The sequence below is a fragment of the Macaca nemestrina genome, chromosome 10 (assembly GCF_043159975.1).
Source record: "Macaca nemestrina isolate mMacNem1 chromosome 10, mMacNem.hap1, whole genome shotgun sequence".
In the NCBI taxonomy this organism is placed as follows: Eukaryota; Metazoa; Chordata; class Mammalia; order Primates; family Cercopithecidae; genus Macaca; species Macaca nemestrina.
This window is the reverse complement of record NC_092134.1, coordinates 114,044,702-114,109,999: the sequence shown is the minus strand read 5'-3', so window position 1 is coordinate 114,109,999 and position 65,298 is coordinate 114,044,702. Positions and strand designations below refer to the sequence as shown.

Genomic DNA, 65,298 nt, shown 5'->3' with positions numbered 1-65,298 from the left:
ATATACCTAGAGTGGAATTCCTGGACAAGACTATTTTATTTTTATTTCTTTGAGGAACTATCACGCTGTTTTCCATAGCAGCTGTACCATTTTGTATATGTACCAGCAGTGCACAGGAATTCTAATTTCTCTATATTCTTTTTAACACTTGTTATTTTCTCTCTCTCTTTGTGTGTGTGTGTTTGTGTTGTAATAGCCATCCAAATGGATGTGAAGTGGTATCTCATAGTGGTTTTGATTTGCATTTTCCTGATGATTCATCATTTTGAGTATCTTTTCATGTAATTACTGATAATTTGTATGTCTTCCTTGGAGAAATAGCTGTTCACATCCTTTGCTCATTTTTAAATTGTCTCCTTTTATCATTGAGTTGTGGGAGTTCTTTATATATTCTGAATATAAACCCTTTATCAAATATATGATTTGCAAATATTTTCTCCCATTCCATGGGTTGCCTTTTTGCTCTGATGATTGTGTCTTTTGATGCACAGAAATTTTAAATTCTGAAGTATCCAATTTATTTTTCTTTTGTTGTCTGTGCTTTTGGTGTCATACATGAGAAATCACTGTGAAATTCAATGTCATGAAGGTTTCCCCCTATGTTTTCTTCTAAGAGTCTGGTAGTTTCATGTTTTGCACCTAAGTCTGATTCGTTTTGACTTAATTTTTATATATGGTATAAGGTAAGGGTTCAATATTATTCTTCTGAATGGGGATACCTAGTTTTCCAAGTACCATTTATTGGAAAGACTAAATTGAATGATCTTGGCACCTCTGTCAAAAATCATTTGATCATGTCATGTGGGTTTATTTCTGGGTCTCATTTCTGTTCCATTGGTCTATATGTCTGTCTTTATGTCAGTACCATGTTGTTTGGTAACTTTGTAGTAAGTTTTGAAAAGCTTTGTAGTAAGTGAGTTTGGAAGTGTGAGACCTCTAACTTCATTCCTTTTCAGGATTGTTTTGGTTATTTGGGGTCCCTTTGAGATTCTATATGAATTATAGGATGAATTTTTCTATTTCTTTAGGAAAATTTGGGGTTTTGATAGGTCATCAGTGTTTTTGAATGCATAAATGAATAAACAAAAGAATAAAATTTAAAAGCTAACTTATGTTTAAGTTATGGAAAGCATGTTAACTACAAAAATCCTTAATGATGTCCTAGGGATGGGAAATTTCTCCAATAAAGAGATACCTTTTTCTTTACTATATGTATAATTTTGTTTGCTTTTACTTATTTTCCTATTTATATTCTTCAAAAGAATTTGATGCAAGTTACAATTAAACGAGAAGAGAATAAAATTAAAGCAATTAAAAAGGTGGTAGGGGAAGGAGTATGAAGTTAGATAAGAGAAAGGAACAGCCTCTGTCTTTTGCGCATCAGCTTGGTTTTAAGTTTCCTGGAAACTGAGCAAAAAGAGAAACATGTTTTTTTTTAGTGCTTACTATGGCCCAGGCACTGAAACTTGACTCCTAACAACATCCCTATCCAATAAGTATAGAATCAGGCTCTTTGTGTTTTCCAATCACGGATGCAGTGCCCCAGTGTGCATGGGGCTTGTGTCCCAGCTTCCACTTGCTTTGTGGTGCCCTTGCTTGGTACCTGTGTTGATATATCTGAGTCCTGTCTCAGTAGTATAATTGGCCTTCTCCATTTTCCAGTCTTTCTGAGTTCCTACATTGGCACCCTGGTTATTCTTCCAAATCTAAATCTATCCTAAGTCCAGGCCTTGTCTTACTTTTGCTTTTCCCCACTCTAGGCCTACAGCCCAGTTCCAGAATTCTAGCTCTTCATGGACGCTATTACCTTTGGGTTGACATCCTCATGGATTTCTGCCCCATAGTTGTCATCCCTGGGGAATATAGCTTATTAGATATGTTTCTATTCTTGGCTCCTTATGGTGACTGTTTATTTGCCTGAACTATGAGGGGTTCTAGGTCTCTTTACAGAAACCCTCCTGCCAGAGTTTATCCTCTTAGATACTAGTCTTGCCCCTGTCTATCTTGCCTTGAGAAAACTGCTGTGGTTAATCAATGAGTTAAAAAAACGACAGAAGCATTTTTGACCCTTTTTTGTACTGGGTATCAATTAAAAGCCCAAGGGATAATGCCTAATTGATTCCCTATGACACAATTTGGGTTCTCCAGGAAGCAGAACCTGAGACAGTGTAGTGCTGAGAGTAGTGCTGAGACTGTTTATTGGGTGTGTCCTTGAGATCAGCATCTGTGGACAGGAGGGGATGAAAGTGGGATTGAGCTGAGGGAGAAGTCAAACTGAGTGCAGGGCCAGTGACAACAGCAACCACCTTAAGTTCTAGAGTTAAAATGGTTTATGGAGAATGGCCAGGACTTTATCCCACTCCTCAATTGGTCATTGTTGTGGACTGCTCTTGAAAGGCGGTGACATTGGACCAGACTCTGGTCTGGTGCTGTGACAATCCCTGAAAAGTTAACAGCAGGAGGCTGTCTGCTGATAGTTCTCCCAGCAGCTGGGCAACAAGGCCTTCCTTGAAGGAGGATCTGGGCAGTGTGTCTCTTGTCTACCATGCTCTGGAACAACTGGGCCCATATTACAGGTAAAACCATGATTGAACTTTGCATAGAGAGGGAGTGCAGTGGCTCACGCCTGTAATCCCAGCACTTTGGGAGGCCGAGGCGGGTGGATCATGAGGTCAGGAGATCCAGACCATCCTGGCTAAGACGGTGATACTGACTCTACTAAAATTACCAAAAAAAAAAAAAGAAAAAAAAAAAAATTAGCCAGGCGTGGTGGCGGGTACCTGTAGTCCCAGCTACTCAGGAGGCTGAGGCAGGAGAATGGTGTGAACCCGGGAGGCGGAGCTTGCAGTGAGCCAAGATCGCGCCATTGCACTCCAGCCTGGGCGACAGAGGGAGACTCCGTCTTGAATAAAACAAAACAAAAAGATGGAATTTAGATAAAATGACCAGAGAAATATTCTTCTGTCAGTCCTCTATGAATTATCTCAGAGAAGCTCTTGACTGGGGCTGGACAACAGAAAAATAATTAGAGATTGAACTTGCTGTAGAGTGTGAAATTCTTCATAAAGAATACAAAGGAGTTTCATAAGCTTAGATATCAGATATACAGTTAGAGGAGTTACAGTTAGCTATGAAAATTAGGGTTTTTGGGTATAAAAATTACGTTTATTTTTGATAAGTAAAAGTAAATATTTATGGGATACAATGTGGTGTTTTGATATATGTATACTTTGTGGAATGTCTAAAGCTATTGAGCATATCATTTTTTGTGTGTGGTGAGAACACAACAATCTACTCTTTTAGCAATTTTCAAGTATACAGTATATTTTTATTAACTGTAGTTACCATATAATAAGTCTTGAACTTATTTCTCCTGCCTAACTGAAATTTCGTGTCCATTAACCAACATCTCCTGAATTTCCCTACCTGCTAGCCTCCGGTAACCACCATTTTACTCTCTGTTTCTGAGTTCAACTTTTTTATATTCCACATATAAACGAGATCGTGTGGTGTTTGTCTTTCTGTGTCTGGCTTATTTCACTGTCCTCCAGGTTCATTCACGTGGTCATGAATGAGAGGATTTCCTTCTTTTTAAAAGCCTAATAGTTTTTCATTGTGTTTATATACCACATCTTCTATATATCCATTTATTCATTGGTGGAAACTTAGATTAATATCATATCTTGGCTATTGTGAATAATGCTACAATGAATATAGGAGTGCAGATACCTCTTTAATACACTGCTTATATATTTTTTGGATATATACTCCGTAGTGGGATTGCTGGATTGTATGGTAGTTCTATTTCTAATTTTTTGAGGAGCTTCCATATTGTTTTCCATATTGGCCATACTAATATACATTCCTACCAATAGTGTACAAGGGTTCTTATTATATTTCTCCAGATCTTTACCAATGTTTGTTATCTTTTGTCTTTGCCATCATGGCCAATCTAACATGTGTGAGAGGATATCTTATTGTGGTTTTAATTTGTATTTCCCTGATGATTATTGATATTGAGAATTTTCCCATATACCTCTTGGCCGTTTCTATGTCTTTTTATTTTGAGAAGTATCTATTCAGGTTGTTGCCCATTTTTCATTGGGTAGTTTTCTAACTATTGAGTTGTGTGAGTTCCTTACATGTTTTGGCTATTAATCCCTTGGCAGATGTACAATTTGCCAATGTATTTTCCCATTTTGTACATTGTCTCTTCACTCTGTTGACTGTTTCCTTTGCTGTGCAAGAGATTTAGTGTGATGCAATCCTATTTTTGCTTTTGTTGCCTGTGCTTTTGGGGTCATATTCAAAAAATCTTTGCCCACACCAATGGTATGGAACTTTTCCCCTATGTTTTCTTCTAGTAGTTTTACATTTTCAGGTCATATATTTAAGTCTTTAATCCATTTTGAATTGATTTTTTTTGTATACTGTGTGAGATGAGTATCTAATTTTGTTCTTTTGCATGTGGATATCCAGTTTTCCCAGCACCATTTATTCAAGAGACTGTCCTTTCCTCATTGTGTATTTTTAGCATTTTTGTTGTATCAACTCACCATATATTTGTGGATTTATTTCTGGGCTGCCTATTCTGTTCTATTATGTGTTTGTTTTAATGGTAGTACTATGCTGTTTTGATTACTGTAGTTTTTAGATTTTCAAATCACATAGTGTGATGCCTCCAGCTTTGTTCTTTCTGCTTGCTTTGGCCAGCTTTTTTTTTTATGGTTTCATATGAATATTAGGGTTTTTTTCTATTTCTGTGAAAAATTTCATGAAATTTTGATAGATACTGCATTGAATCTGTAACTCACTTTGGGTAGTATGGATATTCTAACAATATTATTTTAATTCATGAACACAGAATATCTTTCTGTTTACTTGTATCTTCTTTAATTTCCTTCATCAATATTTTATAGTTTTCACTGTATACGTCTTTCATCTCCTTAGTAAAAATTTGTCCCTAAATATTTAATTTTTTATAGCTATTGTGAACAAAATTGTTTTGATTTCTTTTTTGGGTAGTTTATGTATAGAAATGCTACTAATTTTTGTATGTCAATTTTGTATCCTGCAACTTTAATTAATTTGTTTATTATTTCTAACAGTTTTTATTTTTTGTAGTCTTTAGGGTTTATATATATATATATATATATATATATCATGTAATTTGCAAGTGAGACATATGTATATATAAAATGTCATCTGCAAAGACAGACTATATATATATATTTATATAATGTCATCTGCAAAGAGAGACAATTCGACTTCTTCGTTCCTGCTTCAAATACTTTTTGTTGCTTTCTTTTTTTTTTTTATTATTATACTTTAAGTTCTAGGGTACATGTGCATAATGTGCAGGTTTGTTACATATGTATACTTGTGCCATGTTGCTGTGCTGCACCCATCAACTCGTCAGCACCCATTAACTCATCATTTACATCAGGTATAACTCCCAATGCAATCCCTTCCCCCATCCCCGCCCCCCTCCCCATGATAGGCCCCGGTGTGTGATGTTCCCCTTCCCGAGTCCAAGTGATCTCATTGTTCAGTTCCCACCTATGAGTGAGAACATGCGGTGTTTGGTTTTCTGTTCTTGTGATAGTTTGCTAAGAATGATGGTTTCCAGCTGCATCCATGTCCCTACAAAGGACACAAACTCATCCTTTTTTATGGCTGCATAGTATTCCATGGTGTATATGTGCCACATTTTCTTAATCCTTTTTGTTGCTTTCTCTTGACTAATTGTTCTGGTTAGAACTTCCAGTACTATGCTGAAGACAGGTGATGAGAATGAGCATTCCTGTCTTGGATTCCTGATATTAGAGAAAAAAGCTTTCAACTTTTCACCATTGAGTATAATGTTAACTATGGGCTTGTCATTTATGGCCTTTATTATGTTGAGGTATATTTCTTCTATACCTAATTTATTTGGAGTATTTACATGAAAAGGTGCTGAATTTTTTTGAATACCTTTCTGCATCTGTTAAGATGATTATGTGGCTTTTGTCCTTCGTTCATATAATGTTAATGAGGTGTGTCGCCTTTACGGATTTGCTTATGTTGAACTGTCTTTGCATCCTAGTGATGAATTCCACTTGATCATGGTATACGAATTTTTTTAACATGCTATTTCATTCAGGTTGTTAATCTTTTGTTGAAAATTTTTGTGTCTCTGTTCATCAGAGATATTAGCCTGTAATTTTCTTTTACTGTAGTGTCCTCTCTGGCTTTGATATCAGGGTAATGCTGACCTCATAAAATGAGTTTGGAAGTTTTCCCTCTTCAAATTTTGGAAGAGTTTGAGAAGGATTGACTTTAGTTCTTCAAATGTTTGATAGAGGCTGGGCATGGTGGCTCATGCCTGAAATCCTAGCACTTTGGGAGGCCGAGACTGGTGGATCGCCTGAGGTCAGGAGTTTGAGACCAGCCTGGCCAAACTTGTGAAACCCTGTCTCTACTAAAAATACAAAAATTAGCTTGGCATGGTGGCAGACGTCTGTAATCCCAACTACTTGGGAGGCTGAGGCAGGAGAGTCACTTGAACCTGGGAGGCGGAGGTTGCAGTAAGCCCAGATGGGGCAATTGCATTCCAGCCTGAACAACAGAGCGAGACTCCATCTCAAAAAAATAAATAAATAAAAAATGCAGCAATGATGGCATCAGGTCCTGGACTTTTCTTTGATAGGAAACTTTTTATTTACTGATTCAATCTATTTACTCATTATTTTTCTGTTCAAATTTTCTATTCACGATTCTGTCTTGGCAGGTTCTATGTGTCTAGGAATGTATCTATTTCTTCTAGGTTTTCCAATTTGTTGGCATGTAATTGTTCATAACAGTTTCTTATGATCCTTTGTAATTCTGTGGTATCAGTTGTAATGTCTCCTCGTTTGTTTTTAATTTTATTCATTTGAGTCTTCTCTTTTTTTTCAGTCTGGCTAAAGGTTTGTTGATTTTATCTTTTCGAAAAACCACTCATTTCATTTACTGTTTTTCTAGTCTCTTTTTAATTTATTTTTGCCCTTTTTATTACTTCCTTCTGTCAACTTTAGGCTTAGTTTGTTCTTCCTTTTCTAGTTCTTTGAGGTGTAATATTAGATTGTTTATTTGGGATCTTTCTTCTTTTTTTTTTGATGTAAGCATTTATTGCTATAAACTTCCCTCTTAGAACTACTTTTGCTGCATCCCATAGTTTTGTTGTGTTTCCATTTTTGTCTCAAGATATTTTAAAAGTTTTCTTGTCAATTTCTTCTTTGACCCCTTCGTAGTTTAGGAGTATGTTGTTTAATTTTCACATATTGGTGAATTTTCTAAAATTCCATTTATTATTAACTCCTAGTTTTATACCACTGTGGTCAGAAAAAATACTTAATATAATTTTAATCTTCTTAGATTTTTAAAGCATTGTTTTGTGGCCTAACGTATGACCTATCCTGGAGAATATTCTGTGTGAACTTGCGAAGAATGTGTATTCTGCTCATAGTGCATGAAATGTTCTCTGTCTGAATGTTAGGTCCATGTGATCTAATGTGTAGTTGAAGTCCAATGTTTTCTTACTGGTTTTCTATCTAATGTCCATTGTTAAAAGTGGAGTATTAAAGACCCCTACTATTATTGTATTGCAGTCTATCTCTCTCCTCAGATCTATTAACTTTTGCTTTATATATTTAGGTGATCTGATGTTGAGTGCATATATATTTATAATTGTTATATCTTCTTGATGAATTAATCCTTTTGTCATTATATAATATCCATCTTTGTCTATTTTTATACTTTTGACTTAAAGTCTATTTTACCTGATGTAAGCATTTGTATCTGTGCTTTCTTTTGGTTTCTACTTGCATGAAAAATTTTCTACACATTTATGTTCAATCTAGGAGTGTCCTTTTTAAAAAAACAAAAAGCAAAAAACAACAACAAAAAACAAGGTCTTGCTCTGTCACCCAGGTTGGAATGCAGTGGTGTGGTCATAGCTCCCTACCCCTACAGCTTGAAACTCCTGGGCTCAAGTGATCCTCCCATACCTTAGTCTCTTGTGTAGCTGGGACTATAGTTGCATGGCACCATGCCTGGTTGTTTTTTATTTTTTTGAAAGATGGGGTCTTGCTATTTTGTCCAGGTTGGTCTCAAACTTGTGGCCTCAAGAGATCCTCCTATCTGGGCCTCCCAAAATTCTGGGATTACAGGTGTGAGTCACCACATCTAGTCTATTTGTGTCATTAAATGTGAAGTGAAGTGAGTCTCTTATAAGCAGCATATAGTTGAGTCTTTTTAAAAAAATTAATCCAGTCTTTTGATTCAATAATTTAATCCATTTATATTTAAGATAATAATTGATAGGTAAGGACTTACTGCTGCCATTTTGTTAATTGTTTTCTGGTTGTTTTGCATATACTTTGTTTCTTTTTTCCTCTTTTGCTGCCCTCCTTCATGATTAAATAATTTTCTCTAGTGGTATGCTTTGATTCCTTTCTTTTTACCTTTTGTGTATCTTTTATTGGTTTTTGCTTTGTGGTTACCATGAAGCTTACATAAAATGTCTTATAGTTATAAAAGACTATTTTAAGCTGATAGCAACTTGCCTTTGATCATACAAAAAACCTTATACTTGTACCCCTCCTCCCCATGCTAAATGATTTTAACATTTAGAATCTGATGTCACAATTTACCTTTTTATTTATTTATTTTAAAATAGGGTCTCACTCTGTTGCCTAGCCTGGAGCCCAGTGGTACAATTATAGCTCACTACAGCCTAAGATTCCTGGGCTCAAGCAATTCTTCCACATCAGCTTTCTGAGTAGCTGGGTCTACAGGCCTACACCACCATACCCAGCTATTTACATTTTTTTTTTTTTTTTTTTTTTTGGAGGCACAGCATTGCACCATGTTATCCAGGCTGATCTTGAACTCCTGGCCTCAAGCAGTCTTCCCACTTCAGCCTCCCAAAGTGGTGGAATTATAGACATGAGCCACTGAGCTCGGCCTTTTAAAAATAGAAATTCTGAAGCTAAATTTCATTGCATTAATTGTACTAATTTTCATTAATTACTGCTTTTCTGATTTTGTTAAATTGTTTCTTTGCATTTTCTTAAAGCTTGCTGAGCTTCTTTAAAAATAATTATTTTGGCCAGGTGCAGTGGCTCATGCCTGTAATCCCAGCACTTTGGAAGGCCAAGACAAGTGGATCACTTGAGGTCAGGAGTTTGAGACCAGCCTGGCTAACATGGTGAAACCCCGTCTCTACTAAAAATACAAAAAATAGCTGGGTATGGTGGTAGGCACCTGTAATCCCAGAAACTCAGGAGGCTGAGGCAGGAGAATTGCTTGAAACCAGGAGGCAGAGGTTGCAGTGAGCCAAGATGGTGCCACTGTACTCCAGCCTGGGTGACAGAGCAAGACTCCATCTCAAAAAAAGAAAATTATTTTGAATTCGTCAGGCACTTTATATATCTTCATTTCTTTGGGGTTAACTGTTGGGAAATCATTGTGTTCTTTTGGTAGTGTTATACCTCATCAATTTTTCATGTTTCTTGTTGGATCACATTGATGTCTGTATATTTAGTGAAGCAGTCAGTTACCTCTTGCAGACTTTATGGGTTAGTTTCACTGTGGGACCATCTTCTGTGGGGATGGAGGTGCAAGGGCACTTGCCTGGTAGAGAGTGCAGCAGTTCTGGCACCAGTGAGGGTATAGCCATATGGTTTCTGTGCAGTTCTGTCAGCAGAGGTTGACATTGACAAAGATTGGAGGGATCCATACTGGCCAACACTGTGGATGTCTGCAGTGGCAGTGAGAGTCATTGGGTTTTTTGGTGGTGATGGCTGCTGTGGTTCTCTTGATCTCTTTTTCTCACACTGGGGAAGTTGTGCCTGAGGGAATCAGTTTTGGCATTGGCCTTATGTGCTCATTTGAAATGAAGGTGGCTCTAGTTTCTGATAGGTAGCGCTCATGTCTGATGAGCTGAGGCCTGAAGCATGATCATGTGTGGAGGGCCTGTGGCTCTGTTATCTAGGGCAGCAATGGCACTGTTGCTCAGGGGGCAGACATTCCCACTGCCATATTACTAACCATAAGGAGGCTTGTGTAGCAACCAGGTAGCTGAGAATGGGAGCACAGGTGTGTGTAGAGTTATAGTAGCTCTGGGGTTAAGGTGGGGTCTGGGTCTCTATAGTCGTTAAGCTTGTACCTGGAGCATGGACATGCTCAGAGGGACCTTGGCTTCAGGGCCCAAAGTGTGAACAAATTTTCCATGGTAATGGCTCTGGGTTCTGAGATGTGGGCAGGCACAGTGAAACCGTAAAGCCCAGGTCTGGAATGTGGGCACTCATGGGGATGTCAAGGCTTGGGGGTCAGGGCACACACAAGTTCAGGAGAGGTGGCAGCTCTTTTCCTGGTTCAACAGCACTGCTTCTTGAGGCAGGTAGGGATGTGCAGCCAAGTCTCACTCTCTGGGGTTACCCAACAGGAATGGCTGTTGATTACCTCAGTAGCAAAAGATACCAATGCTCTCTACAGCAGGCTGCTGGGGACCATGATGGTTCCATCCACATGGGTGATATTGATAGCTTCCACCCTTCTTCTTTGTTCTCAGCTGTTTCCTGGCATCTCAGCTATGCCAGTCTCACTAGCAATCCTTCCTATGTGGATATTCTCCATTTTTTTTTTCCTCCACTATGTTGCTGTAGGTTGTTTAATGGGCCCTTGAGCCCTTTCAGGGCTAGTTTGATCTGTGGATAGCCATCTATATTTGGTTGGTTGTGGAGAGTGGAAGGATGGTATCTCTTACCCCACCATCTTAGTGACAATCATTCCTCCAAATCAGAAGTTTGATTTTATACAGACTTGTATTTTTTTGCCCATGTTTGGGAATATTCAACCTTTGCAAGGAGTACTTGAGGCCAGGAAGGTTTTTGTTGTTTTTTAAATCAAGAAGTATCTATATACTTACATTTAGACAAGTACTTCATGAAGTCCCAGAGTGCCAGACTATTAAATAATGAAAATTGAATATTGGTCAGAAAAATTGTGAGTACAGAAATGATTTACTATCTACCTCTCTCTGAAATTAGCCCAAACTGGCTCATGTAATTTGTTTTTGCATCTTAATGGATGGTTTAGTGGCAAATGTAATCTTAGATAAGTTACCTGCGGGTGGGATTTCTAGTATTATTTATTTCAAAGCTGAAGCATGTCTGGCAATAGTGATGATCTGGAGTACAAAGGTACATACAATTGCTCTTCTGTTGCAAAACTGTATCCTGCAAAACATTCAAACTCTCTCCTTTCTTCCTTTCTCCATAGATTTAAGATTTTATGCACAAAGATAGGAGGTAGCAAAATCAAGCAGCACAGAGGGGCACAAAATAAATAGTAAAAATAGTAAATCTCTTGCCTTAACCTCTTGATTTCCAATTCCACATTTAGAAGTATTCTTCACATTTTTTGTGTATCTTTCCTGGATTTTTTGTGCATATATAAGTGTGTGTGCATGCATGTGTGTGTATACATATATATATATATTCACTCTCTTGAGACAATACATGTATTATTTTATGACTTACTTTATTCAGTTAATCTGTAACTTAGACATCTTTGCATAGTTCTATATACACATATACTTAAAATTTTAAAGGGTACAAAATATTTCATTGTATGGATATAGCATACTGTACTTAATCACTTTGGTGCTGAGAACATTAAGGTTGTTTGGAGTTTTTGTTCAATTTTTCTATGAACATCCTTGCAGATATATTTTTATGCCTTTGTGTGATAGCTGCCTTAGGGAAAATTCCTAGAAGTAGTATAGATGAGTCATAGAGTAGATGCATATACAATTTTTGTCTTGTATTGCCAAACCACCCTTCAAAATGTTGTGTCAGTTATATTCAACTAGTAGTATGTGGGAATATCAGTTTCTCCAAACTTTTGCCAACATTAGCTTTCATCAAATGCTTAATCTTTGCCAATCTGTTGGATAAAAAAAAAATTTCATTCATCTGATTTGTATCCTGTAATTATGATTCTGACTGGGCATTGTGTGTATGTATGTGTGTTGTTTTGGTCTTTTTATTTCTGCTTCAGGTTTCATCATTTCTTTGCTCATTTTTCTATTGGGTTATTTGCCTTTTGTGTGTTTTGTAAGCATTCTCTGTATATAAAGGACATTATTCTTTTGTCATTAATGTTACAAATACTTTTCTCGGTTTATAATTTGTATTTTGGATTTTTTTATAGCATGTTTATACAGAAAATTTTAATTTCTGGTAGTAAAATTTACCACTCTTTCTTATGGCTTCTAAAATTTGTGACATGCTTAGAAAGGCTTTTACTTTACTCATGTGTTAAAGACAGATTCAGCTATATTTTTATCTAATACTTCCACAATTTTGTTATTTATACTTAGGTCTTCATCTATAAAATGGGGATTATAATAGAATCTAGGGTGTGAGACTGTGATGAGGACTGGGGGAGTAGAAAAAAATCAACTTTTTTATCAGGTATATTCTTATTTAATACTTTTAAAGGAGAATATATAAGTTGCTTCTGTAAAATAAGATATGATAAAATATACTTGTTAATAAAGCTATGGATTATTGCATATTAATTTTATAATCAGCCACCTTACTCTTACTAAATTTTCTCATGGTTTCCAATAGCTTTTGGTTTCTTTTGGTTTTCTAAATTTAGAATCATTTTTTTCTGCAAATAATGATACTTATTTCTCTTGTTTTTTAATGCCTTGGTTAATACATAGTAAAAATGCTACATAATAAATTTGAAAGTAGGAATTTTAATCTTTTTTTTACTTGGCAAATACTGATGTAAGCATGGTTCTGCCTCTTGTTTTGAAGTATACAAACACAAAATACTTTGTTGTAACATTTTTTAAAATGTTAATAGATGTTCATGGTACAAAATTTAGGAAAATAAAAGAGTAAATGTGAAAAGTAGGCTAGGGCTGGTGGCTCATGCCTGTAATTCCAGCACTATGGGAGGCCAAGCAGGGGCAGATTGCTTGAGCCCAGGAGTTCGAGACCAGCCTGGGCAACGTGGCGAGACCCCAACTCTACAAAAAAATACAAAAATTAGCCAGATGTGGTGGCATGCACCTGTAGTCCTGGCTACTTGGGAGGCTGAGGTGGGAGGATTGCTTGAGCCTGGTGGGAGGTTGAGGCTGCAGTGAGCCAAGATCGTGCCACTGCACTCTAGCCTGGGTGACAGAGCCAGATCCTGTCTCAAAAAGAAAAAAAAAAAGAAAAAAAAAAGAAAAAGAAAAAAGTGAAAAGTAATTATTTGTCATACCTCTTTGCCTTATTGACCCAGATCTCCGCTTAGAACAAACATTGTTAAAGACAACTTATTTAATATTGACCCAGAGAGAAACTCAGCATTTATAAATATGTGTATAAATGTAGTAGAATTCTTATTTAAACAGACCTATCTTCTCTTCTGTGTTGATATATGGCGATCATAAGGCATTTACAAAGATGTCAGTTTAGAGAGGTAGGAGGTTTCTGTGTAATCATTTTTAAGGACATACTTTATTGTTTTACCAATCAGTCTCAGTCATGTAGTTATCACTGAATTCCATTTATAGTCACCATACTTTTTGGGTGTTTCTTGGTCTGGCAGAAACAGTAGCTACACAGGTGTGCTCTCTTTATGGCCACAAAATTTCCATCCTGCTCTAATGTGTGCCTGATAGACAACACTCATTCTGGGATCCACTTCAACCATGATCACCATTCTAGAAATTCCCCTTGCCTTTCCAGTACTGAATCCTGAGAAAAATGATAGGAAAATAACATTTTTGAATTATTACATCTGAAAGTATTCTCTTTTCTACATTTCTAGTTGATTGGCAATTTGGCTGGATGTAGAACTATGGGCTGAAATTACTTTCCTTCAGACTTTTGGAGGTATTACTCCAATGTCTGATAGTATCAGCGTTGCTATTAAAAATTCAAAGTTTTTTTCTGCTTCCTGGTTCTTTGTAGGTGTTCCTTTTTAAAAATCGCCAGAATATTTTAAAAACTTATCTTTGTTCTTGGTGTTCTAAAATCTTACCATGATGTACATTGGTATGGATTATTTTACCTACTCTGCAGGGCGTTTGATAAATCTGTTTAATCTTCAAGTTGATGTCTGTCTGTCCTGGGAGATTTTCTGCAATTATTTTATTGCTAGTCTCTTCCTCTCTGATGTCTCTATTTCTTTCTCTTCTCAAAATATTTTGTTAAAAAGATGATCTTGTTCTTTCATCATGGATGTAAAATCTTTTGTCTCTCTGAGGATAATAATGATAGATATTTTTTAAGATGTAAAAAATTCAGTATTTTTTTCAAGTTTCTATTTTCATCTTAGTTTTTATTTTTAGTGCTAAAAATGAGATATCTTATAATAGTTAATTGTCAACTTATTAAGAGTAAGAAATTAAAAGCTATTTGGGACCTCTGAGCATTTTAGAAATATGCAAGAAATGGAGGCTGAATGTGGTGGCTCACACCGGTAATCCCAGCACTCTGGGAGGCTGAAGCAAGAGGATCAGAGGCCAGGAGTTTGCAACCAATCTGGGCAACATAGCAAGAGCCCATTTTGTTAAAAAAAAATGAGCAAGTTAAACCTTTTGTATTGCTCTATGAAACCTTATTACTCCATCGTTCATCCTACAAATCCAACACTCTAATGCACTTTAAAAAACTCCCAAAACTCTTGTATGTGGCTGTTGATTGAATCCTTCTCCAATACTTAAGAGTAAATTGATGTGATTTTATAACATGTCTTTTTGGAAATATGTACCAAAGTGTTAAATGTGTATAACATTTAACATAATAATTGCAGTATTATTTTAATAGCAAAAATGGGGGAAGCTAAAAAGTTTCCAACAAAAATGACTTAGTTATATAAATTACATTAAATAAGCTACAGTGAAATACTATGAGGTGTTAAACTATTGTTAAAGATCTGCATTTAGTGACTTTGAAAAATGTCTCAAACATGGTAAGTGGAAATGGCAAGTGACAGTATAAATAGTGTGATCTCACTGATGATAATATTTTAAAAACTTCTTATGTATAAGAAGTTAAATATATCTTCTAAATATATAGAGATTTATCTATGAAGATGTTCACCAAAATGTTAACAATGGTTAGATCTGGGTGTTGATATTTTAGATTTGTTTCTATTTCTTTTTGTTTTCCTGTATGGTTTAATTTTTACTTACTTTTTTTTTTTTAACAATAACAATGTCTTTAAAGTTTTATTTTCATTGACATAGTAATTGTACATATTTATAGAATATAATGTGATGTTTTGATACATATATGTGTGTATATATTGCGTAATGATCAAATTAGGATAATTAGCAAATCCATTGACTCAAGCATTTATTATTTCTTTGCAATGAGAACATTCAAAATCCTCTCTTCTAGCTATTTTTAAATACAAAATATATTCTGTTAACTGTTGTCACTCCACTATAGTCACCCTATTGTGCAATAGAACACCAGAATTATTCTTTCCATCTAAGTATAACTTTGTATCTGTTGACCAACCTATCCCCATCTCCTACTTTCTTACCCAGCCTATGGTGACTACCATTCTACTCTCTACTCCTGTGAGATAAACTTTTTTAGATTCCACATATGAGTGAGATCATACAGTATTTGTCTTTCTGTGTCAAGCTTGTTTCGTTTAACATAATGTCCTACAGGTTGATGGATGTTTTTGCAAATGACAGAATTCCACTTTTTTTTAATGACTGAATATACTCTATTGTTTATATGTACCACGTTTTCTTTGCCTATTCCTCCCTTGATGGACACTTAGGTTGCTTCCTTGTCTTGGATATCATGAATAATGCTACAAGGAACATGTGGGTACAAATTTCTTAATGAGGTGATGTTTCATTTCCTTTAAATGTACATCAAGTAGTGGGATTGATAGATTATGTGACAGTTCTATTTTTAATTTTTTAAGGAAACTTCCTACTGTTTTCCATAATGGCTGTACTAATTTACATCTCCACAAAGTGTGTGTAAGGGTTCCCTTTTCTCCACATCCTCAGCAACACTTGGTATCTTTTGTCTTTTTGAGAAGGGTCATTCTAACTGGAGTGAGGTGATATTTCATTGTGGTTTGAATTTGCATTTCCGTGATGATTACTGATTGCTATGGTTTGGATGTGGTCTGTCTCCATCAAATCTCATATTGAAATTTGATTCCCAGTGTGGTGCTTTTGGGAGGTGGTAGAGCCCAGTGGGAGGTGTTTGATCATGGGGGTGGATTCCTCCTGAGTGCCTTGGTGCTGTTCTTATAGTACTGAGTTCTCACTTTCAGGAGACTAGATTGGTTCATCAAGGAATAAATCAGTTCAAGCTTGTCCAACACACAGCCCATGTGCCGCATGTGGCCCAGATGGCTTGGAATGTGGGCCAACACAAATTTGTAAACTTTCTTAAAATATTATTTTTTTTTGTTTTGTTTTTTTCTGACCAGCTATTGTTGGTGTAGCTCATCAGCTATTGTTGGTGTTAGGGTATTTTATGTGTGGCCCAAGACAATTCTTCTTCTTCCAGTGTGGCGTAGGAAAGCCAAAAGATTGGACATCCTGGATTAGTTCTTGTGGCAGTGAGTTGTTATACAGCTAGGACTCCCTGGTGTGTAGTTGTTTGTAATATTTTCTTATAATCCTTTGTATTTCTGTGGCATCAGTTGTAATGTCTCCGTGTTCATCTCTGATTTTATTTGAGTTTTCTTTCTTTCTGGCTAAAGAGTGTTGATTTTGTTTATATTTTTAAAAACCCAATCCTTCATTTGGTTGATTTTTGTATTTTTTGTCTATTTTTGTTGATTTATGCTATGATCTTTACTATTTCATTTCTTTTAATTTTGAGTTTAGTTTGTTTTTGTTTTTTTAGTTCCTTGGGGTGCAACATTGGGTTACTTGAGCTCTTTCTTCTGTATTGAAATAGGTGTTTATGGCTATTAACTTTCTTCTGAGTACTGCCTTTGTCATATTCCACAGGCTTTGGTATGTTATATTTCCATTTTCAGTTGTCTCTAGAAATTTTTAAATTTCTCTTTTAATTTCTCTCCTTTAGTTAACCCATGGTTGTTCAAAAATATATTGTTTAATTTCCATGTATTTCTATAGTTTCTAAAGTTCCCTCTTTTATTAATTTCCAGTTATATACCATTGTGATCAGAAGCAAGATTTGATATGATTTTGATTTTTCTAAATTTGTTAAGACTTGTTTTGTGGCCTACCATATGGTCTATCCTGGAAAATGTTCCCTGTGTACCTGTGTGCTGGAAAAGAGTGTGAATTCTGCTGCTGTTGGATGGAAAGTTCTGTGTATATCTGTTAGGTCCATTTTATCTAATGTGCAGTTCAATTTCAGCATTTCTTCATTAATTTTCTGTCTAGTTGATCTGTCCATTGTTGAAAGTGGTGTGGTGAAGTCCCCTGCTATTATCGTAATGCAATCTATTTCTCCCTTCATGCCCATTATTATTTGCTTTATATAGTTAGGTATTCTGATGTTGGGTGCGTATATGTTCACAATAGTTATGTATTCTTGATAAATTATACCTTTTATTATTAAGTAATGACATTTTTCTGTCTCTTGTGACAGTTTTTGACTCTCTATTTCATCTGATATAGTTATAGCTACCCCTGCTCTCTTTTGGTGACCACTTGAGTGGAATAGCTCCTTCCATCCCTTTACTTTCAGTATACCTGTGTCTCGTGTAGGCAGGATATAGTTGGATCTTGTTTTTTAAATTTATCCACTTTATGTTTTTTATTGGAGAATTTAATTAATTTACTTTCAAATTAATTGTTGATGGGTAAGGACTTACTACTATCATTTTGTTGATTGTCTTCTGGTTATTATTTTTATTTATTTATTTATTTTGAGACAGAGTCTCACTCTGTCACCCAGGCTGGAGTGCAGAGGCTCAATCTTGGCTCACTGCAACCTCCGCCTCCCAGGTTCAAGTGATTTGCCTGTCTCAGCCTCTGGGTAGCTGAGACTACAGGCATGTGCCAGCACGCCTGGCTAATTTTTTGTATTTTTAGTAGAGACGGGGCTTCACCATGTTAGCCAGGATGGTTTCTATCTCCTGACCTCATGACTCACCTGCCTTGGTCCTCCAAAGTGCTGGGATTACAGGCGTGAGCCACCGCACCCCACCTGCTTTCTGGTTATTTTAGAATCCTTTGTTTCTTTCTTCCTCTCTTGTTTATCTTTGTGAGTTGGTGATTTTCTTTAACAGTTAGTTTTGATTAATTTCTCTTTATCATTTGTGTATTTACTATCTTTTTGTGCTTTGTGGTTTTCATGAGGCTTATAAAATATGTTATAGTTATAATGGACCATTTTATACTGATAACAGCTTAACTTTAGTCACGCACAAAAACTCAAAACATTTACCCTCTTTTTCCACAAATTGTATTTTGATGTTGCAATTTACATTTTTTATATTGTGGATTTCTTAACAATTTATTGTAGCTAATTTTTTTTACTGTTTTGACTTTTAACCTTTGTACTAGATAGATATATGATTTACAGAGCACCATAACAGTGTAGGGATATTCTGAGTTTGCTTATATTTACCTTTACCAGTGAATTTTATACTTTCATGTATTTTCACATTAGTAATTACTATCTTTTCATTTCTACCTGAAAAACTTCCGTGAGCATCTCTCGTAGGGCAGGACTACTGGTGATGACTTTCTTCCACTTTTGCTTGTTTGGGAAAGACTCTCCATCTCTGAAGAACAGCTTTGTTGGGTATAGTATTTTTGCGGACAGTTTGGCTTACACACTTTCAACATGTCATCCCATTCTTTTCTGGCCTACAAGGTTTCTGCTGACGTATCTGCTGATAATCTATGGTCATTCTTTTATATGTCACTTGGTGCTTTTGCTGCTTTTAAAATTCTCTGTTTTTGACTTTTGACTGTTTAATTATAATGTGCCTCAGTGGGAATGTCTTTGGGCCGAACCTATTTGGGGATCTTTGAGCTTCATGTGTCTGGATGTCCATATGTCTTCCGAGAGTTGGGAAGTTTTCAGCAATTATTTTATTAAATAAGCTTTCTCTCGCTATTTTTGTATCTTCTAGATGTCTCATAATGCAAATGTTTGTTCATTAATGGTGTCCCAAAATTCCTATAGGCTGTCTTCATTCTTTTTCATTCTTATGCTTTTCTTTCCCACTGATTGGGTAATTTCAAAAGAGCTATCTTCAAGGTCAGATCTAGTCTGTTATTGAAGCTCTCAATAACAATAAGACATTTTTAAAACGTTTTTCTTATTTATTGCTTAGTTTACTTTTGTCTCGTTTTCTTTTGGCCATTTTGAAACTAATTGCTTAAAATAAAAAAGGTCTTCTGATCAGTTATTTTTGGTACTTTATTTAAAAGTTTATTTGGAGAAATTTCATAAAATAAAAAGCTTTGGAATGTCTGTGGATACCAGCTTTTCATGCTATTTCACTGACCTTTATTATGAAAAGTCATTTATAAGTTAAATTCTTATTTTTCTTGAATTTATTTTTAAAATCTCTGGACCTCAGGTGTTATGTTTCAAAGTTGTGACTTTGCTACTTAAACAAATGTAATTCAACATATAACTTATTACATTGCCATTGCTTATCTGCAGCTTTTCTTACACAAGACAAATAGTAATCAATGATTATAACAAAGTAAAATAACATTTAGTATTTGTTTAAAACTTATGCCTTGTCTCCAGAGGAAACACTTCTTTAAAAGGAAGTCTTGGTGCTATATTGAGATATAGTTGTGAATTCTTTGTTTTTTCTCTGTTTTGTGTGGAGCATTTGTAGACTAACACAAAGATAAATAGTAGTGAAGAGGGATAAGTAAGAATACTGTGAGATACTCTGCCAATCCCCGGTAGTGTTTGCATCACTAATTAAATGACAAATACAAAAAGTGAGAAACAGTAATGAAAACACAGGTCTCCATTCTTGCACTGGACGCTCAGGCATTTGACGTGATCATATTTAGCCTTTTCAGCAACCCGGGAAAGGATTTATTGTCCTCATGTTTTAGGTAAAATTCCATATCCAATGTCATACAACTAGTAAATAATAGAACCTAGATCTGTTTCCAAAATATACAAATTTTTCTTTTTTCATTCAGTGGTCCTCCCAGATGGTCAGGCTATAAAACTGGAAAACATTTTGAAAAATAAATAGAACAAATAAGACTATGCATTATGGTTATTACTGGGCTTTCAAAAAATGTTCTTTGTGTATTGTTTACTGGATTTGCTTGCATGGGCTGGGTGAAATTAAGTAGTACATCCTGATATGGCTGTGCTGTGGAGTTAGGAATACATTTGAGTTTGTTCGTGAGAAAAAGTTACACATATATGTGTATATATACAAATGTACATCTTATGTGTGAATATATTATATATTGTGTATATTATACATAATATATATTATACACATATAACATAATGTGAATAGTATATTTTATACATATTTTGCACATGTGCACACACACACAAATATTTAAAATTTTTTTGAGGAAGGAGATGTCATCAAAGAGTTCACTCAGAGAAAAAATGTTTTCATTTCCATAGTCAGTGAATACCACTTAAAAATTTTCAAATGCGGCCAGGTGTGGTGGCTCACACCTGTAATCCCAACACTTTGGGAGGCCAAGGTGGGCGGATCACGTTAGGTCAGGAGTTTGAGACCAGCCTGGCCAACATGGTGACACCCGGTCTCTACTAAAAATACAAAAATTAGCTGGGTGTGGTGGTGGGAGCCTATAATCCCAGCTACCCAAGAGGCTGAGGCACGAGAATTGCTGGAACCTGGGAGGCAGAGGCTACAGTGAGCCAAGATTGCGCCACTGCACTCCAGCCTGGGCGACAAAGCAAGACTCTGTCTCAAAAAAAAAAAAAAAAAAAAAAAAATTCAAATGCATAATTCCCCTTAAGAACATAGAAGAGGCCTTGAAAGAACTGGGGATTTTCCCTTTCAACTGTCACAAGCTCCTTTTTCTGGACAGTGACATGATGTTCTTCCTATATGACCTCTACTTTCATAAACATGCTCATTAAATTTTTTATGAAAACGGAATATAGCATTTTCTTTAAGTTAATGAAAATGTTGTTTCTTCTGTTTTGCCCTTAAGTTTCCTAGTTTTGTAATGATGTCATCTGCTGGGTGTTAAGACATTTTGTATGTGCCGAATATGCCTTAAACCTTTATAAAAGTTCTTCACTCTTGAATCAATAAGATGTTGGTACTTTGTCTGTAGTCAGGCATAAAAACTTGACTTTTATATTCTAAGTAAAATTCTGGTGTGATGCTTTAGTGCTTTTTTATTGATGCTGAATAATTTACACTAACTTGTTTACTAGAATTTGTAGTCTATTTTTCTTCTTTAAAGAAAAGGATACAAAATATCAACATTAGATTTTATTCTGGGTTACTTATGAGAAGAAATGAAATAGCATAAGAAGTCTTTAGAAGACCATAAGAGAGTGGGACAATGTTAAAGTCAATATTGAATGACTGTCCCTGTAAATTTTGTAAATTTTAGCCACATTCTTTTTTTTTCTTTTTTTTTGAGACAAGGTCTCACTCTGTCACCCAGGCTGGAGTGCAGCGGTGCTATCTCAGCTCACAGTAGCCTCCACCTCCCGTATTCAAGCAATTCTTGTGCCTCAGCCTCCTGAGTAGCTGGGACTACAGACATGCACCACCATGCCCAGCTAAGTTTTGTATTTTAGTAGAGATGGAGTTTCACCATGTTGTCCAGGCTGGTCTCGAACTCCTGACCTCAAGTGATGCACGCACCTCAGCCTCCCAAAGTGCTGGGTTATAGATGTGAACCACTGCACCTGGCCCACATTCTTTAAGTGAAAATATTTGTGTATATGATGCTTATTAACAGACATTTTGGCATTATTAACTTCTTCTAGGCAAGTTTTAATATTGAGAACCCCCCGGCTGTAATCTCAGCTCTTTGGGAGGCCGAGGTAGGCGGAGCAAGAGGTGAGGTGATTGAGACCATCTTGGCCAACATGGTGAAACCTTGTCTTTACTAAAAACACAAAATAATTAGCCGGGCGTGGTGGTGCATGCCTGTCATCCCAGCTACCAGGGAGGCTGAGGCAGGAGAATTGCTTGAACCCAGGAGGCAGAGACGGCAGTGAGTTGAGATTGCGCCACTGCACTCCAGTCTGGAGGCAGAGTGAGGCTCAAAAAAAAGAAACCCCAAATCTGGTTTAAAAGTCTGTGACAAAGCCAGAATTACAATCTTCTAACCCTATATTTAAACCTTTGCCACATAAACATTAAGATGTTTTCAGATATTCTGGAATCATAGAATTTCAGGCTGTAAGGAGTTTCAGAAATCACCTATTAATAATTTGATTTCTTCATTTTGTAGGAAATAGAACTTAGGCTCAAAGAAAAGTTGAGTGGTTTTTCTAAGGCAGAACAGAATTAAGGCTGAGACATGTTTCTCCATGAACACGTTTCTCCAGACTGGGGCTCTGTCCTTTGGTCTACTGTCCCTGAGATGTTTTGAATTGGTAGAAAAATGCTATGGTGAAGGGGTCAGATAAAATGAGCAGTTGAGGTCAAAATCCATACCCGTTAAGGTAAATATTGATTCCCCCACCTTCCCAGAGTTATAGTACTCTGTTTCCAATGGGAAAAGTTCTTTAAATAGAGTAAGCCTTGAAATCCAAATAAGGTTTGGACTTCAGTTAATAATAAGGCATCAAAATTGGTTCATCAGTTGTGACGAATGTGTCACCCATATGAGCTTAACACAAGGAAACTGGCTCCAGGGCAGAAGGGAACCCACTGTATTCTCTGAGCAACTTTTCTGTACACCTAAAACTCTTCTGAAATTGAAAATTTACTAACAAAAAGTAAATCTTGCGTTTTTAAAATAATATTAGTGTGAAATTGTTATTTTTCTTTTAGAAGTTTTCTGAGGAAGCACTTTAGATGAGTGCAAAGGTGACCAGTAAAGGGAGACTATGAAGGCAAATATTGAAAGTATTCATTTCCTCCTCCTCCTTTCAAAGACTATGCAGTCACAAGAGGTCCAGGTGATAGATTAAAAAATATCAGAGCAAGAGAGCCTTAACAGTCCAAATCCAATAGTCATTATGCTGTTAAATAGCACAGTGTTGATAATTTTTTGGTTATCATTAAAGTATAGAGGCTGAGGACATTCAAAAATATGATTCCTTCCATAGTAGTCATTTGCTTGCAGAGATTATATTGATTGATTATGGTACTTGATTCATAGATGATAACATCTAAATTTTTCTTTTCCATTTCAATTTTTCTCCTTCTAAAATTTAAGAAGAGTTCTTCCCATGGAGATTTTTGGATAGCTCTGGTGATATTAGAAGGTGGTTAAAGTGACAGGGACAATTCCTCACCCCGGACTTCCAGCGGTTTGTGCTATACATTACCAGGATGGTCTATTTGTGAAATCATTTGTAGCATCTTCATATTCATCTCCACTCTCTCCCCCTTCCCAAAGTTGCATTCTATGACACGACTTTACAAAACGATTTAAATCACGGACTAATGTACACGTAGAATTCCAATAAATCTCCAAGTAAGCCTAGGCCTCTTTGTACAGGGCTTTGTTTTTGACTGGCTCAAAGTCCCTGGCTGTGCCACATGGTATGACAGCTGGCAGACTTGTTTATCTCCTTGAATGATGTGTCAACTCCGGCAGCCCCCAAACTGAGCTATAGTATTACGTGGGTGTTGTTTTTTCATGTGAAATCGTCTGTCAGCATTGACTCTGAAGTCAGCAGCAACTTCTCCCTTCATGTTCTCACAAAGGAAAATGTGAGCTGAATGCGTAGGCTTGGATTTTCAGTCGCTTGCTCAGATGTTGTAACCATGATGACTCTTCATCTGTGCATGTTATGGCTCGAGAGGCTGAAAACACAACCCAGGCTTTGTCAACACACTGTCAGCTGTGTGTGTGTGTGTGTGTGTGTGTGTGTGTGTGTGTGTGTGTTGGGGCAGGGGAGGAATTCATCCTCTGCCTCTCTGCACAGCCCTGTCCGAAATACTTTGCTTCCTGATTCTAGACACCCTATGATGGCTTGACCCCATGAATGATTTACTTGTCATACATATTCTGGAAAAGGCAGAATATCCATAAAGGAACTGGAATCTGACTTATAAGGTAATTTATATAACCATTAAAAAAGATTTTTAATGCAAATTACAACTACAGTGAGATGCCATCTCACACCAGTCAGAATGGCTACTATTAAATAGTCAAAAAATAACTGATGTTGGTGAAGATGCAGAGAAAAGGGAACATTTATATACTGTTGGTGGGAATGTGAAGTAGTTCACATTGAAAAACAGTACGGAGATTTTTTTCCGTATGAAAAACAGTAAGGAGATTACTCAAAGAACTAAAAACAGAACTTCCATTTGCCCAGCAATCCCACTACTAGGTATCTGCCCAAAGGAAAAGAAATTGTTTTACCAAAAGATACCTGCATTTACATAATCCCATATTTCTCAGAGAAAAAAAGACACCTGCACGTATATGTTTATTGCAGCACTATTCACCATAGCAAAGTTAAAGAATCAACCTAAGTGTTCATCAATGGTAGGTTGGATAAAGAAAATGTAGTACATATACCCCATGCAATACTATCAGCCATAAAAAAAGAATGAAATCACATCCTTTGCAGCAACATGGATGGAGCTGAGGCCATTTAACCTAAGTGAACTAACTCAGAAACAGAAAATCAAATATTGCATATTCTCACTTATAGGTGGGAGCTAAACAATGGTACAAATGGTCATAAAGATGAAAAAAAAATAGATACTACGGGCCCGAAACAAAGGGAAAGATGGGAGGGAGGTGAGGGTTGGAAAATTACCTATTGGGTACAATATTCACTGTTTGGGTGATGGGTTCACCAGAAGCCCAAACATCACCATAAGACAATCTCTCTATGTAACAAACCAGCACATTGTAGCCCCTGGATCTAAAATACAATAACAAAATAAAAAATAGCTAAAAATAAAAATACATTCCTTGAGCACACGTCATGTGCTGGACACTATCTTAGGCACTCAGTAAATGACTGAGCTTGGTTATTTAACAGTATAGCCTCAAAAATCTGTATCTGTGCGAATATCTTCTATATGCTCTTCCGCCCTTCTTCACACCGGTCTGAAACCCAAGAGGCTGAACTACGTAGACTGTGAGGAAGGGCTTTTGTATTCTCTGGCCTTCATGCACCCAGAGGAGACTGGAAGGAGAGAGGAGAGTGAGGTTAGGGTGTTTGTTCTCAGGCATCTTTATTGGAAGGAATTGCAGCTCCTGTTAGCCTTCTTAGCACAGTCTTCCCTCTTTAGCTTCCTCCAGGCTGAGGGGCTATAACAGGGCGGTCATTACTAGCCCCAAGGTTCTGCACTATCCCCTAAGCGTTCCCTAAACCCTGCTCCATTGCCTTGGTAAAAAGTCCCTTGATTAGAATCTCCTCAAATTGACCTTCTGTTTCCTGCCAGCACCCTGACTGAAACAGTCATGGTAACTAATCCCGGGCACAGACCACAGCCCAGCAACTATGGCTTTCATATGGATTATTAGATTTTGTTATCTTTCAAACCCACATAAAGTAAATTATGATACCTTAACTGTGGCAAATGAAGAAACGGAACTTTTGAAGGCTTTGGTAACTTCCCCAAGGCCACACAGGGAGTAAAAGGTGGAATCAGGTTCTATGACTTCCAAACCCATGTCCCAACTCTCTTTTGTGTCCCTTTAAGTGGGTTGCTGTTCTCCATTGCTGACATTAACATGCAGCCAGGACAGAATGTCCATCATCCTTTGTTACATCTGTATCTCAACATCACGAACTCGGTTCTATTTCTGTTCAGTCTTGAGATATGGAAGTAAGAATATACAATTACTTTGGTTAATTATTCACAGTTCTGGATTTGAATTCTTGGAACATAATTATAAAAGAAACCCTGGATCATTATGATAAATGTAGTTATGTGGCATATCAATGGATTTAAGGGCTTCTTCTCCCACTGCAAAAGTTAGAAGAAATTACCTAACTGTAACCCTAATTTTAAACCCAGTTATGAAATTGGCACAGGCTGACCTGCATATCATGTGGCTCAGATGGCTTTGGTAGTGAGCATGGAGATTCTGCTTTATGTCTGTCATGATGGTGGGCACAGCAGCCAAAGGAAATTTGCTCCCACACAACCTATGACATCATCACCTTCCCCCATAGAGAATTCTCCAGGGTGTCAGTTTTCATACTTTGATCCTCTACTATATTATTCTTTGCCTGGCTTCTAGACAGATGTTGTAAATGCTCACAAAATAGAAAAAAAAAACTGAACTTCTTATAGAAATACAAGCACACTAGGAGGGAGAATTAGGGTCATTTGTCCCATGTAGGCAAAGCTTTACTTCCTATTAAAGCATTCACAGAGTTAAAAGATTAATCTTTGATATAGATCTGGATTCATGTAACCATGTGTACCCCTAATTTTTCCCCTTGTGAATGAACATTCCAATTTTTTCCTCCTTTTCTCTTTCCTTTCCCTTTTGCTTCAGTTTTGAGATGAGGCCTCCTGGGAAATCATCACATTTCGAGAGTTTGGAGGTGTGAGCTCAGAAATTTTGGTTTTTAATTATTTTTCAAATGTTCCTCTTCATATTGAACTTGATTCTCCAAATCATCTTATGAGGCTACTGCAGGCATAAGTAGGGATGGGGATTAATGGAGAAGGAAGTCAGAATCCTGATGCTAAAAACTGATTTCACCTGGAGGACAATGGATGATGTTAGTTGAAAATGAATGCTGTCTGGTTAGCCTGGGAATCTGTTGACCTTGTATATTTTCTTAGTGAAACTGCTGTCTCCCATGAGACTGATGTGAATGAAACTTTCAGACGATGAGTTTGGTGGGAGAGGGAGAAGTGTTTGGTGAGGTAGGTAATTCACAAAAAAGGTGGGGAAAACCCTGCCGTTACGGAGTTAAATCTTTCTTTAAAAGACAATGGCTCATGTCATTATAGATGATAGGGGAAAAAAATAAAAAAGTAAAAGATAGTGGCAATCATCAAAGTAGCCTTCTCTCTCTGCTGAAGAGTCCTTCCATGGGATCTGATCTTGCCTATGCCAAGTCCTCACTGCCTCACTGCTATTCATCGCGTTTCTCCAAGTTCTGATTGATAACATAATTTTCCCTGTTCACATCTTAATTCAGCATGAATGAGTATAAAATACAAAATACCATAAGGACTGCCTACTCTCGACTTCTTTTTTACTCTTCTTTCTTCTTCTATTCACTGTTTGCTGCTTTGAAGTGCTACAGCTCCCGGATTTACACACCCAAGTCACAGTAGGAGGTAATTTAGAACTAAACTCAACATTAGACCTTTGACTTTCCAGTAAGTTATTTTCCATGTTTGCTGTGCTTTTCCCTCTGCCTGTCCTGTCTTTGTGTACAGTGTAGGTTTGATTTGATTTCTAAGGTTCGTACTGGAAGTCACTCCTTTGGGTTTTTTCCTTGGCATTTTCAAAGGAAGGAAAGAATTTCTCACCTCTGGAGTTCTACTCTGCTGCAGGTAAAGAATTTAGCAGCTATGGGGGTGATAATTAGAGCCAGTAATAATTTGACTGACCTACCCTAGGCACAAAATTGTACAGTAGATCTCTCTTTCATGTTGTAAGATGGTTATTTAAATCTCTACATATGTGGTTTAAGAGATCTACAGTGTCTCAAAGTCACTGGTAAGGTGATTTAGCCAGGGGCATCCAAGTGAATATTGCCCATATAGATTTTTGTGGGTGACCTAAAAACTGTCTGGCAAAAGTTATTTCAGAAAGAATTTCAAAACTTTTAAGTATTGGTATGTAGGGGCAATTCAGAAGTTGGCTATCTCTTTTGGCCCTAGTGTTACAGGAGGAGTCAGGGATTCTTGGGTTCAGGAGGTGGGGCAGCAGCACTGACTGAGAGGACCCCAAGGAGAACCCAGAACAGAGTTCCTTCTGCCCAAGCCAGAGCCTCAGGGTCTTCCTTACCTCCTTCTTCTTACTCTCAGATTTAATGTCACCTTGGAAATGTCTGCGCAACCTGGCCCTCTTTTTCATCCCTACAGCCACCACCTTAATACAGGCCTCATCATCTCTTATTTGGTGTAATTATTGCACTAGCATCCTAACTCACCGCACCGAATGTTGTAGTCCTTTGGGGCTTCTGTAACAAAATGCCACATACTCAATAGCTTATAAACAACAGAAATTAATTTTTTCACAGTTCTAGAGGCTGCGAATCTAAGATACAGATGCCAGCAGATTTGGTATCTGGTGAGGGCTTACTTCTTAGTTTGTAGATGGCTGTCTTTTCATCTTTTTGGTATGTCCTCATGTGACAGAAGGGACAAGGGAGTTATTTGTGGTTTATATTGTTTTTTATAAGGGCACTAATCCCATTAATGAGGGCTTCACCCTCATGACTTAATCACCTCTCAAAGGCTGTACCTCTTCATACCATCACTTTGGAGGTTAGGCTAACAACACATTAGTTTTAAGAAAACATAAACATTTAGTCAAGAGCATCAACCTATTTTTTCCTTCCCTAAGGAGTAGAGATGTTTTCTAAAATACAAATCTGGCCAAGTATCCAACCATACTTGAAGACACACTCATGTTTGCAAGTATCTCAGAATTTTTTGGCTGCTTCTTAACCTCTAAGGCAGTATTTCTTTGCCTGTTCTTCTACCTTGATACACCTGAGAAAGTGACTTGCTCATAGCTATGGATGGTTGGGGGAAAAGGGAGAGAGGAAGGGGTGGTAAAACTAGTGTGGTGTGTTTGTAAAATTTGTAACTGCCCAATGGGTTCACTTTGCCTGCTGACTAGACAGAGCTGATTTACCAAGATGGGAATTGCAACGGAAAAAGAGTAACTCATGAAGAGCTGGCTGTGTGGGAGACAGGAGTTTTATTATTACTCAAAATTAGTCTACATGAGCATTTGGAGTTGGAATTTTTAAGGATAATCTGGCGGGTAGGGGCTCGGGAAGTGGGGAGTGCACATTGGTCAGGTTGGAGATGGAATCCTAGGGGGTTGAAGTGAATTTTTCTTGCTGTCTTCTGTTCCTGAGTAGGATGGCAGAACTTGTTGAGCCAGATTACAGGTCTGGGTGGTGTCAGCTGATCCATCCAGTGCAGGGTCTGCAAAATAGCTCAAGCACTGATCTTAGATTTTACAATAGTGATGTTATCCCCAGGAGCAATTTGGGGAGGTTCAGACTTTTGGAGCCAGTGGCTGTGTGACCTCTAAACCATAATTTCTAATCTTATATCTAACTCGTTAGTCCTGCAAAGACAGAAAGTCTCAGGCAAGTTGGGTGTCTTTTTGGGAAAGGGCTATTATCAATTTTGTTTCAGAGTCAAACCATGAACTGAATTTCTTCCCAAAGTTAGTTTGGCCTACGCCCAGCTTAAAGGTTAGAAGCGAGATAGAGTTGGTTAGGTCCGATCTCTTTCACTGTCATAATTTCCTCAATTATAATTTTTGCAAAGGTTGTTTCAAAATCCACAGGATGATCTTGATATACCTCCCAACTGAGGGTAGGAGAGGGCACACCTCACCTTGATCTCTTTGAGGACATTTGCTTGAAGGCACCAGAAGGAGAGACACCCCCAACTTAGCTCACCAAGTCATCTTCACTCCCTCCTTCTGGGCCACTCTGACTGACATTGCCACCACTACTGTTCACACTCAAAGCTCCTCATCATGCCCTTCGAAATCTTCTCTTTTAAAAATACTTGCCTAACTATTAAGGAACAAAGTGAAAACTTTCTAGCTCTTTGCTCTTAAACCCGTACTAGGCCTTTTGTGACCTGGCCCTGGCTTACATGTCAGCCTTCACAGTCACATTCTCCTCTCCATCTATGGGGGGCTCAGAGAGTGTCTCAAACACCAGGCTCTCTTCTCTTTCCATGCCCCTGGGTTTCCCACATAGCTTTCCTGCTACCTGAAATATTCTTTCTTTTTCTCATTAATTATCACTCATCTTTTCAGTCTGGACGGGGTGCTTCTTCCATAAACTTGTTCCTCTCCATTCCTTGGCACTTACTGATCAAAAAGCCAAACTTTGTAAAATATGTAAAGAGGTTTATTCTGAGCCAAATATGAGTGACCATGACCCAGGGCACAGTCCCAAGAGGTCTTGAGAACATGTGCCTGAGGTGGTTGGGTTACAGCTTGGTTTTCTACATTTCAGGGAGACAGAAGTTACAGGCAAAGACGTAAATCAATACATGTAAGGTATACATTGGTTTGGCACGGAAAGGCATGACATCTCGAAGGGTGGGTGTGGTAGCTTCTGGGTCATGGGTGATTTAAAGATTTTCTGATGAACGGTTGGTTGAAATAATTAAACTTTGCCTGAAGAGTTGACATCAGCAGAAAGAAATGCTTGAGTGAAGGGGAGCTGCAGAAGCCAAGGCTCTTGTTATGTAGATGAAGCCTCTAAGTAGCAGGCTTCAGAGAGAACAGATCGTAAGTAAATGTCTCTCATCAGATCTTAAAAGGTGTCATACTCTTCATATCTACTGGATGTGGAAAATACCTAGAAGGGGAAGAAGAGTCTACAGAATGCAAATTCCCCTACAAGACAGTTTTGCAGGGCATTTCAAAGTATGTCAAACAAATATATTTTGGGGTAACATACTTTGATTTCCTTGAGGGCCTGTTATTTGTCATGCAATGCTATACCAAAGTCAGGTTGGAGCTGGGTATCTTACTGCCACAAAGAGTCTGTTTTATCATTCTTATGATTTTTGTTTTGGTGTTAATGCTGATCAGTTTTGCCTCAACCTCCAAGGGAAAAGCTATAATGAGGCATGTCCAATACCTCCTTTTCCATCATGGCTTGAACTAGTTTTTCAGTTTTCTTTGGGATCCCCTTGGCCAAGATGAGGGGTCTGTCCAGTTGTTTGGGGGGCCTATAATTTTATTTTTGGCTTACACCACACTATTTTAATTATTAATACCTAGTTACTTATCTGAATTTGTTTCTATACTCCAGGGATCTACGTCTATTGTAACCACCCAAGGGGTTCTTCCTGCCTGCTGCAAAAATACTGTAATACCGCAGTATTACCGCATTTGCTGTAATACCACAGCAGAAAATGCTGTAATACCACAGCATTACAGTAAATAAAGTTTTTAACAGACATGAGGCTGACCATTCCATGTGGGAGATTGAGTTAATACTCACATCATCTCCCCCGAAGCTTGTAGGTTAGGGGTTTTTCAAAGTCAGTTTGTGGGAAAACATGGGGGTGGTTAGGCTTGCTGCTGATTGGTTGGGGTGGAGATGAACTCATAAGGGAGTCAAAGATGTCCTCTTGTGTTGAATCACTTCTGAGTGAGGTCACAAGAGCAGGACTGGCAGACATGTAAAAATCCTGAAAAGGAATTTCAAAGGCCAACCTACAATACCGGTATTATCTGCAGGAATGTCTGACAATGTATGTCTATATCTTAGCAGAACTCAGATCCCTCTCTTTCCCCAGCCTGATGGCCTTTGATTAGCTTTACAAAGACAATTGAGTATTGGGGAAGGCCCAATATCATTTAAACTATAAACTAAGTTAGCTCAGCCTAAGCCCAGGAATGATTAAGGCAGCTTGAAAGCTAAAGGCAAGAGTTGGGGTGGGCCAGGTCAGATCTCTTTCACTTTTATAATGTTTGCAAAGGCATTTCACTGTCTTTCTTATTGTTGACTCCTAGGCATTTAGCCCACCATACGGTACATACTAGATGGTTAATACTTGTTTATTATATGAATAAATGGGGAGGACAAGAGAGAAATAAACAAGGATGATGCAAGAAACATGAAATTATTCAAAAAACATGTACCTGATCCTCTCCTAGCTTCTTTTCTCACAAGATTTGAAGCCTGTGACTCAGTCTACATCTCATTTTAGTTTGCTACATTCTAGTATCAAAGGGTTGGTATGATTGTGGACAGTTTGTGTTTGCTAGTTCCCCTCTTCTATATTGGGTGGGGGGCACTGTTTTACTTCTCTAACATTCAGGAATGAATCTCCAAGATATTTTGCTGCTTTTATAATAAGGAGCTTCTTATGTTTTTCATGAGGTGTAGCTTTTCTTTTGCACTCTCGGGATCTGTCATGAGAAGAGCACACTCTCTGTGCTATTCCCCCTTCAGCCTAGGCCTCACAGCGAAGACTTGTGGGATAGACTAGATAGAGCCCAACTGCAGCCTGAGTCAGAGCCACCCAGCTGACCTGCAGTCCTGAACGTAAGAAGGCAGATGTCTTTTGCTATAAGCCACTAAGATATTTGGGTTTGTTACCTGGCATTATTGCAGCAATAAATGACTAATACAACGTCTGCAGTATAGGAAGTAAAGAGCTCTCATTGGCCCCAAATAAAATACATACTTAGAAACATAAGAACTGTGGTTGATACAGTGGATTGCCTCACTCATCATCCATTCCAACCTCATTCTAGAATCCTAGAGTCTGGAAGCCACAAATTACACTTCCCAGATCCTCTTACAGCTAGGTTTTCAAATGTAACTTAGGTTCCATCAATCAGATGTAGTTGTATGAAACATGAATTCAGAACTGAGTTAAGCAAGGCACCCATTTTTTGTTGGTGCAGACTATGGCAGAAGCTTCCTTACTTGGCAACTTTCAGCACAGATGGGGGCAACATTGTTTACCAAGGGGCGTCTTGTGATGCTGGGGACTGGGAGGTTCTCCTAGATCCTCTGCGTAGTCTGCTCTTCCAACCCTTCCAATGTTTTTGTGGACTACATACCTGATATTGTAGCATAAATTCCTTTCTTCTTAGTTAGAGTGATTTCTGTTGTCAGCTACCAAAGTCTAACTGATAGAAATCATACAGCCAGAATTTCAAACTATAAACCCATAAAAATCATATTGTAAGAATTTCAATCTAAAAATTAAAGACTGATTCCTCATAGCTTCTTAATCACCTATGGGAAAAAATGTAAGTTCAGCCTGATATACAATTCACAATTTGGCTCCAACCTACTTTTCCAAACTCTTCTCTTACATCCTTTCTCAGTTGTTACAAGCACTAGTCATACTGTGCTGCTAGACATACCCAAAGAGCAACACACTTTTCTGTGCCTTGGGCATGAAGTTTTCTCTTCCATGCAGTTACCTTTTAACTCCTTGTTTTGTTTATTCAGCAAATGTTTATCGATTGCCTGCAATATGCCATGTCCTGTGCTAGGCAATGAAAGTACAAAGATAAATAAACAAGACCCCTGTATGGAAGGAGATCATAGTCTAGTGTGACAGACTAAAATACCAATAAATAATTATAATAAATCTTGTTAAGTGCTAAGATATGAGTTTGAAAAAAAAAGAAAAAATTCCGGGACAATGAAAAATAATCAGAGGCTTGTTTACCTGAAGAATTGGTAAACGTTTCCCAGAGAAGGTAATCCTGGAGCTAGGGTTTATAATGTGAATCGTCTTAGTCAGTTCAGGCTATATAACAATACCGTGAACTGGGTGGCCTAAGCACACGCATTTATTTCTCACAGTTCTGGAGTCTGGGAGGTCCAAGTTCAAGGCACTGGCAGATTCAGAGGTTGGCAAGGGTTCCCTTCCTGGCTCACAGAAAGCCATCTTCTTGCTGTGAACTCACATGGCAGAAGTGGGTGAGAGAGCTCTTCGGAGTCCCTTTTATAAGGGGACTATTCCCATTTCTTAGAGTTCCATCCTCATGACCTAATTACCTACCAAATGCCCCACCTCCTAGTACAATCCCCTTGGGTTTAGGAGTTCAACATATGAATTTTGCGGGGAACACAAATGCTCAGTCCATGGCACGAGTTGTGTAGAAAACTGACCAGGTGTAGCATATGCCAGGCAATGATGAAGAGCAATTCAGGCTTTCAGAGTAGAGGAGTAAAACAAAATTAGACCGCATTTGCATTTCAATTGTAAATCACTTTTTAAAGCAATATTATGGAATCTGGCAAGCAAGAGAGTCAGTGGAGGTTTTTCTATAAGGAAGTAATGTGATTAAATTATACTGTCATGCTTATTCTGGTGGCCACATGGAACATGGACTGGAATGGAAGAGACTGATGACCAGGATATAGTTTAGGAGGTGGTTGCAATGCAGTGAGACTCTGAGCTAATTCAGTAGCGGAAGGGGGTGGAGAGAGAGATCAGTTGTTGGAAATGTGTTTCTGAGATAGAATGTATAGGACCTGATAAACCATTAGATCTGAGGAATAAGAGGAGAGAGGAATTGGGATTCTGACGTTTCTAGCTTTCATCATTGGCTAGATGTGTGCAAGCACTTGGTAACATTCAATAGATATTTATTGAGAAAATGACTGCAATTGGCTCTACTCACCAAGAGAGAATATAAGAAAAGAATCAAGTGTGTGTGTGTGTGTGTGTGTGTGTGCATGTTGGAGCAGGGGGAGGAAAAGGTGATGTTTTGTAATGTTCCTGCGTTTTGTCCACTTGCTCATTGATAGTAGACAGAATAATTCTGGGGAGTGATCAGAACTGGAGCTATGTATTATATTTGGATATCAAGAGCATATAGGAAGATAAGAGTAGGTAATATTGCCCAGGGTTAGTGTATAGAGAGAAGAAAATTGGTCTAGGGATAAATGTTGGGGAATGCCAATATAAAGGGAAGATAGAGTGGGAGGAATCAGAGTAGGATACAGGGAAAGAATCCAAGGGAGAAAACCATTTTAAGAAGATGGCATTTGGGATATCAACTGTAGCTGAGTAAGAGTTGTAAAGTGTCCAGTGGATTGAAAACTAGGAAGAGCAGCTTGACAAGAGCATGCTCCACTGTAGTTGAGGTTGGATGGTAGTGGTGTGAATAGGATCTGAGAGTTGGAAAAGGATCTGAGAGTTAATATACTTACATGTTTGGGCTTGAGTGAAAATAGCAGGAGAGGTAGGGTAGTTGTTCTAGGGAGGCTAAGGATAACAGGAAGATATCTTCTTTCTTTTAACTTTTTGTTTTTTTCGAGACGGAGTCTCACTCTGTCGCCCGAGCTGGAGTACAGTGGTGCGATCTCAGCTCACTGCAACCTCCACCTCCCAGGTTCAAGTGATTCTTGTGCCTCAGCCTCCCAAGTAACTAGGATTACAGGTGTGCCTCACCATGCCCACCTAGTTTTTGTATTTTTAGTAGAGACGAGGTTTTTGCCACGTTGGCCAGGCTGGTCTGGAACTCCTGGCCTCAAGTGATCCATCTGCCAAGGCCTCCCAAAGTGCTGGGATTATGGGCATGAGCCACCACACCCAGCCAGGGAAGATATTTTCTAGAGGAGAATGAAAAGACAGGATATAACAAAACTACTGTTCCTACCACCATCAATACCATCACCACCTCTGCCAACACCACCATTAATTAAAGTAAAGATACATTGCCTTGCTGGGCGTGGTGACTCACGCCTATAATCCCAGCATTTTGGGAGGCTGAGGCGGGTGGATCACCTGAGGTCAGGAGTTTGAGACCAGTCTGACCATCATGGAGAAACCCCGTCTCTACTAAAAATACAAAATTAGCCAGGCGCTATATCCAGTCCCTCAGGACGCCCTGTCAGTTTTACCTCCCACGCACCCACCTTTTACTTCTGTTCACTTCTTCTCCAACTTTGCCATCGTTACCTTAGTTCAAACTATCATCACCTTCTTCCTGGACTCCTATGTAACTCCTAGCTAGTTTTACTCTAGCCCTCTGGTCGCTACACAGTAGCCGGAGTGAGTTTTCTATTGGAAATCTGGTCACACCACATCCCTTCTTAAACTTCCTAGGTGTTTCTTCACTGCCTTAACACAGCATGGAATGTTTCAGTCGTGCCTCATCCCCTTGTCTTTTCTACACCAATCACAGTTACCTTTCCGTTTCCTTTTTTTTTTTTTGAGACAGAGTCTTGCTCTGTTGCTCAGGCTGGAGTGCAGTGGCACAATCTTGGCTCACTGCAAGCTCTGCCTCCCGGGTTCATGCCATTCTCCTGCCTCAGCCTCCTGAGTAGCTGGGACTACAGGCGCCTGCCACCATGCCTGGCTAATTTTTTGTGTGTTTTTAGTGGAGACGGGGTTTCACTTTGTTAGCCAGGATGGTCTCGATCTCCTGACCTCATGATCTGCCTGCCTTGGCCTCCCAAGTGCTGGGATTACAGGCATGAGCCACCGTGCCTTTTAAGAACACTTGCCACAGGGCCTTTGCACATGTAGTTTCCTATTCTTGGAGCACATTTTCCTTCCCTCTTCACCACAGTCAATTTTTACTCTTCTTTCAGATCTCATCTCTCGCACTGTTTTCTCAGAGAAGCCCTCGTCAACCTCCTTGACTGAGTCAAACCTCCCCATTTTAGGTTTTCATAGCCCTGGATAACTTTCCTTTACAGTACTTGTCACAGTTTTACATTTTTGTCTCTCCCTCCACCTCTAGACTATAATCTCCAGAAAGAAATGAACTTGTCTGTTTTTACACATCATTATCTTACCCCAGCAATTAGCATAATGTTTCACACATAGTAGATGACTAATATTTGTTCAATGAGTGAATAGTTGAATACATGAATGAATCAAAGCATTTATCAATTGTCGGTCATACTATATACAAGATTCCTTCATTAGATAAGAATGATATTAGATGATTTATAACATTCCTTCAACCTTTTAGGCTGTTTTCTGCATGAGGGAAAATCCATCTTTAGATTATACCTGTCATTTCTTCATGCCATATAGTGTTTCTTGCACCAAGAGACTATGTCATTTAGTCCTTTGATGTTCAATCATGTGATTAACATAGTTATTCAATTCTAGGAGACAGAGAGGGAATTTGACTTAGATATTCTGAGAACAATTCCTCAAGTTATATTCAGAAAAAAATAAAAATAATCATTTACAAGGATAGATAAGCAATCCCTTTAAAGAAGGAGTGTCAATGATTTGGAAAGGCCAAATAGCAAGATGTGTCAGTCATGATATGAATTTAACTGTCAAGCAAAAAAGAAAATACATTATAGCAAATACTCCAGTACCAATAACACATTTTTTTTTTCACTGTTGGAAACCTTAGATTTATGAAAGGACCTGTGTATGAACCAATAGCCCACTTTTAAAATTAAAGGCACAAGGGGATATTTTTAGGATAATATGTTTTGATAAGACATTTCTGAGAATTGAATATATATATATATATTAACAACTTCATTAGTTGGGGAAGAAGTGTCTATTTTATTCTTTGCAAGATCTAGAAAATATCTCGTGTTGTAGCGTATACTGAGTACTAAAATGTTATTGAATTATAGAGGAGAAATATACAATAGAAAAAAGCTCTCCCTTTGAAGGACAATATGGATGAAAGCTGTGGCAGTTGTTTTCTCTTAAGCTCTTTGCAACCTACTCTCTCTCTAAAGGGTTAGCTCAATCTCACTTAAAGTATTCTGTATTTAGAGGCATAGGTACTGAACTTACCATAAAGCAATTTACCGCCTTGAATTGTTTCTTATATGTCTTCCCATACCCCAGACCGCCCCATCCCAGAAGCTTGTGTGGTGTTGAGACCCTGTCTGTCTTGATTGATTACAGTTTGTAGCTTTTCATAATGGTAGTTTGGAGATATTCAGTTATAACTGACACCTGTGAAAACGAAAACCAGTCCCTCATTTTAAGGAACAAATGTTTTTCATCATAGATATTATAATTTTAAAGAAAACTATAACTTTAAACCTCAAAAACTTTTCTTTCTTAATTTTTTTTTTATCTTGTAAGTGCAGAGGACTCAATTGCAAGGAGAAAAAAGAGAGGCGGAGGGGGATCCTACCCTTCCTGTAAGTCGGTACCTAAAAGATGTATCAACCAGTTGCACTGTTCCAAATTAGGACTTTCTTTAGTTCCTAACTCAAGTAAACAATCTATTAACACCACAATAAACAGGCAAGTTATTTACGACATTATGAGACAAGTAGAAAATTGAATGCTATTGCAGGTTCGCATCTCTGGAAAGTAGACTCTGAGGCAAAGATTGACATGCAGGACATTTACTGGGGAGTGCTCCTGGGATCAACACCTGCGGCTGGTGGATGGGAGGCAGCAGGATTGGACAGACGGAGAAGTTGGACTAAAATGCAGTTGCCACATGTCCTCTGCTGATGGACCCCACTGGAAACACTGAGGCCCAGTTGTCTCCTCAGTGGAGTGCCAAGTTAGGGTATGGACCTTTAATCATGCATCAGGCAGTCACCGAATGTGGGCTGCCCCAGGGAAAGGCGCATGACCTTGAGGGAAAAGGCTCAGAAGCTGAGGACTGTCAGCCAGTAGCACAGCCAGCCGCTGAGGCATCAGCCCTTCAGTCATGAAGGAATTGCTGGGCAATGAAGCACAGCCTGTATCACCAATGGTGTGTGTGTGTGTGTGTGTATGTGGTGGGGGTGGGGGCTGTTGAAAACATCAAATAATTACTTTTTGTTTTCCTTTAGGTGTGATGATTTTATTATGGTTATGTTTTAAAAACAAGTTCTTATCTTTTAGCAATAGAGGCCACACTATTTACTAGTGAAATGATATCACAGATGGGATTTACTTTAAATAATATTGGGGAGGATGTGGGGAGGAGTGGGACTCTAACTAAAATATGAATTGATCATGGTTGAAGTTGGGTGATTGGTACATGAGCTCCATTATACTGTCCTCCCTACTTCAGTATATTTTGACTTTTTTCCTAATTAAAAATGTAGAAAAAAATACGATTTAAAAAATAATTTAGGAAACAAGTCTGCAGTTAATAAGGCATCTCAGATGAGATTTCTATGAATAAGGGTTGTTGCTCGTCTGAATAAGAGTCTTTCTTTTTACATAAAATGTAATTAATTAGAGGGATATTTCTGTCCTAATTTCACAGAGAAGGGAGTAGGAAAAAATAGAGATGAATTTTGGTTTGAATGAAGGACAAATGCCCTAGAAAGTAAAGAGTTATTAAAAATCCTCTTAGATTCCTGAGAAAATGTTGTGGGCATCTTAAGAATGAAAAAGACATACACCCTTCTGAGAAGCCTCTTGTGAAATTAGACAGAAGGCACTTGGGGTGGTTGTAGCCGTCCAGCTGCGTTTCATGTTCTAGAGTGTAGCTGTTGCTGTTTTTTTCCCTTCCTTTTCAACACATGGTAACTTTTTTCCCCTTTGAAGAGAAAAATAGCTTTTATGTGTGCCATGAACAAAAAATAATTTTTGTTCTTGGTAACAAAATATTTGTATATCCAGTTTCAGAACCGGTGATAAAGAAAGCCAAGTTAAAAATAACAGAACACTCCCAGAAATAGAGGGCAGAATTGTGGTCACTAGAGGCTGGGAAGTGTAGGGGGAGGAGGGCACAGAGCGAGGTTGGGGGACAGTTGCAAAGTGACAGCTAGATGGGAGGAATACGTTCTAGTGCCCTCTAGCACTGTGGGGTTAACATGGTCAACTCTACTGTATATTCTCAAAAAGCTAGAAGAGAGGATTTGAATGTTCTCAACACAAATAATAAATGCTTGATATGATGGATATACTAATTACCCTTATTTGATCATCACAAATTGTATATATTCATGGAAATATCATTCTGTATCCATAAATATGTACAATTATCATGTGACAAATGATAAAAACCCACAGAGCATTAACTTCTACATGTTATTTTTTAGGATAAAAATTCATACATATAGCGTATTTCCAGACTGTGCTGTTTCTAACTTCTGTCTTAGTACCTGCACTAAAGCACCTTACCATCGTTAGGAAGTGAAGTGAATTGTACTAGCTGCCGACAATATTACCTTGAGCTCTGTTCAGCTATTGTGATTCAGTAAGAAGACTTTTTATGTGTGTGTGATATGGAAAAGCATTTTTTTAAAAAAAGATTAAATTAAGTTTGTAATTGACATAACAGTTTCAAATGGCATGATTAACTGGATTTGCGTATATCATTAATAACCGAAAAAATATACCACATTGCCCAGGCTTCATGTCATTCCACGTGGTGGACTTGTCTTCACACTGAAAGGATAAAAGAACATCTGTTCCTTGGCAGCTTTGGCCTCCCTGGGGCCCAATTTGGCCCTCCCTATTTGGACCAGATTCCTACCAAAATGGGATGTGGGCCTTGCATCCTCTAATTAATCTTGCTATGTTTCTTGCTGTTTGCATGGCTACTTTTCTTCTAACCTTCACTTTGGGCCCTTGTCTCAGATGTTATGCCAAGATAAGTTGAGAGAACCTATTGGTAGGCCAGGAGAAAATCCAAAGGTCTCGTGGGTTTTCTGAAGCATTAAGGTTTTAGCCAGTGCTAAGTAGAGTAAAAGCAGAATATTAATGCTAGTGCTCTAGAAATCTCCACTGAACCAAGCATTGCTAATATTTCACTGCCGCCATTATTACAGATACTTGGTCAGTCATTAATGGGGAGGTTTGTTCTCTTCACAGCATGGCAATGAGTGGCTCCATCCTTCCAAAAGTGGCTCTCTCACTCAGCAGTGGGCCAAGCAGTACTTTGTGAACAGGCATGGTCTGGTTCCTCGGTGGTGCTACGGCCAGTCTCATACTTCTTTTCCTACTTCTGTTCTTTCTACTTCTTTCTGCCATTTTCCTTTCTTTCACTTTCCTTCTTTTACCCACATTCTCTTGTCACATCATCTTTCCCTACACCATGCATCACTTACCCATAAGCCTGGCCGAAAGCCAAAATGTGAAGTCAAATAATATGTTTTGGGCTCCCTTTCTTTCTCTTTTATTCCACATGCCTCCTCACTGTCAAAAGTGCTCTCTTCACCCTCTCTCCTAACAAAGCTTCCTGGCAGGTAAAGGACTGCTGGACTCTTGGAAACACTGAGAGGTAAATAACAGTGCTGAGTTTCCCACCCAGTGGCATTTGTATTTTAACAATTGCCCTCACTGTTCCCATTTTCACCCTTGACCCTCCTCTTCGTTACTTATCCTTTCTACCTTTCCTTCTCTTCCTTCTTCTTTCTGGTTGCTTTTGTATTATGCTTTCTCCAAACTCTTCTTACCAAGTACTTGCCTTAATACCTTCTTCTCATTTTTGCCCACAACATGCTCTTAGGTCTTCTCTGCTTACAACGTCACTACTTCTAGAGTCCAGAGTAGCTCATTATCTCTCGAACATGTCTACCTTCTTTGACCTTCATGGCCTCCTAATACCTGTCAACTTTTAAAAATCTGTGCATGTACTACTCAAAGCAATCTAGATTCAATGCAATCTCTATCAAAATACCAATGACATTTTCACAGAAATATTTTTAAAATCTTAAAATGTGTGTAAAACACAAAAGAGTCTGAATAGCCAAAGCAATCCTGAGCAAAAATAACAGAACCAGAGGCATCACACTACCAGACTTCAAAGTATACTACAAAGCTGCAATAACCCAAACAGCATGGTACTGGCATAAAAATAGACACATAGAAGAATGGAAAAGAATAAAGAACCTAGGAATTAATCCATGGATCTACATCCAACTAATTTTTGACAGGGACACCAAGAAATTTTATGGATAAAAGGACCATCTCTTCAATAAATGGTGCTGGAAAAACTGGATATCGATATGCAGAAGAGTGAATTGAGACCCTCTACCTCTTGCCATATACAGAAACCAACTCCAAATGAATTAAAGACTTAAATGTAAGATCTGAAACCATGAAACTACTAGAAGAAAACATAGGGGAAATGCTTCAGGATATTGGTTTGGGCAAAGATTTTATGGATAAAACCCCCAAAGCACAGGCATCAAAAGCAAAAATAAGCAAATGGGATTATCTTAAGCTAAAAAGCTTCTGGACAGCAAAAGAAACAACCAAGAGTGAAAAGACAACCTGCGGAAAAAATATTTGCAAACCATTCATCTGATAGGGGCTCAATATCCAGAATATACAAGGATCTCAAACATGTCAGCAGCAAAAAACCAAACCTGATTAAAAAATAGGCCAATAGATACATGAAAAGAATGTTCAATATCACCAATCATCAGGGAAATGCAAATGAAAACCACAATAAGTTATCTCACCCCAGTTAGGATGGGTATTATCAAAATTGACAAAAAAATAACAAATGTTGGAGAGGATGCAGAGAAAAGGGAACTCTTATTTACTGTTGATGGGACTCTGGCCCCGTTCTCCTTGCTAAACTAGCACAGCCACTATGAAGAACAGTATGGAGGTTTCTTGAAAAACTACAAATAGAACTACCACATGATCCAGCAATCCCACTGCTGGGCGTTTATCCAAAGGAAAGAAAATCAGTGTATCAAAGAGATATTTGTACCCCAATGTTTATTTTAGCATTATTCACAATAGCCAAGATATGGAATCAACCTAGGTGTCCAACAAGAGATGAATAGATAAAGATAATATGGTATATCCCCAATGGAGTACTATTCAGCCATATAAAAGAATGAAATATTGTCATTCATGGCATCATGGATGGAACTGGAGGACATTATATTTAGTGAAATAAGCTAGGAACAGAAAGTTAAACATCACACGCTCTCACTCATATGCAGGAGCTAAAAAAGTTAATCTCAGGGCGGGCACAGTGACTCACATCTGTAATTCCAGCACTTTGGGAGGCCTAGGCAGGTGGATCACTTGAGGTCAGGAGTTCGAGACCAGCCTGGCCAACATGGTGAAACCCCATCTCTACTAAAAATACAAAATTAGCCAGGTATGGTGGCATGTGTCTATAATCCCAGCTACTCGGGAGGCTGAGGCAAGAGAATCACTTGAACCTGGGAGGTGGAGGTTGCAGTGAGCTGAGATCGCCACTGCACTCCAGCATGGATGACAGAGAAAGACTCCACCTCAAAAAAAAAAAAAAAAAAAAAAAAAAAAAGGTTAATCTAACAGAAGTACAGAGTAGAACAGAGAGAGGAATCTAGAGGCTGGAAAGGCCTTGAGGGAGGGGAGGAGATGGGGAGAGATTTGTTAAAAGATACAAAATTACAGCTAGATAGGAGGAATAAGTTCTAGGATTCTATATCACTGTAAGATGACTGTAGTTAACAGTAATATATGCCTTCAAATACCTAGAAGAAAATGAATGTTCCCAACACAAAGAAATGATAATTGTTTGAGGTGATGCATATGATAATTACCCTGATCTGCTCACTATACATTATATATGTCCAAACATCACTATGTGCCCCATAAATATGTAAAATTAGTATAGGTCAATAAAAAATAAAAAGGAATGAAAAATCTGTGCATGGCTAAAAGAAATAGGAGTATTTATTTATTTGTAGCTTGTTTTCCAGCTACTTAGAACTCCCAATCATCATCACCAACAACAAACTGTGTTTGTTGGTGTGTTTGCAGAATTATATGAATGCAAATGCTTAAAGACCATGATAATCTAAATAAGGAAACGAGTTACATCAGTTAGGGTCTTTGGTTGTGACAAAAGAGACACACTCTGACTAACACAGGGGAAAGGAGTTTATTAAAAGGATCTGTGGGACTCAATGGAAACGCTAAAGATGGGAGTCCCGGATGGGCTAAGAACAGGGGCAGCTCTGGGTGTCAGGACAGTGGGAACTTAGGCACATGCTCCTTGGGGCACTGCAGCCTGATAAAAATACTGTCAGTATTCCCCCCAGTCTTTGATCCCTTCTGCTCAAGATACAAATTCCAGTGAGAGAGAATATGATGAGCCAAGCTTGGCTCACAGGCCCACCCTTCCACTGGTGAGAGGTTGGGACTTCCTGGGGGTTGTCTAAAACTGGGCGCACTGAAGGGGAGCCTGAGCAGTAGATATCCAAGAGCAGAGGGGAGTTCCCCAAAACAAAATCAGGGTGCTATGACCAAAAGGAGAGATGATGGAGGCTGAGGGGCAAAACCCAAAGTGGCCACCAGAGTTGAGAAATAAGTAGATTCCAGTGAGGACGAAGAAGATTCAAACTATGTCCATTTTTATCATTTTGCTGAGGTTTGTTGAGAACGTTGCTCCTCCTTTTCTGAAAATAGAAAGCCAAGATGCTAGGATTAGTGTTCAAGGCCAGGCTACCGAAGAGAATGAATTGGATAAGAGTAGCAAACATGATATAGCCCTATGAGTCCGGAGATGCTAAGTGTTTTTCACATATTAACTAATTTAATCCCAGCAGGAACCCAAAGAGGTAGGCATTCTACTCAACTTCATTTTACAGAGGAGAAAACTGAGGCATAGTGAAATTAATCCACTTCCTTAAGACTGCACAGGTGTTACCATATGCAGCCGAGTAAGTATTAAAACCCAGGCAATTTGGGGCAGTCTATCTCTGATCCACCACACCTCTGGACCTTTGCATAACAAAATATTCAAAGACAAACATTTCAAAGAAAATGCGGGGCTCTGTTCTTCTCTCCTATGCTGAAGAGAGGGATCTACAGGGAGAGGGACATTTGCAGTGATAGTTAATCTCTGCTTCGTGGACTGAACTTGGGGGTTTCATCAATAAACACCTGTTCCCATTCAAATGTAACACACTGAGACAGAAATTACTGGCACGCGAGACACATGCTCACATCCTGGGAAGCCAGCTACGTGGTTGTATTTCCTAAGGGCAGTTATTCGAAAGTACTGTCGTTTTATTTTTAGTTTCCTTCAGAATCTACCCCAGAGCACATCTCTTCACTGTCTCTCCCAGACACTCCTCTGCTTTTCAAAAGGAGAAACACTGAACCTTCTCTCCTCCACACTAAAAGGCCTTTGTCCGAAACCACACATGTCGATTTTAAACAGAAAATAATATTAAAGCACAGTGCTTCCTTTATGTGCCTCATGCAGCTTTCTGAGTTCCTGTGTCCCTAGATTTATGATGTGCTCCACACTTTCCACCTTCTCAGTGCTGTTTTCCCACATTTGAAGGAGAAATGATCAAGAGATTTGTGCTGGAGTAAATTTATTCTGTCTTGAGCTGGGTGAAGTTTCCAAACTCACCACAGCATGGAAAATATAAATGCTGTAAGCATCATGCCTCCTTCCTAGATGCTGCCGGCAGGGAGACACCAGGCCCGGGGCAGAAATGAACGTTGCATTCTTGTGATGACCTACTGCTCAGAGACGTTTGGCTCCTCTGAATCGAGTGACAGAAACCTGACCTGATTTCATGATCTAACACTTGGTTGCCCACTGGGGAGGAAATCTCCTGTGCCCCGTCCCCCCTTTTTCAACACTCTCTCTTTCCTTAAGGACGAGAGAACTACGACTCTGGGTGGCTGAACACTGAGCTGGAGAATTGTTCCTGTTCTTAGGACAGAACACTAGAGTCAACAGCAGAAAAGTATGTAAGGTGAAGTTCATTTTCACCTTTCAATGAAGTAAACCATTGACTTCCAGTCATAATTCTGAAGGCATGTGTCCTTCTACTGAAGAACATGAAGCTTAGGCTCAGGGAGCAGAAGCTCAGAAATAGTAGCTTGCGGCATGGGATTTCCTCCCAGTTCTGTCGGGATACCTCAGCCTTGGTTCCTGTTCCCTTCTGTACGTGATATAACTGTCCACCTGCTCCTACCATGCCAGGAGTCCCCTTATCCAGTGGACCTGGCACCTCAGGGACCCGAGAAGGTCCGTCACAGGGTTGGATGGGGCATTATTAGTGGATGAGTCAACCTTATCACAGAGTGGGTGAGGGTAACAGCCACCTCCTCCTTGATGCCTGGCGTCAGGCAACCTCCACCATAAAATGACTTTAATATATGCATTCGGCTAGGTAAGATGGTCCCAGTTTCTAAGTCCTTCATGCTTTGCTGCTTTCCTTCTTGCCCCTCTTTTATTACAAACAAATCACCCATTCCATAGTTTCTTCTAGTGTTCTAACAGGAATGACAGCAGGGAGGGGGTAGCCCGGAGCCTGCCTTTTTGGGATCTGCTGCGTGAGACCAAGAATACTTTTCATCAGAAAGCGGAGGCCTTTTGTTGCCTCTGTGACCTGGGCACTGCTTCTCCCTGCCACACTCTTATCTCCCGCGAGCCTGGCTTCCTCGCTGTGTCTGGGTCCCCTGCACACTCTTCCCACCTCAGCATCTTTGCTTTGGCTGTTCCCGCTGCGGAGAATGCTCTTGCTTCAGATGTCCAGTTGGCTAATATCCTCACCCTCTTTAAGTCTTTGATCACTTTCTCAGTGAGGCCTGCCGTGAGCATCCTATTTAATCCAGCAACAAATCTGCCCTGTCCTCCCCACTTCCAATCCCCTTGCCCCATTCTGAGTCTTTGTTCCGTAACACCATCCCTTCTAACGGCCACAGCACCTACTTGTTTATTGTGCTTAACACATGTTTATGATGTTTCCTCCCATTAGATTAAAAGCTCATGGGGGCAGGGATCTTTCTCTGGTTTGCTTACTGATGCATCCCAAGTTCCTAGAACAGTGGCTGTCACAGTCACTCGAAATATTTGTAGGGACTCAAACTATTTGAATGAAAGACGATTATGGTCAGTCGGAGCTTACCAGTGTGACATAAGCCTCTGATGGGCCACAAATGGGTTACAGATGTGCTGAGATATTGACACCCTCAGCCCTTGAGGTGTCTGGCCAGGGTTTGGAGAAGCTGAATGCTTTGGCAATTATGTCCTGCTGCAAGTAGCCTTCTATATTCACTCCAATATACTTCATAATATTGCCATTTTCTAGGTGTTTCGGGACGTTAAAACGTTTGGGAAGCACTTCCCTACAACTAAGCTGTGTCCTGGCATGGAATATACAGTGTGCTTTTCACTCTGTTAGGTGGAATGCCTGTGTCGCTTTTCGGAAGTGCTCATATATCTGGATATTAGTATTTCCCAATTTCATTCAAGCATTAGTTCAGTAACAATTTCTGTTGTTCGTCAATGAAATGTTCTTTTTAAACAAATGATTTTATGCCATGAGTTACATATTTTGAAACATCAAGAATCTATGTTAAATGAATAAAAGAATTAGTAAATATGTATCAAGAGAGTGAATAAAAGTCACATTAAAAACATTGAAATTATTGATGATGATTGCGGAGGTCGTGGTGATGCAGTCTGGAGGCCTGAAAGATGGTGCCAATGGATTTTGTCCTAAATTATTATGCCTGGTTGCTCTAAAATGACAGTTTCTTTAAGAGGAAGGAAGGGGAGGAGAGATGATGGGAAGGCTTTCCCTAGAAAGACCTCAAGGTCTGGGGATCTGCTTCCTCTGCCTTTTTTTTTCCTTTTAACCACAACAAAAACTCTTAGCATCACCTTTAGGCTAATCCTCAGTATAATCAGAAAGGTCATGACGCTAGATTTCTTACAAAATATCACTGCAGGGCATATGCAAGCTCTTGGCTGCTTGGTGAGTGGGTATTAAACCAGAGCTATCAAGGACTGAGAGGTAATGAGTCAGAGATTGAGAATCAAGACTAGAAGAGCCAGGGGAAGCCTGGGAGGAAAGCTCAGGGCCAGACAAGGCACTTGGCTGGATTCGGAAGTGCCCAGAATTTGGCAAGCATGATAGAACTTGGCGCCAGGACTTAGGCAGAAGCCAGGAAACTCTGGGTTCATGAGGTGAAGGCTAAATGGAGTGGGGAGAGAGGGTCAGGAAGAAGACAGCAGGAACCAGCAGCAGGGATGTCTTGAAACCAAGACAAGTACCTCAGCCAAGAAGCCTCATATGTGCCTCTTGCCAAGACAAAATGCAGCACCTGGAACAGTGTGCCAGAGCCTGCAGGTGGGAACGGGGTAAAGAGGCTGACATGGCTTAATGACTGGGGTGGAGCTAGAGCCAAGTGAAGGTTCTGGCAGCCAGCCTCCCTCTCTGGGATGGTGATTACTTCCTTCCCCTCTTTCTAGATCTTGTGCAGCACTTTTGACCTAGAAACTCTGGAGCAAACAGACCAGGACGCCAAACACGAAGATAAATGATTTCTGAGGTCCCTTCAACAGTGGGATCATGGCCAGAGGAGCCACTGCCTGTTAACTTTGAGGACTCAGGGAAAGGCTGATAATGTCTGAATAGGGAGAGTTCAAGGCGGGGCACACCCAGGATCTGACCATTATACCATGGGCTTCAGGATTATATATGCAATTTAAAAAAATCAGAGCTCATTAATTAATCTAAAGAAAATGGTTTGTACTTCCATGTATTCAACTCTTTTTATTGAGTACCTACTATGTGCCACACCCTGCTGCTCCCTAGCAGCATTACCCTGACTCTCCTGGCCAACCGTGGGTATTTTTTATTCTGTCATTTACCTCCCTTCTCCCTCCAGCTGATACTTTCCTCTATGAGTGCAGTTTGCTATAAGTTTATTTATATTCCTTTTACCTGCTGGAGATTTTTGCAGGTGTCTGCATTTCTTGACCATTCTGTAGGCATTTAGAAGATGACTATTTGGCTTCTGAATGTTCTTCTGCTATTACGTATTCCAAAGCTGTACAGAGAGTGTATTCACAAGGAAGATGGAAAGCTAAGAGGAAAACAGTTGCAATGCAACCTATGTCCTGTGCTCTAGCCTCAAACTCATGAGGACTTGGTGTTCTAGGACCTGTGAGCCATTAGAGCACAGACTACTTGGGTAATGTGGTTGAACACGGGGAAGAGATGGGTTGGATGGAGTAGGTCTAATTTAGGAAAGGATGGAGGGAGAGAAAGGACAGATAATAAAGATGATGATGATACTGCTCATTTATAATCTATATAGTCACTATAGCACACTCATAGAGAAGAACACAGACTTTGAAGCCAGGGAGATGTAAGTTCCAATGCCAGAGGTGACACTATTTGTGTAATCCTGACCAGGTCATTTAACTTTTTGGGTCTCTGTTTTCTCATTTTTCGTATAAATATAAACATACCTACCTCTCAGGGAGGGTTGTTTTGAAGATTAAATAACAAGGTCATATATTTAAAGTGCCAAAAGGGTGAATTCTGTGGTTGTGACATAAAATGGGTGGTTAATAAATGGTGGGTAATGATAAGTTCAGCCACTGGTTATTGAGGATCTGAGATGTTCTTGACTTTGTAGCTGGCACAGTAATATTTTCTCATTACCTGTCACCTATGAGGTAAGAATTATCCCATTTGAGAACTGAGGATCCTGAGACTTGGGGAAATTAAGTTATTCAGGTTTACATAATTAATGAGAGAGCCAGTCCAGGTAAGTAAGAATGGAAGAAGCAAATTAACAGTTACTGAATGTTTAATGTGTACCAGGCATTGTACCAGGTGCATTACAAGCATGAAGTCATGAAATCGTCATAATAATCCTACGAGATGGGCATTGCTATCTCATTGTACATGAGGAAACTACTTTTCACAAGGTCTACCTGTAGACAGTCGGATTCCAGCCTAGATCTGGCGATCTCCAAAGCTTATGATCATCTTGAAAAGAGAGAAGCAAGATAGGCCTCTGGTTTCTCCCACTATGAGATAAAGTTTGGGTCTTTAGAATTAAAAAAGAAAAAAGCTGATTTCAGGAATGAAGAAAAGATTTTGACCTTCGGGACTTGTGAATATTTGAGAACCATATGTCCTCTGATGGTTTGCTTTGTTTCCATTCATAGTCACCCCAGCTCTACTCTGGTAAACATAGGAGCTATCTGGTCTTGTGCCTGGGGTATTAAAATTTATGGGCACTCCTGGAGCCTGGTCACTTGGAGAATCAGTGTCCCTGGCTGCTTGTTGTGTGATAGAGGCTAATGTCTCAAACCAGTCAAGGCAGATGCTCTCTGTACCTAGACACAGGACCAAGCTTTAGGAATGACAAAGGAAACTCCTTATTTAATCATGAGAAACTGAGAATATTGCTTTTTAGAGAAAAAAAAAAACTAAATACAAAGTAAAGAGAGGGGAACTCAGGTCAGTGCAGGCCACTTGGCTTGGCAAGCTATCTGTTTAGCTCACCCTCTTCCCAGGATGGCTCGATCCTGACTCAGAACATTTGGCGGAGTGACTAGCTGCAGGAGATGTGACTATTAAGGAGAGAAGGAAGAGAAAGCAAAGTTCTTCATCAAGTTTACTGTGACAAAAAGCAGGACAGCGAGGAAGGCAGAGAAAAAACAAGTCCTTTAGAAGGTCTCCGTCTAATTTATGTACCTCACAACGACAGGAGTGAGGTCACTGGTCACTGGTATGCTCAGAGGAGGTGTCACACACCAGCCCTGTGCTGAAGGCTTCAGTTTCATCTATTCAACATTCAGTAAATGGTGGCTGTGTACTTACTATTTGTAGGGTAGGATACAGCAGTGAGTAATTCCCATATGGAATTCTTTTTTGTTGTTTACTTTGTTTTCAAGAGACAGGATCTTACTATGTTGACCAGGCTGGCCTTGAACTCCTAGCCTCCTGAGTCGCTGGGACTGTGGGCACCAGCCACCTGTACTTGGCATGGTGCTTACATTGCGAAGAATAGGGGAGAAGGTGTACAGACAATTAACCAAATTAAATATGTAAATAATGTAACAGAATATTTTAGAAGAGGGTAAGTTTCATGGAGAAATACCAATACAATCACTCTGAGAGGGACGTATTATTAAATTAATTGGGCCACACAGTTGAGTAGTAGAGCTTCAACCATAAATCGCATCTTTTTGAACGAAGCTCCTGCTCTTCTTTTCTGCCCTCTGCCTTAGCTAGATGTTGAAACAAGGAAAGATTGGAAAGGTCAAGGCCGTCTCTAATTTTGTAGCTTTTTCTAATCTCCTGGAGGCAGTTACAGAATACTTTGGCATATGGCAGTAGAGAATTTATGTGGACTATATGTTTCAGTAAAGAAACGATCTTTCCTCTGCTAGCAGCAAAGATGTTTTTGAGGTCAGCACTTCAGCCCTAGAGCCGAAGACGAGCTAGAATGAAAATTCAAAAATTTTCCTTAAGAAGATAATTTGTATTTCCATTGAGTGCAAACCCACCAGCGAGCTTGCATGCAGTTCTGAACGTTGTCATTGACAAGCATTGATACTAATCAGTGGCCTGTTTCCAGCATTGTGGGAATCATTTGATCTTTTATTAAAGAAAATTCTTCCAAAAATATTAATTTAAAAATTAATGTCAACACTCTCTGACATTCCATCTCTGAATGCTGAAGAAGAAAAAAGTTTTAGAGTTTTTTAATAATCTTGGTAAATATTATTTGAACTTTACTTCAAGCCAAAACAAGTTTCATGGGGAAAAAAAATCCTTTCTTCAGCCATGGGCAATAAATTTGGCCAGGAGGATCTGGAAGGAAGAAACTGAACAAGCTAAATACTAAGTGGACATTCATAGCCACGAACACCATGATTTTTAGAGACATTGATGCTCTCCCCTAAAATAAAAAATTGTTTTCAAGAAAATCCTCAATCTTGTCCATTGGCTCTTTATCTTCTGAGTGGGTATGTGGATATATCACATGGGCTGGTTCTTTTTGTTTTTATTTTTGTAAAAAAACCAGTGGTTAATTAAAAAGCCACTGCCTGGACACATTATCCAGTGTTTCTCGTAGTTGGTGGAAAGAAGAAAGAAATGGAAGGCTAAAGATTTGCTCAAAATCCAAACCTCTCTCCCAAGATCAAGGCGTTTAAAGGATTAAGGAGGATATGTGTGTGTATGTGTGTGTGTGTGTATGTGTGCGTGCGCATGTGCGTGTACACGTCTGTTGTGTTTGTAGCAGCTGCTGTATTAGCTAAGCTTTACCTCCTTTTCTATAAATGGAACTTTTGCCTTTCATCTCTTTTTAGTGTTGCTTACTAGGAAGATATATGAAGGGCTTGAAGCAGGAGAAAGGATTCCAAAGGGTACCTCACTCTTCTACGGCAAGGAGAGTGTATTTATTGTCTTTTGTTTAGTAATTGCTTCAGTTGGTAGAGGAAAAGGGAAGACAGACAAACAAAAACAAAGAAGAGAAAAGAAGAAAGTGGAAGGATGAAGGGGAAAGTGGTAGGGGATCCTAAAGGGCTCTGAATTGGCTTAGAAGCAGAGAAAAATGAAAATGGCCTAAAGAATTGGATAGTAGTAGGCCAGGTGCGGTGGCTCACGCCTGTAATCCCAGCACTTTGGGAGGCCGAGATGGGCGGATCACGAGGTCAGGAGGTCAAGACCATCCTGGCGAACACGGCGAAACCCCGTCTCTACTAAAAAACACAAAAAACTAGCCAGGCGAGGTGGCAGGCGCCTGTAGTCCCAGCTACTCGGGAGGGTGAGGCCGGAGAATGGCGGGAATCCGGGAAGCGGAGCTTGCAGTGAGCTGAGATCCGGCCACTGCACTCCAGCCTGGGCGACAGAGCGAGACTCCAACTCAAAAAAAAAAAAAAAAAAAAAAAAAAGAATTGGATAGTAATTCTTTCAATCCCAGGCTCTGAATGAACTTGGCTCAAAAAAATAAGGTACAGATGGTGAAATGAAGTTAGCTCAGTGACATTATTTGGTGAAGAAGAAAACAAGCAGTTTGTTTTCTTCACGTGCTAGAAGTTAGATCTATTTACAATAAAGCATGGAATGAGAAGTCATGTAACCTAGACTTCAGTCTGACTCTGCTGCTCATCAGCTAGGTGACCTTGGCCAAGCCACTTGAAGTCCTTCAGCCACAGCATGCTGGCAGCAGTATTACTCCTCATTCCTAAGTCATAGGATTGCCTTGAGGATCAAATGAGATAATGTATTATATGTTTATGCTGTCGTTCAATAAGCATTTGTTGAACACCTACTATAAACAAATGGACACATTCATGGCTCATGAAGCTTACATTCTAGGTATATTCTAAAATGTATTTCAGTATATATTGCAATATTTGAAACATGTTTATATATACTATACAGCATTTTTATAATACACAGAAACATATTTTACTTTATTCTGTAAAGATGATGAGTATGCTACTCTCTCTTATGGTAGAATTTGATAAAAGCATCTTTGTGGATCCCGTTCTACACATACTTGGGTGTGGATATGTGAATCGAAGTCTAACTGAGCAGCGCTTATGGACTGTTGGCACGCCACCTTCCCAGCACTCAGCTGAATCTAGCTTATCTCTATTCATTTAGTTTCTCAATAGATAACTAGTGCTGCCAGAAAAAAAAAAAAACCCACCTTGAAAAGAAGAGTGAGAATGTCTGTAGGTAACTCAAACAGAAGATACCAATTGCTTTGGTTAACTTAAACAGGATGTTCACACTCAGGTAGGCTCATGGTTCTGAGACTTGCTGAGTGAGGTACTGTAAACTGCTTTTCCTTAGCTGAGACAATACAATATTGTCAAATGGAAAACAAGTTTGTAAATTACTTTTATTTTATAGAAAGAAGAGTGAGAGCTCATTCTCAAAGGCCAGAAAGTCACTGCTATGATTGTTGATATCTGAATAAAACATACTCAGAATTTGCCCTTGCTTGAAAATTGCAGGGTTCCTGGAAAAGGATCAAGATTCTCTTTTAGCTTTCTCACCCCTCCCCATCCTTTCCTATTCTAGTTCTGTTCAGACAGTTTCCCACAAGACAGGGGGTAGCCAAGGTCAGGGGCAATGGAAGTTCATCTGGATGGGGTGTGTGTGCTGCAATTCCATCTCCTGAAGGGAGGATAAATTGCAGCCAAGCAGCAACTCAGGAACTGCACACATACCAAAGAACCCTACCTCCAGAATAGTGACCCTGGACCCCAATTGGTCCCAGCTGTTGAGAGGGATGAGATGGAGATTGAGAGAGGTGATGCTGTTAGAGATGGAGATATGTCGAATGGAAAACAAGTCTGTGAATTACTTTTACTTCTATTTCACAGAAGGGAGGATGACAGCTCGAATTAAATATTCTAGAAAAGTGATTGCCAAGAGATATGTTCTTACAATTATCCTTTTGCCATGGTCTATTCCTGGAAGGTGTGGTGTGGCTCCCATGGCACTTGTTGCATGACCTTGTGAGTTTGTTCTTTGTCTTAGTCTATTCAGGCTGCTATAAAAACTACCATAGATCAAGTGACTTATAAACCACAGACATGTATTTCTCACCATTCTGGAAGCTGGAAAGTCCAAGGTCAAAGTGCTCACAAATTTGGTGTCTGGTGGGGGCCTGCTTACTGATCCATTGTTGGCTGTCTTCTCACTGTGTCCTCACATGGTGGAAGGGATGAGGGAGCTCTCTGGGGTCTCTTTTATTTGGACACTCATCCTATTGATGAGGGCTCCACTCTCATGACCTAATCACCTCCTAAAAGTCCCACCTCATAACACCATCACACAGGGATACGGATTTCAACATACGAATTTTTTGAGAACGTGGTTGAAACACAGCGCTTCGTGAATGCACTTTTCTGTCCACCCAATTTCTACTACCATATCTCTCTATGAACACCAGAGAGACAAAATCAACATGTAGTATTGCAGGAATGAAATGAATAGAATGAACATAGCATTGATTTTATTGTATTCGGTTTAATCTTGGCACCACTGCTATTGTGATAATAATCTGGATCACTTACTGATCATTCACTATGTGCTAGGAATTATTTAGTTAATTGCTTTACCTGCATGGTTTTCATTAGTTCCCCCCCAACAACCCCGTGAGTTAGGTTTGAGTATCATTCCCATTTACAATTGTGGAAACAAGCTTAAAGAGTTGAGTAACTGAGTCGCCCAGAGTGTGAGTATCAAGGCCAAGACTTGAAACCCTGACTTATCTTCATCCCTCATCCTTCAGCCTTCAGCCATTCTGCCTTGCCTTTCATATTCTCCTTGTTCTGGTACCACATCACTTTTCTTTCTTTTCTTCTTTCCTCCTCACTCCCTACCTTTAGTCTTTCACCCATTATAGAAACCAAATGGTAACATTCAATTAAAAACAGCCACCCAAAAGGAAAGCTAACAATGTTATACACAGAGCATTAATTTTTTCTCATTCTTTTATGTTTGGAAACGTATGTGTTGGTTTCATGATGGCCGGAGGGCAGACCCAGTCCTTTCCCTTTGGTAGATACACCAAACCTACTGTAGGTTTAAATGATAATAATATTTCTTAGACATCCTCAAAGAAGTTTCCAGGGACGGCAGAGAGCTTGCATTTTATGAGACAGCTGGTTTTTAATGGCTTGGCCCTTGCCAAGAACATCACTGTTCAATAATTACAGGCCACTTGTGATCTTGGTAACCAACATGACAGGGCTTTTCATGGTCCTCCAAAGAGAGAATATCTGAAGATGTGCATGAACATGAATTTTCAAATGCTTAAATAAAGTAAAAAAGAAGTAAGTGATGTTTACAGAAAAGTTTGCAAAAGTAAAGAGAGCACATATAAATATCTCTGAGAGAAAGGAATAAAGTACCTCAAAGAACTCCAGGCTTATTATGAGTAGTGTCTTGAGAGTTGTTTAAAGCAGCGGTTCCATTGAGTTGGAGTGCTTCAGCTTGTTCCACTGGGACTGGGGTGGTCTGAGAAAGGAAAGGGCCTCCATGTTTCAAAGTTGGATGGGATGTAAAGAGCATGGCTCCAGTTGAGGGAACAGGCAAAAACAACATAGGTTTATAATGTGCTAATCCTCTATATAGACCCTACCCAGATGCCAGGCCTGAGTTAAATTAGGACGGAAATTTTTGGTCTGCTCAGTTCATTGCCATCCATCTATGTGAGGCATTTAAAGTATATGACTGGCAGATGTGTTGGGACTATTACCAAGTTTTTTGGTGAATATATAAAATCTATTAATAAAATACTAATACTTAACATTTTTGCCAGCAATTCACATATCATCCATTAAACTAGAGTTGAGACCTGGTGTTAGACCCTTTCTCAGCCCTTTCCTCACAGGCTCAGCCAGAGGTCTCTCCCATCACACACTGTGGCCTCTGGGCTCTGCCCCTTCTGCTGCCTCCTTGCTTGTGCCACCTTCTGCTTTGGATTCTTATCTTGATTTCCATTTTGGTGTTGATGCTTTGGAGTTTCTCTTGCTTTCTGGACCATTGTTACCTAAGGAAAAAAATTCAGTTACTATTTTCTTTGTGCTTCACATCCAAGGTCAATCCAGCCTGCTCCCAAGATCAGACAAAGTTCCTTAGATCTAAACCTAGGGCAGACCTGGCTTCTTACCCCTACTTGAATAGGGGAAGAAGCTCCATGATTATGCACACTTAAAATAAACAGTCTGTATGAAAGTCCAGTGTACCTATATATGCCCAATTTATATCTGTTCCTTATCTACAAATTCAGTGTGGGCAATTCTCCTACTCCCTAAAATCACAGGTAGGGTTCTCTTTTCCTTTTTCTCCTTCATTCTCCCTTTTCATCCACATCCCTTACAAATGTTATCACCCTAGAAATCCTCTGACGGGATGCCTGGTATTGTGCCAAGATGATGTCTTGGTGTTTGCAAAGAGAAAAAGAGTGTGAGAAACAGTTTCTCCCAAGCCTGTCTGACCACATGGGCATGTAACACTTGGCTCTGTATAAAAGGATCTGTTTATTAGAGACAAAGTAGAAGAAGAATGAAGTTGGGGCAAAATGTCCATCTTCACTGACCTTCCACCCTTGGACCTAACTCATTCTCTCCTATAGACAGCACTGGCCTTATCTGGAAGCTGAAGCCGCTCATAGTTGCAAGATGGCTCTAACAGTTTCAGGCAGTGCATCCAGACATCACATCGGAGGCAGAAATGGAATCATATCTTCCAGTGTCTTCTTTGTAAAAGCAAGAAATACTTGCCAAGTATCTCTCAGCAGGCCTTTCCTCACCTCTAATAGATCCAAAGCTAGTCATATGCCTGCCTCTCAAGTATCTGGCCACATGCGAAATAGACACCATGTCAGATGAGGCCAGTCCCTGAGGCGGTGTGCACGCTGCAAGAGTCAGCCATCAATGTTCACCATCCTGCTGCTTGTACGCTAGGCCTCCCCCTTGTCTTTCTCTATGGGAGGTGTAGAAGGAGGCCTGCAACATGAGGTTTGAGATGGGTTGCATGGCAACTATCTGTGTTTCCATCATTACTGGGGATAATGGCCTCAGAAAGTCACAGAGGACTTGTTTCAGAGTTGGGAAAGAAGAGGGGCAGCTGTGAGATTTCCATTTTGTGGGGAAGGAAAGTGACATTTACTGAGCCCCTCTACTGAGTGCTGATGGTCCCCCTTCCCTAGACTTTCCTCCTAGAGTCAAGATGCAGTAGCTGAGCCTCCTGGATGCAGTGAGACACAGAAGGCCCAGGACAACACCACCAGAAAGGAGACCACCCACTTCCCACGAGGGAGAAGGCTGTGTAGACTCGCCTTTCTCCTCGTTCTTCTGTGAATTCCTCTTGTATTCTACAGATCTTGACTCAAACTCTAATTCTTCAGGAAAACCTTCTTTGATACCCCCACCCCAGCCTGCAAGATTAGGTCCCCTAGACTCCCTTTCTATAAGCTCTCACTGCACCTTGAACTTTGTCTTCCTGTTATTTATCATGCTATGCCACTATAAATATTTACACAATTATTTGATTAATATTTGTCTTTCTGGCTAGACCATAAGTTCTGTTAGGGTCCCATCTTATGGCTGTGTGCCCCTACATACTAGACAGTCAATGCATGTTTTTGAACAAATGAAAAAAAGGATCATTTATGTTTACTTTGAGGATTCTTGTTCTCTCAAACACAGCCTTCTCAGTGGTTTACTTTCTGTGCTAGAAAAAAAGTGTGATTAGTCTCCATTCTACAGGCATGTCAACCAGATAATGTTTTTCCATGACTTAGTGTTGAAGGACTTTTCTAACTTACCGAAACATCACTAGTAATAGTAGCCCACTTCAAATGTGACTTTCTTACTTAAGGACCCAGAAGATGCTAAAGGTTGTTGCCAAGAAGCCAAGAAGCATCTAAGCATTTCCTAATACACTCAATGGCTGGCACATAGCAAGTGTTCAGAAAGTATTTACCCTCTTTCTGTCCTTTCATTTACGTTTGCCTTATTTTCTCATTCATTTCTCCTCCTCTCCCTCCATTTGTTTCCTCTATCAGTTTTCATCTTTTCTCCTCTCGCTCCCTTGCCTTCCCTCTTACTGTGGCTCCTTGGCCTAGAAGATTCCTGAGGCCTCCACCTGCACTGTTCAATATGGCAACCACGAACCACATGTGGCTACAGAAAGCTGGAAATGTGGCTAGTCCAAATTGAGATGTCCTGGAAGTGTGAGGTGGACAGATGAAAAAGGAATGTAAAATAGCTCATTAATAAATTTTATAATCATTGTGTGTTGAAATGGTAATATTTTAGATAAAGTGGATTAACTAATATGTATTAAAATTAATTTTGCCTGCTTCTGTTTAAAAATGTGGCTACATTTTTAAAATATAAAATATTTTATGTGTGGTTCATATTTCATTTCTATGGAAAGTGCTGATCTAGACTGCGCACAGGTGGTTTTTTTGGTGGTAGGAGAAGGAGCTGTATATTTGAAAGGCAGCAAGTTGCATTGCTGAATTCTCAGCAAATAGTATAAATTTGTGTAACACCTTTTAGAGCTTATGTGGACAGAGTGCTGGAGAAATATGCAACATTATTCTCCAAAATAGTGTTTCTCACTTTTATTTTTTGGGAGATGCTAAATATATGTTCACTCTAACGTCTTCTCAGTCTATATTTGGTGTATCTCCCCACCCCCAAAGAATTTGTTGAGCTTGAGTAACTATAATGTGTATTAGGAGAGTAATAAAAATATTGCTTTCCCTAAACGGTGTATCTCTTCCCACCACTGTGGGTTATCATACTGTTCACTCCTTGGGAGTATTTCTTGTCAGTTAAAACTAAAACCACAATTGGCCACAGCCAACAGCTAATGGCCTTTTCTAAGTTGCAGCTGCTTTGACAAGGCAAGAACATCAAATTGTTCATCTTTGGGATGATATATAATAAACTATTATGGAGAAAATATAGGATTAGATCAATTGATACAAGTTTCAATTTTCCTTAAAATCCACATTGCTATATTAAAAGTATTCAGATTTAAGTGGAAAAATTCTCAACAGCAAACTTAACAGAAATTAGGATGTTCAAGTGTCTTTACCACTACCTAGTTGAATGAATTTGGTCAAGTCACAGAATTTAACTTCTTTGTGCTGTGTATCTGTTTTTAAACTTTTATTTACTTCTTTAAGTGGAAGTAATACCTGTTCTATTCAAGGAGAACTGTTGATTGAGAAAAATACATACAGCATTAACAACAATTCAAGAAGGAAGGAAATGATTGATAAGTAGAAATTCAAGCAATGGACCTTATGCTTTGAATTTGTTTTCTGGGAAGGCAAGTTTGAAAACTACTGATCTCAAATAATAAGTAGGTGAGAATCAAAAGGAATATTCTGAGTATAGGGGTGAGTGGTGGTGCAGAAGTATTTAATAAGGGAAGACTAGCTTTTCCAGGTGTTAAAACAGACTTTAAAGCAAACATAACTAAGACATCATGGACCTTAAAGAACATGAGAATCACTGGAACAAACAAATGGCTCAGAAATCAGTGGAGAAGCAGTTCAATAGGGAAATAATATTTTTAAAAAAACAAATAGTGTTGTGTCAACACATTATCAACATGCAAAAGAATAAAGTTGGAACTATTCCTTACACCATATAAAAAATGAACTCAAAATAGATCTTAAACCTACACGTAAGAACTGAAATTACAAATCCCTTAAAGAAAACATTGGCATAATCTTTGTCAACTTAGATCAGGCAATAGTTTGTTAAAATGACACCAAAAGCACAAAAACTAAATATATATTATTTTTGGCTGGGCACGGTGGCTCACGCCTGTAATCCCAGCACTTTGGGAGGCAGAGGTGGGTGGATCACCTGAGGTCAGGAGTTCGAGACCAGCCTGGGCAACATGGAGAAAGCCCATCTCTACTAAAAATACAAAATTAGCTGGGTGTGGTGGCGCATACCTGTAATCCCAGCTACTCGGGAGACTGAGGCAGGAGAATTGCTTGAATCCAGGAGGCAGAGGTTGCAGTGAGCCGAGATCATGCCATCGCACTCCAGACTGGGCAATAAGAGTGAAACTCCATCTCAAAAAAAAAAAAAAAAAATACATATATATATATATATATGTGTGTGTGTGTGTGTGTGTGTGTATATATAGATAGATAGATACACACACACACACACACACACATTGTTCTTTGTAAAAATAAAAAGAAAATCTTACTTCATCACTGCTTTTAAACATTGTACTGGGAGTTCTAGCTAATGCAATAAGAACCCCTCTCCGCACCCCCAACCGAAAAGGAGAGAAAAGGTATACAGATTGGAAAGCAACAGATAAAATTTTCTTAGATCACAGATCAAGGGATTGAAAAGACAAGCCAGAGACTGGGAGAAAATATTTGCTAGAGACATATCAGGTCAAGGACTGCTATCTAAAATGTACAAAGAACTCTTAAAACTCAATAATGAGAATGCAAAAACTCTATTAAAAGTAGGCCAAAGACCTTAATAGACATCTCACCAAAGAAGGCATACAAATGTCACGCAAGCATACAAAAAGATGTCCATATCATATGTCGTCAGGGAGAGGCATATTAAAACAACAACGAGATACTACTACACACCTATTAGGATGGCCAAAGTCCAGAACAATGACTACACCAAATGCTGGTGAGAATGCAGAGCAACAGGAATTCTCACTTTTTGCTGGTACAGCAATATACAGTCACTTTGGAAGACAGTTTGACAGTTTCTTACAAAACTAAACATACTCTCACCATATGATTCAGCAGATGCTCCTGGTATTCACAAATGAGTTCAAAACTTATGCCCACACAAGGCCCTGCACACAAATGTTTCTAGCAGCTTTATTGACAATTGTCAAAACTTGGAAGCAACCAAGATGTCCTTCATTAGGTGAATGGATATATAAACTGTGGTACATCCTTACAATGGAATGTGATTCATTGCTAAAAATAAGTTATTAAGCCCTGAAAAGGCACAAAGGAAACTGAAATGCATATTACTAAGTGAAAGAAGCCAACCTGAAAAGGCTACATACTGTGTGATTCCAACTATGTGACATCCTGGAAAAGGCAAAACCATGGAGACAGTAAAAAGACTCATGTGTGCCAGGGTTTAATAGGGAGGGAGGAATGAGTAGATGGAGCACAGAGGATTTTTTAGGGCAGTAAAACTACTCTCTGTGATACTGTAATGGTGGGAATATATGACAAATCTGTCCAAACTTAAGAACGTACAATACCAAGAATGAACCCTAATGTAAGGTATGGACTTTGTGTGATGATGATGTGCTAATGTGGACTCATCAATTGTAACGAATGGTTCACTCTGGTGGGGGATGTTGATAATGGGGAAGGTTGTGCATGTGTGAGACAGGTGGGATATGGGAAATCTCTGCATCTCACCCTCAGTTTTGCTGTGGACCTAAAACTTCTTTTAAAAATAAAGTCTATAGGAACAGCTCCAGTCTCCAACTCCCAGTGCGAGTGACACAGAAGACAGGTGATTTCTGCATTTTCAACTGAGGTACTGGGTTCATCTCACTAGGGAGTGTGGGACAATCGGTGCTGGTCAGCTGCTGCAGCCCGACCAGCAGGAGCTGAAGCAAGGCAAGGCATCGCCTCACCTGGGAAGCGCAAGGGGGAAGGGAATCCCTTTTCCTAGCCAGGGGAACTGAGACACACAACACCTGGAAAATCGGGTCACTCCCACCCCAATACTGCGCTCTACCAAGGATTTTAGCAAACGGGCACACAAGGAGATTATACCCCACACCTGGCCAGGAGGGTCCCACGTCCACAGAGCCTCCCTCATTGCTAGCACAGCAGTCTGCGATCTCACAGCAAGGCAGCAGCCAGGCTGGGGGAGGGGCGCCTGCCATTGCTGAGGCTTAAGTAGATAAACAAAGCCACTGGGAAGCTCGAACTGGGTGGAGCTCACAGCAGCTCAAGGAATCCTGCCTGTCTCTGTAGACTCCACCTCTGGGGACAGGGCACAGCTAAACAACAACAACAACAACAACAAAAAGCAGCTGAAACCTCTGCAGAGGCAAACGACTCTGTCTGACAGCTTTGAAGAGAGCAGTGGATCTCCCAACACGGAGGTTGAGATCTGAGAATGGACAGACTGCCTGCTCAAGTGGGTCCCTGACCCCTGAGTAGCCTAACTGGGAGACATCCCCCACTAGGGGCAGACCGACACCCCACACCTCACATGGTGGAGTACACCCCTGAGAGGAAGCTTCCAAAGCAAAAATCAGACAGGTACACTCACTGTTCAGCAATATTCTATCTTCTGCAGCCTCTGCTGCTAATACCCAGGCAAACAGGGTCTGGAGTGGACCTCAGGCAATCTCCAACAGACCTACAGCTGAGAGTCCTGACTGTTAGAAGGAAAACTAACAAACAGGAAGGACACCCACACCAAAACCCCATCAGTACAACACCATCATCAAAGACCAGAGGCAGATAAAACCACAAAGATGGGGAAAAAGCAGGGCAGAAAAGCTGGAAATTCAAAAAATAAGAGCGCATCGCCCCCTGCAAAGGAACGCAGCTCATCGCCAGCAACGGATCAAAGCTGGATGGAGGATAACTTTGATGAGATGAGAGAAGAAGGCTCCAGTCCATCAAACTTCTCAGAGCTAAAGGAGGAATTACGTACCCAGCTCAAAGAAACCAAAAATCTTGAAAAAAGAGTGGAAGAACTGATAACTAGAAATAATTAATGCAGAGAAGGCCATAAACGAATGGACAGAGATGAAAAAAATGACACGAGAAATAGTGACAAATGCACAAGCTTCAGTAACCAACTCGATCAACTGGAAGAAAGAGTGTCAGCGATTGAGGATCAAATGAATGAAATGAAGCGAGAAGAGAAACCTATAGAAAAAAGAAGGAAAAGAAATGAACAAAGCCTGCAAGAAGTATGGGATTATGTAAAAAGACCAAATCTACGTCTGATTGGGGTGCCTGAAAGTGAGGGGGAAAATGGAACCAAGTTGGAAAACACTCTTCAGGATATCATCCAGGAGAACTTCCCCAACCTAGTAGGGCAGGCCAACATTCAAATCCAGGAAATACAGAGAACAGCACAAAGATACTCCTCGAGAAGAGCAACGCCAAGACAGATAATTGTCAGATTCACTGAAGTTGAAATGAAGAAAAAAATCTTAAGGGCAGCCAGAGAGAAAGGTCGGGTTACCCACAAAGGGAAGCCCATCAGACTAACAGCAGATCTCTCAGCAGAAACTCTCCAAGCCAGAAGAGAGTGGGGGCCAATATTCAACATTCTTAAAGAAAAGAATTTTCAACCCAGAATTTCATATCCAGCCAAACTAAGTTTCATAAGTGAAGGAGAAATAAAATCCTTTACAGATAAGCAAATGCTTAGAGATTTTGTCACCACCAGGCCTGCCTTACAAGAGACCCTGAAGGAAGCACTAAACATGGAAAGGAACAACCGGTACCAGCCTTTGCAAAAACATGCCAAAATGTAAAGACCATCGAGGCTAGGAAGAAACTGCATCAACTAACGAGCAAAATAACTAGTTAATATCATAATGGCAGGATCAAGTTCACACATAACAATATTAACCTTAAATGTAAATGGACTAAATGCTCCAATTAAAAGACACAGACTGGCAAACTGGATAAAGAGTCAAGACCCATCAGTCTGCTGTATTCAGGAGACCCATCTCACATGCAGAGACATACATAGGCTCAGAATAAAGGGATGGAGGAAGATCTACCAAGCAAATGGAGAACAAAAAAAAGCAGGGGTTGCAATCCTAGTCTCTGATAAAACAGACTTTAAACCATCAAAGATCAAAAGAGACAAAGAAGGCCATTACATAATGATAAAGGGATCAATTCAACAGGAAGAGATAACTATCCTAAATATATATGCACCCAATACAGGAGCACCCAGATTCATAAAGCAAGTCCTTAGAGACTTACAAAGAGACTTAGACTCCCATACAATAATAATGGGAGACTTCAACACCCCACTGTCAACATTAGACAGATCAACGAGACAGAAAGTTAACAAGGATATCCAGGAATTGAACTCATCTCTGCAGCAAGCAGACCTAATAGACATCTACAGAACTCTCCACCCCAAATCAACAGAATATACATTCTACTCAGCACCACATCACACTTATTCCAAAATTGACCACATAATTGGAAGTAAAGCACTCCTTAGCAAATGTACAAGAACAGAAATTATAACACACTGTCTCTCAGACCACAGTGCAATCAAACTAGAACTCAGGACTAAGAAACTCAATCAAAACCGCTCAACTACATGGAAACTGAATAACCTGCTCCTGAATGACTACTGGATACATAACAAAATGAAGGCAGAAATAAAGATTTTCTTTGAAACCAATGAGAGCAAAGATACAACATACCAGAATCTCTGGGACACATTTAAAGCAGTGTGTAGAGGGAAATTTATAGCACTAAATGCCCACAAGAGAAAGCTGGAAAGATCTAAAATTGACACTCTAACATCACAATTAAAAGAACTAGAGAAGCAAGAGCAAACACATTCAAAAGCTAGCAGAAGGCAAGAAATAACTAAGATCAGAGCAGAACTGAAGGAGACAGAGATACAAAAAACCCTCCAAAAAATCAATGAATCCAGGAGTTGGTTTTTTGAAAAGATCAACAAAATTGATAGACCGCTAGCAAGACTAATAAAGAAGAAAAGAGAGAAAAATCAAATGGACGCAATAAAAAATGATAAAGGGGATATCACCACCAACCCCACAGAAATACAAACTACCATCAGAGAATACTGTAAACACCTCTACGCAAATAAACTAGAAAATCTAGAAGAAATGGATAATTTCCTGGACACTTACACTCTCCCAAGACTAAACCAGGAAGAAGCTGAATTCCTGAATAGACCAATAGCAGGCTCTGAAATTGAGGCAATAATTAATAGCCTACCAACCAAAAAAAGTCCAGGACCAGGTGGATTCACAGCTGAATTCTACCAGAGGTACAAGGAGGAGCTGGTACCATTCCTTCTGAAACTATTCCAATCAATAGAAAAAGAGGGAATCCTCCCTAACTCATTTTATGAGGCCAACATCATCCTGATACCAAAGCCTGGCAGAGACACAACAAAAAAGGAGAATTTTAGACCAATATCCCTGATGAACATCGATGCAAAAATCCTCAATAAAATACTGGCAAACCGGATCCAGCAGCACATCAAAAAGCTTATCCACCATGATCAAGTGGGCTTCATCCCTGGGAGGCAAGGCTGGTTCAAAATACGCAAATCAA

The 65,298-nt window shown here is 39.3% G+C and overlaps 1 long non-coding RNA gene across 1 annotated transcript; it reads right to left on the bottom strand.

Annotated features, from left to right (window-relative positions):
• Positions 1-29,018: 29,018 nt before the first annotated feature.
• On the bottom strand, positions 29,019-31,479 carry LOC139356568 (uncharacterized). Its single transcript, XR_011608584.1, has 2 exons — positions 31,323-31,479; positions 29,019-29,268 (listed from the first exon to the last, which is right to left on the bottom strand). It is a non-coding gene; the product is annotated as an uncharacterized lncRNA (long non-coding RNA).
• Between the last annotated feature and the right edge of the window lie 33,819 nt (positions 31,480-65,298).